Source organism: Phragmites australis, chromosome 22, assembly GCF_958298935.1.
Source record: "Phragmites australis chromosome 22, lpPhrAust1.1, whole genome shotgun sequence".
Taxonomy (NCBI): domain Eukaryota; kingdom Viridiplantae; phylum Streptophyta; class Magnoliopsida; order Poales; family Poaceae; genus Phragmites; species Phragmites australis.
Genome location: NC_084942.1, coordinates 22,712,096 through 22,779,584, shown reverse-complemented (window position 1 = coordinate 22,779,584; position 67,489 = coordinate 22,712,096). Strand labels below are relative to the sequence as shown.

Here is a 67,489-nt window from a genome sequence, read left to right as displayed (position 1 = left end):
TACACCAAATTTATTAATTAAAAAGAGTATTTTCATCAAAATGGTACTTGTGATAATATTATAATGATCTCTTTAGTTTTTGTTTATGGTAGAATAAATGTTCCTTTTGACCATTCTTTTCCCTATATATTTATTAGAATTCTATGTGTTCCAAACCATATGTATACTAATTATTAGTTGCGAAAAAACTTCTTCAAATTATTTAAAAATATTTTTTGTCATTAATAGTGAAATGTTATTATTGATAGTTTATAAGCAAAACCGACTAGAATAAGGTGATTCATGGCCAGAACCAACTGAAATAACAACACTATATTCCAATCGGTTTGGAAGTAAAACCAGTTGTGTAAAGTAATTATTCCAATCGGTTGAGGACAATAATTAACTGAAATAATCTGGAGACCTGTGAAACAGAAAACCGACTAAGATAACTATTTTCACATATGGTTTTCCATATCCCACTGGAATAGAGGATTTTGAACCAACAACCATTTTGTTATTTGCAGTAGTGGTATAATTTGGCCTGATTTTCTCATTATTTTAGTATCATATGGGCATTCCATCGTCGTATGCTTAGACATTTCCGAGGCCTGACCATGCAAAAGCAAACATGAAAATAATGGTGTATATGTACTATACTTTATCTGCAACTAGCGCAGACAATAAGTGGAGAACTTATGGTACAAGGCGGAGGATGATTGGCTTAACAATTTTAAGCCGAACCCAACCATGGATAAACCAGTTTTGTATAATGTCATATTCAGTAGAGTTTTAGCTCTTATCTCTACCTCAGATATGTTATTTGTAGATCAATATAAAGTGCTTAAAATATATATATTTAATTTAAAGTGTAAATAAGATGACTCGTCTAAACACTACAGTGTACTTATCAGTTTTAGCTATATAAATATAATATGAAGCTAAAATATCCGGCTCTAAAACTGTAGCTTTGACAAAAACAAATCCTTTGCTTTTCTGGATAAGGATAGTCTTAATTATCAGCAAGCATCCATTGCTTGATTGTTTGTCGCTCCTCCTTGCCGAGGTCTGACTTTGCGAATAGAAAAAAAAAATGACAGAGCAACGTGTACGTGGCCAATCTCCACCGTATCGTAAGAAAAAGAAAAGGAGAAAAGAGTGACGTGGCCACACAGCTAGCCGTACGAGGAGGGGTTGGACTTTTGACGGCGACGTGCTCTGACTTCGTTTGCTCGATAGCTCGAATATGTCGGACGTCGTCTCTTCTCAACGTTTTTCTTTTCCAAGGCTATCATGGATCATTATTGCTTTGATAATAGGAGTGAAGTACTCCAGTTGCTTAATTATGAGTTGTACGTACAACTTAATATTCATCAGGTCACGTAAGTTTTATATTTTTTTCTTGAATCAATCCAAAACTTTTAAAATAAAAATAAAAATTCACCCACATCTAATTAAATTAAGAAAAAAACTAAATATAAATATCTACTTACAGCCTTAAGCACGTCAGACCAAGCCAGAAGCAATAGAGCATGGCCGTGATGTCCTTCTCTTCCCAAGGCATAGAGAAATTAATCACACACTCTTTTCTCCTTTTCTTTTTTTACTTGTTAGGATACGTAACAACTTAGTAATCACTGTATCCACGAGTCGACATTCCTAGACTAGGTGTTAATAGACCAAAAAATTACTGTAATTGTTAAAGTATATATCAAGCTAAGATTTTTTTCATGACTACTCTGACACCATATTATGAAAATACTAGCTTGTTTTCCAAGTGCTACACAAGGCCAAGCTATATATATATACACACGATGTAAGATGGTACAAAGACATAAAAACCCCTACCTATACATATATTCTACAGTGATAACTTGAATCGCACCAAGTGCATCTATACATATAGGTGCAGTGTGCGATAATCAGTGTAAATGGCGATTGTTATCTGTCGCCGTGCCTGGCCTCTTCTTAATATTCATCAGGTCACCAGTTCTTCTCAGGCCATCGTATCGTATCGACATCGTAGTTCTTGCTGAGAAGTCATCGGCTCTGTTCCATTGGCTATCTATCTTGTGTTGCTTGCTTCATGAAACAACGACCAGTGAACTAAAGGGAAAAATATTCTCTGTGGATCATGTATCATGCATCTTAATGCCCCAAATAATTAAAATATGCGCCGTGTGAAAATTTTAATTTGCAGATAAGCATAGTACGAGTGGCACTGGTAAAATATTCATTCGAACATGCCTTTCTCATGGCAACAATTTGACAGGACAATTAGCGATCGTGACAATGTTGCTTATGTTAATGAGGGCCTGTCTCGTGTCGACGTGCCTCTGGAGATGCTGATGGCGACTCTCCATGGTCTGGAACGAGAGAAACTGACAAGTCAACGAACCTAGGCATCAAAATCTGAACATGAACAAGCATATCTCACTCTGACTTCAGCTCCGCTGTGCTTGTTGCAGTCTTGCACGGCTCCCAGAATTTACACAGGCGTGTTCAACGTTCGTCTCTTTTATTTATTTATTTGCAAGAGAGAATTAGTTTTTTTCTTTTATGAATTCTGTAATGACTCATCTTCACTGTACTGATGTCTGTTGCTGCAAGTGGCAACCATCACACTATTTGTCCTATAGTGTAAACATGCCATGTTTTAAAAGCTGCGTTTTCCTTTCTCTACTAATGCCAGACCATGCTCATAATATATGGCTGCTTGCATCACATCTCCTGTATCTGAATGCTTTGCTCCTGAGACGTGTGGAAGTGACGACTGCACGCACATTGATAAATATATAAAGTATACGAGCGGTATAAGATAATAAGTCTAATAACTTATATGTAAGGGATAAGAGTTTTATATTTCTAACACCTCTTAAATGCAAGGTATATGTAATAAACAAATGATACTAAGTAATAAACTTAGACTAATACGTCAAAAAACTATCTCTTCAAAACCGTCGTAGAATGGAGTCTTGTAATCATATTGAATCAAATCGAAAAAGCGTCAAACGAAGTTGTAGCGAATATGGCCCTTTTAGGTATATATATGTGATTTTGGTGATTAATGATAATATAATCAATGTGACTAATATGTTTGTCAAGTATATGCTTTAGTAGATTTTATGGATGTAACATATGAAGAAGCCATCGAAGCTGGGATAAAGATTGAATTGATTTAGACAAGTCCCGGAAAAATATAAACGCTAGATCGGCGATGGAGCAATTGTACAAGCCTGAGCTTTTATCTCTGAGTATTTGTACACGCTGGATAATCCGGTGATTGAAGAAGTTGCGCACACCGGAGCATTCCATAAGTTGAAGTTCAAGTATTCCACACGTCGGATGGTCTAACGCTTGAAGTTGTTCACGCCGGAGTATTTTTTCAGAGATATCTTTTGGTCCAATGGAAGATAGAGTTATACATACTGGATGATCCAGTGCTTGTATCGGAGGTTTCGTCGGAGGATTTTCTACATCAACAGCTAGTAACGGCTAGTCTTGGGTGGACGATGCACACTGGAAGATCCAGTGCTCGTAGGTTGTGCATGCTAGATCATCCGACGTTCAGGAAAATGTGATCGTTGGAGCAACGACTAGTACACAGGGTTGAGGTTATATATACTCTCTCACTTAGTCATTTGAGTGTGCTAGAGTCTAGAGAAGCTCGCATACACTTGAGGATATATCCAAGCCACCAAATTACTAAAAGTGATTATTCAAGATAATTAGCATAAGATTAGGGAGTGGTTAATGCTATTAAACTTTGAGAGAGTTGTTGCTAGGTATTGCTACCTAGAGAAGGGATCAAAGAGTGATCCTACCTTTTACCAAGTAGTACGCCGGTGCCTTAGAGCCTTAATGACTCACCGGCACCGTGAGCCTTGGTGGCTCAAGCTTGGCAACCCTCCAGTTTCATCTGGAGCTGCGGCAAGTAACTTGTACGGGAACGCGGAGACCCTTGCCTTGGTGGCTCAAGCTTCGACGTGAAGACGATGACAAGTGACAGAAAAAGAGGCTTGTGGTGAGCATTGCCTTTATGGCTTGGTGGCTTAACCCACTTGAGACATAGGTAGCTCAAGGGTCCTGACCGGACGCTGACCGGGAACAATATCTTAGGTAGCTACTCCAATATGTACTAGGGGTGACGTTTGTGCTATCGATACTACATGATAAAAATCATTTGTGTCAAGTTTGCTCTCTATCGAGTTTGTTCTCTCTATCTTATTTTTGTTTTCGCATTTACATATTTGTAAGTTACCTTTGCATGTTTACCTTTCTAGAATAGTTTGTTAGGATTGGCTAATAGGTTGTGATCACTTTTGAGCGGTAGAGTAGACACACTAGATAAATTTAGAGCATATTGAGATAGAAATCGATATAGGTTTAAATTGTGAAGTTTTTAGAGCCGATAAATTTTAGATGTCCTAATTCACCTCCCCTCCTAGGACATTACCGATCCCTTTTTAGAAGCACACGAGTAGAGTCATGATGATGACAACAAAAGAATGTCATTTGTTAAGAATCGCAACAAAGTAATGACGAGTAGCAAAACAACAAAAGAAGTTGTCACTAAGGCTACGGAAAGAACTAGATGACATAGTTGCATCAATAACGATATAAAATAATTAGCCAAATATATACACAATTTAGCTAACCACAAAAGAAAATGACTAATTGACAAAGTAATATATGGACTCACACTACATATACGAACTCAAAAAGAGACTAAGACTTGGATGTGGACACAATGGAAGACAAAAACTAGAACTAGACGCAAAGGAAGCTAGAAGCAACAACCATGGACCATGCAATGGCTAGCCGGTGGAGAGAAAAGAAACAAATGAGGGGTAGAGGCAAGGGTTATCTCTCAGGTAAGGGCTAAAGACCCTAGAACCCGGAAGCTCTGGGTTGAGGCAGAGATAGAAACCGAGAGGGGTCACCCGAAGGAGAACTTAGAGCTTCTGGGTGAACCGATAGAATCTGGAACATCCTAATGAACCTGAAACTTTCGGGTTCTATCAACTCGACAGAGACAGCTGGAGAGCCAGGGACTTCCAGAATCTAAAACTTCCAGGTTCTAGAAGATGATAGAGACAGATTTTGAGCTGAGATTCGCTTTGGATTTTGAGAGATTTGAGAGTTGGACATATAAGAAACTTTTACCACATGTGATGAGCCAACAAGCAACAATACATAACAATGATCACAAGTAGCAAAATATGATTATACGATCAAAGAATCAAATCCTTTTGAAAATAGCACTTAAAAGAAGATTTTTGCAAACTTCTAATTATCGAAGCTACTAAACTAGAACAATCAATTGTATGAAACACATCAAGAAACGTTACGAGAATCTAAGATACTTAGCTCATTTCTCAACTTGCAAAACCTATGCTCGTCTATGATTTGGTGAGGATATCGGTTAGTTATTTTTCGATTCTCACATGACGAATATCGATATCCCCTGTGGTTGAGTGGTCTCTCAAGAAGTTATGTCCGATATCAATATGTTTGGTTCTTGAGTATTGTACGGGATTATTGACTATTTTTATGTTACTCTTGTTGTCACACAAAAGTAGAACTTTGATCATATTATAGCCATAGTCTCTTAAGGTTTGTCTCATCTAAAGTAATTGAGCGTAACAAGAACCCACGGCAACATACTCATCTTCGGCAGTGGATAGGGCTACGAATTTTTTTTATGACCAAAAGCCCAAAGACTTACCCAAGAATTGGTAAGTTCTCGAAGTACTCTTCCTATCCACTTTGCAACCGGTATAATCGGAATCCGAATAGCCGACAAACTCAGGTTGAACCTTTAGGATACTATAAACAAGGTAAGAGGTGTGAACCAAATATCTAAAAAATTCTCTTAACGATCACTAGATGACACTCTTTTGGAGTGGCTTGAAATCTTACACACATGCACATAATAAGCATTATATCAAGCCTAGATGCACAAGGTAAAGTGAAGATTCAATTATATAATGATATATCTTTTGATCCACGATCTTACCTTCTTCATTGAGATCGAGATGTTTATTTATTTGTATAGGAGTCTTGATGAGCTTGGCATTCTTCATGTCAAATTCTTTGAGCATATTCTTAATATTCTTGGTTTGGCATATGAATATCCCTTCCTTGAGTTGTTTGATTTGAAATCGTAGTAAAAACTTCATCTCCTTTATCATTGACATCTCAAACCTCTTCATCATAATCCTACTAAACTCTTCACAAAACTTTTTATTAGTAGATCCAAATATAATATCATTGACATATATTTGGCAAACAAATAAATTATTATCAACACTTTTAGTGAAGAGAGTAGAATTGACTTTGCCTATATCAAAACCCTTTTTGATGAGAAAGTCCCTAAGATATTCATATCATGCTTTAGGTGTTTGCTTAAGCTCATAGAGTGCCTTATAAAGTTTATACACACGATGAGGATATCTGGGATCTTTAAATCTAAGTGGTTGCTCCACATACACCAATTCAGATATTGGGCCCATTGAGAAATACACTCTTCATATCCATTTTGTACAACTTGAAATCATAGTGAGTAGCATATGCAAGTAATATATAAATCAACTCAAGCCTAGCTATGGGAGCATAAGTCTCACCAAAATCCAAACATTCTATTTGTGTGAAGCCTTGAGTAATCAACCGTATCTTGTTTCTTGTCACGATCCTGTTTTCATCTTGCTTGTTGCGGAAGACCTATTTGGTGCTAATCACATTTTGATTGGATCTTTCCACAAAGGACCAGACTTCATTTCTCTTGAAGTTATTAAGCTCTTCTTGCATGATCATCATCTAATTCAGATCTCCAAGTGCATCATCTACCATCAAAGGATCCAAAGAGAAAATAAAAGAGTAATATTCATAAAAATTTGAAATTCTTAAAAGAGTAGTTACGCCCTTTGTATATCACCAAGAATGTTGTCAACCAGATGCTCTCTTTAGATGCTTTGATGAGCTATTGGATGTGACACTTGGAATTGAGGTTGAATATCTTCCACTTCATCATCATCATGAGCTTGATTTTGACTTTGGTCTTGATCTTGAGTTGATGTAGGTGGCTCCACTTGAATTGATGAAGAGGGTTGATTTTGATTACTTTCGGCCATTTGTAACTCTTGAAATTCTTGAGACTTGATTTCACCAATTGCCATATTTTTTATCGTCTCGCTTAGAATTTTTTCATCCCCTAAAATATTTAGATCAACTTGCTCTGCTTGAGAGCCGTTAGGTTCATCAAATGCTACGTCACACGCGATTTCAACATAACTGGTGGTCTTGTTGAAAATACGGTAGGCGTAGGCATTCGATACATAACCAAGCATAAAACCTTCATCAACCTTAAGTGCAAATTAAGAACTTTTGGCCTTCTTATTTAGTATAAAACATTTACTTCCAAAAACTCTAAATTAAGATATATTGGGCTTGTTACTAGTGAGTAGCTCGTATGTGGTCTTCTTCGAGATCTTGTGAAGATACAATCGGTTGATGGCACGACACGCGGTGTTGACGGTCTCTGTCCAAAATTGATCTAAAAACTTGTACTCATCAAGTATGGTTCTTACCGACTCTATGAGAGTCCTATTCTTCCGCTCGACAAACCTATTTTGTTGAGTGGAATAGGGTGCCGAGAATTCATGCTTGATGTCTTCCTCATCAAGAAAGTCTTCAATTTGAGTGTTCTTAAATTCACTTTCGTTGTCGCTTCTCACTTTCTTGATCTTCACATCAAACTCATTCTGAGCTCTTCTCACAAATTTATTGAAAATTACTTGTATTTCACTTTTATCATGCAAAAAGAATACCCAAGTGAAACGAGAAATATCATCAACAATAACTAAACTATATTTGTTATTGAATGTACGTGATATCGTCTAGAGAGAGGTGAATAGGTTTTTCCTAAAAATTAAGACTTCATAGCGGATTAACAAAATCCAGACACTCCGGTTCAATCCAGAGAATCCGGGGTCTGGAGACTCTGAGCTAACCCGGATAGTCTGGCCTATACAAGAAATTGAAAACTGAGCAAAACTAAGCAAGTCTAGTTGGATATAAAAGTTACCACATGTTCTAATTGATGTAAGAGCTTCTTTTTACCAACCACCTGCAATTAGAATCTCACAAACAAGTAGATCGAGGCAAACCCCACAAAACGACTAGAACAAGAAAAACATGCAAGAATGTAAAGGAGAGAAGAATTTGTTTCTCGAAGTTCGGATCAAACGATCCTACGTCTCTGTTAAGGTGCTCACAAAGAGCTGGGTCTCTTTCAACCCTTGTCCTCACCAAGCGATCACGAAGATCGAGCTTAGACTTACTCAAGAGTTCCTCTTTCCTTGTGAAGGCAAGAAAAACCTTCACAAACTTCTCAGAACACTCCATAAGTTTGGGTGCTCCACGAACGACATCTATCCATCTAGGAGGTTCAAGCTCCAAGAGTAAAGAACACGAATCGACGGCTTGACGATGAACTCAAGTGCTCAATGAATGAATTTAAGCTCACTAGCACTCAATCTCACTCTCCCAACTCAACTCTCAAAATCTAACAAGATTTAAAGCACTTGATGAGTTGGAGGGGCTATTGAATGGCTATGAAAGAGTTTATCTCGAGTTGGTTCAGCAGTAAATGAAGGAGGGGGTGAGAGAAGTATTTAAATCCAGCCTCCAAAATTAGCCGTTACATTATTTTTTGTACTGACCTAGAGTTAGCTCGACGCCAACTCGACGTGAATGTTAGGCGGACGTGGCTGATGAGATCCAGCCGAGAAGAGGAGCCTATCACCAGCTAAGAAGAGCAGGGAGTGAGGAAGAGAGAGCCAACATGGGAGGAAGTCGGCGGGTGAGGAGAATAGATCTAGATTGGAATGAATTGTGGTGTCAAATAAAACTTGGTTGTAGTACCATATTAAGAATATCAACTTGTATTTAATAGTAGCTTCTAAGGATAATATATACAGAACATAAGTACAGGATAAGAACTCTAGTGAATAGATAAGAACTCTATATTCCTAACAGTGAATACCATTGGCAGCAACATGAGGTTTTCCTATACTTACGGGTAAGAACTCTACATTCCTAACAGTGAATACCATTGGCAGCAGCATTTTCCACTTTCTTACTGCATGCAGTAAATAGATGTCATAGCTCTGTTGTATCATTGGATCAAATACTAGTATTTTGCTGGATGCACCGAATACTGATCGGATGCTAATCCTGGGTTCAGTTGCATGTTCTTATCTTCTAAACTATTTGCTGAGTACCCTCCCTTCACAGAACCAGAAAACACAGGCAGGTGTAGAGGCAGGAGTTCAGAGATCAGGTGCAGAAAGGTTCAGCAGAATTTCCTTAAATATTCAATGCTGAAGAATACCAAGAAGATGGAAAGACAGCAAAAAACTTGTGGTATATGTGTGTAAAACTTAGGTAATTCAAATTTCGATTAGTAACGCTGTAGTACCGAAAGAGCTCTCATCTGCACATGCTGTGGCTTCTCTTGGCATAATTGCGAATTTTTCTGACTCAGTTACTGACTGAGAGGTAAGGTTATGCAAAAAAAGAGTCAGGCAACTAAGCAAACCTTCATGTTTGTTTGCGTCAAATTACCATAGTAAAACAATAGATGGGGAAAAGATTAGAAATGGGTTTCTGATCACAACAATGGAAGTGGCGAACAAACCGCACACCATTAGAGTAAGTGAATGACAAATGTAAGTGACCAATGAAAGATCTGGCAGTACATCGATTTCTGGCATATCTTCCAGATGCTGCCATCTTCAGCCAATTCTGTTTTTCAGATCTTGATTATGTTTGTCAACCATGGCATGGTACAACACCAGAACACAGTTGCAGGTTACTCTGAAGGAAATAAAAACAAGAAAAGTGTTAGCAAGTGAGAATTGTACAGAGCGCCTCAAAGAAGAATTCGGCAAGCCGTAGAGATAATGTTAAGAGATAGGAACTGAAGTTTGTACAGATAATGTCAGAGTAGACCTTGATAAGATGTTCAAAGGATGTATCAGGTAATGTCTGATGCGTATGTCAGTATAGTACTAGAGCTAGATGGCTGCAATAAATAATCTTGTGTAGCGCAAAAAGATTTGGTAGTGTGATCACATTTACAGTCTTTGATGTATAACTAAGATATTAGGGTTCATCGCATAGTGTCTAACCAAATAATTGAAAAGCATCCAATGACTTCAGAAAAAAAAAAAATTGGACTAAAGTTGCTTCAGAAAATTGAACAGCAAGTAATCAGATCAAGAACGAGGGATAGTTTTTTATGGAAACCAGACTACATGATTCATACTCCAATAGACTTCAAGTTCAGAAAAAGTTCACAACTCGCAACCAGCAGCAATGGATCATTGACCCACAACATGAATTATGGTCCAAAAAATAAATATATACCTGAAAAGGATAATGGCATTCTGTACCCACAAGGGAACTGATACCAGAGATGGAATTATAGACACCATCTGTTCCAAGTGTTTTTGAAGTATTTCCTGATTTTCTCTGTGTAAATTTTGCTCAAACCAATACCAATTTTGTTCAATTAAAGAATGGATGTTACCACATGTTTTATTTTTGCACAAGTATTTTATCATCAGTGTGCACAGTAACAATTATGTAGCACAAGTATTTCTTAAAAAAAAAAACTGCTTAAATTTTTCCCACACAAGACATACAAATGCAGGGCACGATGATACACAGAATATATCTGAATTAAGTGAAAATGCTATTGCATGTCCTCTATCAGAAATATTCCAGCCAAGATTGGCTATTATTTTAGAATGGCAACTCTAATTCTTCAAGCATGGCAATGAAGATATTAATCCATTCATCCTACTTTATTGGAACAACATTTCACTGTTCCCAACTCGGCATGCTATCTTCAAGACGCTGATAAACTGCATATGTATTATAGAAATGTCATTTCTGCTCCTCATATGTCAATAGCTACCCCATGACTTCCTCAGGAGTACAACTCTAAATCAAACAATATAAGCTTAGGCATAGCAGTATGAAGTAATAGATCAGCAGGATAATTACACAACAAGGACCCATTCTAGCATCTTTTCAGTACCATGAAGTAGACAATGGGTACTGAGTTAGAGGCTTTACATCTCGACACGTTGTTAGAGCAACATTTCGTTGTAGTCATCATATTATTTTGTACAAATCCCTTCTTTTGATATTTTCATTCCGCCGGCCTAAGTTTAAACCCTACTACAAACAAGCTATGAACCTTGTCTCGTGTCATCAACAAAAATGCTGCAAAATTTTCATTCTAAAGCTCAAACTCTGATGACCTGATCGCAAACCCCTGTTGCAAATTTGCAAGCAGTTGTTTTTGTTTTTGTTGTGACTTGTCCCATTGTGTCATAATCAGATCTTGATTACTTTTCCATGTTGTCAAGAAAAAACTAGTACTGCTCATAAAGAAAATGACGCAAATTCTGTGAGAAAAATGACTTCTTACCTCCAAGGATTAGTCATCTGAAACACCAAACAATGGTTGCCAAAGTTCAGGCCTTTCTTTCCTGCTTGAAGTCCCAGAGCTGCAGCCTCCGCTCCGCATTGACCGTCACCGGAGCAGCAGCAGCGCCACCTCCGAGAAAGAACGGCAGGCCGGCGGCATCAGCAGGAGCAGCGGCGAACCTCTGCAGCAGGCACGGGTGCTGGGACGGGGGGCACAGCGGCGCGGCGATGGCTGCATTGGACTGAAGTGTGCCCCGATCGAAGGCGACAGCGTGGTGCGGCTGCTCCTGGAGGAAGGCGAGCTGGGGCATCGTCTCGAAGGACATGGCCGGCGCGACGTGCGAGCTCGGGGGCTGCGCGGTGTAGTAGGCGAGCGTCGGCTGCTGCTGCATTCGCTTGTTGTCGTTGGGGGAGCAGTGCAGTAGCTCGGCGAACTCGCCGCCGCCACCGGCGTTACCGTTGTAATGGTTGGCTTGGTGAGCGGCGGTGGCGGCGGCGGTGACGTTGTCCCCGGGGGCGTTGGCGAGCGAGAGCACGGAGCTCTTGCTGGTCTCGGATGTGCTGACCTCGGCCTCGTCGCCGGCGGCCGGCGTGGGGGAGGAGACAGCGGGGAGGGCGAAGGAGCAGTCCAGCGACGGGAGCGCGTCGATGGCCGCGGCGGCGGCGCGGATGAGCCACTCGATGGCCTTGCTAGGCTGGTCGACGCCGAGGCGGTCCTGGATGTCGTAGAACTGGATGGCCGTCGGCACCGAGAGCCGGACGCGCCGGTCGCGGAGGCCCCGCGCCGTCACCACCTTGCTGTGCCGGTCCTTGCCGCCGGCGGCCGCGCGCGCCACCCGGGACGTCCGCCACGCCGGGGCCGCCGACCCTCCGTCAAGCGCGGCGCGCGGGCGCTTGCAGGTGGTGCGCTCCATGCCTACCTCCTCCAAGGCTGGCACACCCAAATTCTCAGCTATCTCTGCCCATTTGCAGGTGGAAAATTCAGAAAAGTTGAGTCTTCAGCACCAAATCTTGCAAAAGATTGGATTTTTTTTTTTTGAACAAATGCAGGGTGTGGCAAAAATTAGCTCTTGAACTGCGGATTTAAACAACAAAATCTTGCAGAAAGATTGGAAAAATGTTCCAAGCGTTCTAGCACCGCAGAAAATCTCCATAGAACTACAAAAATTCTTAGAACTTCAAATCTCATTTGCTTTTGCTGCTGGTTTTAGTACACAAAATTGCAATTAGCGAAAAAGCACGAGCTTTGTCCAAGGATCTACTGAAAGCATCTAGACATCTGATCAGTAGTGGATGTTCTTGTGTAAACTTATGGTTCCCTTTTCCCTCAGTTGAACTTTTCACTAAAAACTAAATTTAACTAGTACTGAGTCTCTCAGCTATAAAAGAGAAAACAAATCTACGAAATGGCAGGTTGATCCAGAGTTTTTATGACAGTTCCTGCATCTAAAGCTCAAAAGTTGGTATCCTCGAATATTGGGGGGGGGGGGGGGGGGAGAGAAAGGGGAAACTTTATGAGAGTACTTTATCACAAAGCTTTGTAGAGTTGTTGCACAAATTAAGTAGCTCTTGACTGAAAACATGCAGTAGCACCTCTCACTTTCTCCTACATTAGTAACCAAAGGCATCAAATCTGGGAAGCATAGATCAGCCAAATTTGCAGGAAATAGAAAGAAAAAAAAATCGAGATGCTACTTACAAGAGGAAGAATTCAGAGACGGGGATGCTGTTCTGTCCAAGAAATCCCCAAAGCATTTATGGACAAGCATAATCGAATCTTGCTCAGAAAATGCAGAAGAAAACGAGAGGAAAAATGCAACTGAACCCAAGTGAGTATGTGTGCCCTCCATGCTCACCCAGAACAAGAAATCTTTCGCCAAAAACTAGAAGCGGGAGAGAGGAATTAGTCAGGCATGAGCTGCTCGCACCTGAAGCTGAAGCTGAAGGGGATCGAAATGCCAGCCGAGGAGGAGGGGAGGGGAGTGAGAGTGGAGTGCTGGAGCCTGTCAAGTCCAAAACTTTTGGTGATACACTACTGAGCTGGTGCTACCGAGCTCAGCACCTGAACCTGCAACCACTGGGGCTGGGGCTGGGGCTGGGGCTGGGCTTATCCGCCTGAGCACTGCAGCTGAGACCGGGAGTGACAGTATACAGAGGAGCTATTTTTTGCAAAATAAACCTCGAACATTTCACGAATCTCTGCTGCACCTGCACAGTAGCATGCAGGGGCTTGACCTCAACAACTCGAGGATCCGTTTCTGTACCTGTGTAGTCCTCTACAGCACAGCCTTGATCCTACGTAGAGTAACATTTTGCAGGTCGCCTTTTCCGTTTACAGTTTCCGGTGTGTCAGTCTGTTTCAGCTCGCAACGCGCTGCACTGTTTTCCCTATCAAATTCTTACGAAATTTCTTGTGAATTCCTGTGTTCAAAGCATACGGATTATTATTTCCGGAGGGGGATTGTTTAGAGAGCGAGCGTTGCACTGGACCTGCTACTACTGTAACCGAAAGGACGGTCGTACGGTCCAACGGTAAGTGCCCTGCCCGGGCACCTCGGCCAACGCGGACAGTTGGTACGGGCTACCCTTTATGAACTAGTGTCGAAGGGATGGGCGTGTCTCGCGAGCGGTATATTAATTATCTATTTTTTTTAATGATCTTAAAATTTGTAAGAAGACTATCAGTTACACTAGCACAGCATGTGTGGTGAGGGTGTATGCCCTGGCACCTAGGATCTAGGAGCGATGGGGGTTTTCATTTACAAATGTGTCACTCCTGTATAAAGATGTGTGTCTGCCACCTATAATCTAGGATCGGTATATTGACTATCTAAATTGTCCAATTTTTTAATGATCTTAAAATTTGTAAGAGCATTACCAATTATGCTAGCACAGTATATGTGGTGGGGGGGGGGGGTGTGCCCTGGCACTTAGGATCTAGGAGCAATATATTGGTTATCTAAATTATCCAATGTGCCCCTCTTATACAAAGGTGCATGTCTGGCACCTATAATCTAAGAGCGGTATATTGACTATCTAAATTATCTAGCTTTTTAATGATCTCAAATTTTTTAAGAGGGCTATTAGTTACGCTAGTACAATATGTGTGGTGGGAGGCTTGAGCCCGCCACTACGGTTCACTTTAAAGACAGAATCATTTCACAGTTTTTTTACTATGGATGAGACTGATAAAGGAAAAAAAGAGGGTGAAAAAATAAGAAAGATGAGGAAGAGAAAAAAGAAGATGAACGAAAACAGATGGACGAGGCCTCCCTATATGCTCTTCTGCATCTGCCATTGCTCGGTCTGTTCTGGCCAAAGTGCAATCGATTGCGCAAACGCTGAGTAATGCTTAACTTACGGATTAAAGAAAAGAAATGTAAGTACAACAGAGGTTGTTGGGAGGTGCCATCTCTGTATTAAAAGGAGGTCTCTCCAAACTAAACTATGACGACGGCTACCTAAACAAAGAGATTACCGTGCAAGTAGGCTGGCACACTTGTCCAACTTCTACTGGTCCGGCCCGGGACACGTGTCGACTGGCTGGCCCCATTAATCTTTTCTTTTTTAGGAACCGACCCCATTGATCTGCGATTTTTTATTTTTTCTTTTGAAGGTGAAAAATAGACGTCTATTTAAAAAAATTATAGATCTAGGCGATAGATTTAAAAATCGAAATGCTAGTTCTGCAATTTTTTGAAAATGATGTATATTTTTTTATGTTTAGAAATATAAAAATAAAAAAGCTCTTAATCTGGTCGGTGCTATCGATGGGCTGGAGCCCATTCAGGCCCATTTGTGAAGGCCCAATCACAAAGCCCATTTTCGAAGGCCCAAACACAAAGCCCGCTCTCTCTGCTCTGCCCTCCACTCGCCGCCCAGCCGGAGCCGTCCGCCGCCGTCCGGTAAGGGATTCCTTCGCCGTTTCCCGGAGAATATGACCTCGTCCGGTAGACGCCCTCGTTGCGGGAGGGGGAGGGGGTTTAGAGTTTAGGGTTTTAGGGCTCCGTGCTCGGTAGGGTTCTTGCTCCTGTCCGTTCTGGCTACCGATTTGCTCTCTTCGATCCATTGGTTACAGCTTCCGCGTCCCCGCGTGCGTGCTGGGGCCGAGTTTGCTGCGGCGTGCGTCCCCGCGTGCGCGCTGCGCATCTAGATCGATCTATTGGTTACAGTTTCGTCAGTTTCTGCGTTCACAAGGATTGCGGTGGTTGTTTCGGTCCAAGAAATGAATCGCTAGAATGTATTTTGTTAATTCTCTACGCATTGATGTGTGCTTGATCGCACTGGTCTTGTTGCGAGGTCCTTACTGTGCTGAATTTAACGTGTCACTGTGCCCTTTTCGCCTGCAGGAAAGCTTAGGTGAAGAGCGGGGTAGCAAGAAATGGCAGCGTTCCTGAGGTCGAGATGTTCATCAGGTATCACTTTTTACCAGCCTCAGAATTTTTTATTTGTGAATGTACAGCTCCATTTAACGCATGGGCACCTTTACAATGAAAAACCCGTGTCACTTTAGATCCCACCTTCACACGGTTGGTTTAGAATGTCAGATTACAGTTACAGACATCACATGTTGTTTGATTAAGGTCTTGTCACTCGTTATGAAAACCAGAGTTGCTAATGTGCAGATGTGGCCGATGCCAATTGGTACAAGGAAGAAGTGTTTGGTACCGAATATCTTTAACCCTTGCAAAAAATCATGATTGCTAATTGAACCTTAGCCAGTTCAAGTTTTTAGAATGTTTTGTATTTGCCTAGTAACCAACTATTGCACCCTATATGGACATGATCTGGTGGTAAATGATGATAAGGTTCTATTGTTTAGATGCTTACAGAACTAGAACCATTGGTTCTATGCAGATGCAGCTGATGCCTAGCTATAAGAAATTGACATCCTAGACCTTACAAAAGCTTATGCTTTTGTTTCAATTTTGAGCAGCTTGGTTTCCTTTTGAATTTGCAAGTCACTTACTCTATTGGCTGTTGGTGATATGATATGATGCTGTTCTAATTTACATTGTGAAAATGCCTCTTGATCTATATAGTTGGACGTACTTTGATGAGGAGCCTGGAAAATAATTTGTTTGGAGCTGTTAACTCGTCTGTTGAAACAGTGACAAGACCATCTCACAGTGATGTTATCAGTCAGGTAAGCAGGCTGCATCTTTCAAGCAGAAACATTATATTGAACTAACACATACTCACCATTTCGAATTACTGTTGGTCACCGCTGAATGCGTTCTTTCTTTCAACTCATATTGTAATTTATACTATTCTTAAAAAAAAAATGTAATTTATATTGACATTCTAAATTTGGTTATTGAACAAACGTCTGCCTATCATTTTCCCTATGCTATCCATGATCCAGTATGTTATTTGGCTATCACTTAATTTGCTTCTTATAGCTTAATTGAATAGCTTTTGTTAGTATCGTAGCCTTTTTCAGTTGCCTTAATTTGCCAGTATCAACTGTGGTAGTAGGATTGCAACTAGATCCTTTGACAGATTGAAATTCCCATAACTAAATATATTCCTTTACAAGGCACTCTGTAGACACTCTTCACAAGCTCTTTTCATTGCTTCCAGTTTGCTGAAAACCAGATGAAATTAAGTATATAAAATGAGTTTCCGAAAGGAAAAAAAGTTTTTGTAACCTGCTATATGGTGTGAAGCTAACAAAACAATTGCTGGAATCTATAGTTCCCTTGAAATGCTTGTGTATCTCAGCATGGATATGTTTCAGGAAGAAAAAGAATGGTAACCTACGTTCTTCTTCCATTTTCAGCAAATCAGAACATTCATCCAGATGAGAACCAACCTCAAGGTAGTGGACAACTCTGGAGCCAAGCGTGTTATGTGCATACAGTCCTTTGAGGGGGAAGAAATGAGCGAGGCTTGGTGACACGATTATCGGATCTGTCAAGGAAGCACAACCTCGTGGTAAGGTCAAGAAAGGAGACGTGGTCTATGGAGTGGTCGTCCGTGCTGCTATGAAGCGAGGACGCAACGATGGCAGCGAGATCCAGTTCGACGACAATGCTATAGTCCTCGTGAACAACAAAGGCGAGCTGATTGGCACTCGCGTCTTTGGTCCTGTGCCCCATGAGCTCAGGAAAAAGAAGCATCTCAAGATCCTGGCGTTGGCTGAGCACATCGTTTGAGATGTCTACCTACTTAGGTATCTGCCTGTTAGTTCTGCAGAGTGAAATGAATCTGGTCTTTCCCTTCAAGAATGTTCTGGGGATGTTTTGGTTCTCTCTTGATGTTTGTGTATTACAACGTTAGTTTGGCCATTTCTGCTTTCAATAATGTACCCTGAAAGAATATGAACCGTCTGAACTATGGTGGGTCCTGACAAAACAATATTTGGACTTGAATTTGACCAGAAAGTTATTGTCCCATTTGGATAGCCAACAATTTCCCATGTTCTCTCTCTATTACCATGGATCAGCATAAGGCTGTAATTATATATTTTCATCGAATGATGTTCAGCTCATACTGAACACATTATCCTTCCCTTTTTCGTCCTGTGACATGTGGAAGATAAGCTAAGATAAGCGAATTTTAAAGCACAAATCAACGGCCTGTTCTAGCTGCAGCTGCTTTCAAATCTTCCCTTGCTCACTAGTTGCTCATGAGCCTGTTATTTGATGGTCCTGATCTAAACTAAACAGATCCTGACAGTTGCAAGGTTTAAATCAGTACTCAATTTTGATCCTGGGATTTCTTTTTTCCTTCAAATTCTGGCAGAATCTTTTTCCATGCAGATCTTGCACATCAGTCGCACATGAGGTTTGATCTATTGGCCTTGCTCTTGATCCTGATCTGAAGGCACGCAGAGTTTGATCATGCAATGCTATCTATCTGCGGCCTGGTCAGAGTTAGGCGATGCATCCTATAATTAAGCAGAGCCAGTGGAGACTGGTAATGGTAATGCTCGCCTTGTTTCTCTCCTCATCTCAACCTGCACCTCACAGAATACAAGAAGCAGCATCAGGTTCCAGCTCTGAAGGGACTTGGCGACGATGGACGCAGACGTGCCGCCGCTGGAGGTGTCGCCGCGGGCGGGCGGGCGGCGGTCGAAGCCGTGGAGCCGGAGCAGCAGCATCGGCCGGAACAGCAGCAGCAGCGGGAGCATCGAGTACACGAGCCTCCGCGACGTGCTGGAGGAGGAGGGCGGCGGCGACCGGGACCACCAGCACCACTGGCGCGGCCGCGGGAGCTGGGGCGAGTACTCGTGCCACGACATCCACGACTTCGACGCGTCCAACATCGGCATCCGCAACCAGCTGCTGAAGCACGCCGCGTCGGCGTACCTGCAGTCGGCCGTGGTCGTGGCGGCGGGGCGCGACCAGGGCTGCTGCCTGGCGCGGCTCTGGCGGCAGGCGCAGCTCCGCGGCGGGGGCGGGCGGAGGAGCCGCGGCGGGCGCGGCCGCGTGCTCATGCGGGCCTGCTCGTGGCAGGGGTGCGTGGACGACCCCGCCGAGCTGTGCGCCGCGTTCGTGGCGCGGTCGGCGCGGCGCGTCGCCGCGTTCGTCGCCGGCATCTGGGCCTGGTAACTGCTAGGCCACAGTTTCTTGCAGCCAAACTCATTCACCTGCAGCAGTAGCTGATTAATGCGTGATCACCGCAGTTTTTTTTTTTCGATTTGTTGCTGTCGTCTCTTGCGTGTGTGCATCATGCGTGTTAATTGTGAGATGTTGTCAGATAAACATGGGGGCTGATTTTGATTACTAGCTAGCTATAAAATCTTTTGAGTGAAATGCGTTCAAATCTTTCGCGTGTCATCGAAGAGAGAGAATTCATGGTGCCATCCTTTGCGATCTCGACGGCGATGGTGGACAGCTGACCCAGCCGTAAGGGTGGCAATAGATGGAATATGTGCCAAATGAAGTGAGAATGCACTCAATCTAAAAAATTTATTAGCTGCAGAACCACACCTAACCCTGACCTCAGTGAGAACCCGAGTCCCGAGTCCTGATGCAGATCATCGTGATGGGCAAGAGGGAGTAGTGGTCACCTTTAACCCAACCCACATTAGGACCGGTGGGTACTAGCAAATGCAAATTAAGCTCTAACCTTAACCTAACCTAATAACCTCAAGAGGCAATATCTACATCCAAATCTATCTCCACCAAATCCAAAATCCGCATGTCTCGACCCTCCCGGCCCACTACCATCTTTATCCGGTCGGGCACAGCTATTCACGTGCATACCAACGGCGAGCCTAGAGCAGCACGTGCGAGAGCCTAGCTAGGCTAGGCAGACCGAGCCGAGACAAAAACTACCTTTCCCTTCCGTTGGTTCCCTTGTCGCTATCGCCGGTCACTGACAGCCTGGCCCAGCCGCCATCGGGCTCGTCAGGTTCAGGATTGAAAGGGCCCCACTTGTCATCCAGGTGGAAGGCACGCGCGCATTTCGAATTCGTTCGGGGAAAAAAAAAATCTCCAGCAACGGTCGCCAATTTCTTCCATTTCCGTCTTTCGCAAAAGCCATTTCCGTCCCCCCCCCCCCCTCATCTCATCTCTCTCTAACGAATCCTTTTGCTTTGCGCCGCCTCAAATTCGAACCCTCCCCGGCGCGCGGCGGCCGTCACGACAGCGACGTGATAAGCCATCACCACGCGCGCGCCCTACCCCCCTTCTCTCGCTCGCTCGCTCCACGGGTTTCTTGGATTGGCGAGGGTTCGGGGTCGGTCGGGTCGGCGGGCGACGGAACAGGAGGGGAGCGGGAGCGGGAGCGGGAGCCGAGGTTGCGACGCGGCTCGCTCCGGCGGCCGGGCAGGTGAGTGTTGGTTTTGCTTCGCGCGCGTGTTGCCTCGCCTTGCCGGTTTTGATTTGGTCGCTGAGATGCGTTGGCGGCGTGTTGTTGCTACTGTGGAGCAGGCGCCTCCTCCTCCTCGCCGGGGAAGGGCACGGACGCGGCGGGTAGGAGGACGGTGAAGATGTCCGAGACCTGCGACGTCATCCCCTACGGCGACGGGGACGACGCCGGCGAGGGTATGTGGTCTGCACGCCCATCGCTTCTCTCTCTGCACATCTCGATCTGTGCTGCAAGGATTCTTCATTGGCTTTTTCTTGTTCTGATCAGAGGATTCAGCAAGGTGCTCCTCGGACTCCGTGGAAGCGGCGATCCCTTGCGAGGGGATGAAGGAGACCCCGGATTACATCAGGAGGGGCGCCGCCCGCCACAGGATGGCGCCCGTCGAGCTCTTCTCCGCCCCCTCGCCGCAGGACCCGTCGCCGCCGGCAGCACAAGTCGGCGCCGCGGTGGCCGGTGAAGAAGGCGGCATGTCTAGCGCCAGCGCAGGCGGAGTGCGTGAGAATGAGACCATGGGTCGTCCAAGCGAGCAAGGAAGTCTCCATGCGCAAGAGGTTATCTACAGCACCAAAACATCTCAAAGAACTTCGATGCTGTGGCGGTTGTTCTTGGTGTACCTAAAGAAAGGTACTTTGTTTCTTGCAGGGTAAATCTGATTGTTGCGGCCAGCTGAAGCAGCAGTACGGCTTGCTTCTGCGGGAGAAGGAAGCATGTGGGAGGCTTCTTGAGGACCTGATGAGGGAGAATGAGCTCAAGACCAGAGAATGCCGTGAAGCGGAGGAGTCACTCCATGATCTAAAGATGGAGCTGATGAGGAAGTCAATGCATGTTGGCTCTCTAGGTAAGAGCATATGATGGATCCACTGCGCCTGTTCAATCTTCGTAACAGAAAATTAAGTTCAGCTGTGATTGGGGATCGATGCTTGCTGTTGCTCAACTCTGGGAATTTGATAATTCTGAAACCAAGCACAATCTCAGTTGGAACGATGTTTCTAATTCGCATGCTTGCTGATTGGTATCAAGAGCACATGCTTAGGCTTTCTTGTCCTATCTGGAGTGCTTTCTGAAATTTTTGTTGTTCGTGCAGCCTTCGCAGTTGAAGGGCAAGTAAAGGAGAAGAGTCGATTGTGTCAATTACTGAAAGAATTGAGTGAGAAATTTAAGGTATTCAGTTCAAATGCTCACTGTTTACACACTACAAACAACCACCAGTGCGCTGGCTTAAACTTTATGTCATAAATGTTCTGATATTTTATTACAACCATTTGTAGGTATTGAAGTCAGAGCATAAGAATTTACGACAAGAATCACTAGAATACAAAAAATGTGTATTGGATACTACACAAATGTCCACAACAATCCAGCAATATGGTATGTTTGTGGTGGTCAAGCCGTGAACTATTTACATTCTTCAGTTTTCTTGTTTGTATCCAGTTCCTATTAATGACCATAAACATGATGTATTCATTCGAACAGTGAATCAACATGCAAATTTAGAACGTGAGTTTAAAGGCCTCAAAGAAAAGTTTAGTGAGGAGGCAAAGGAACGCAAAGATCTCTACAACAAGCTTATGGAGCTAAAGGGTTAGTTGTTTATCCTATTCTTAGTTTACACATTTTACTGCAAGATAAGGTGGCGAAAGACTAACTGTGACTTGATTACTCCTCAGGTAATATAAGGGTGTTTTGCCGGTGCCGACCACTTAATTCAGAAGAAATAGCAGAAGGAGCTTCGACAGCAATTGATTTTGAGTCAGCAAAAGATGGAGAGCTCATTGTTAGAGGTCATGTATCTTCCAAAAAAGTATTCAAATTCGATTCTGTCTTCAGTCCTGAAGAAGAACAAGGTAACTCACTTCGTAAATGCAGCTACTCACCTTGCATTCTTCTCACGATTTTAATAAAATGTATCTTATTTAATTTATATGCAGAAAAGGTGTTTGAGAAAACTGCACCATTTGCAACTTCGGTGTTGGATGGATTCAATGTTTGCATCTTTGCGTATGGGCAGACCGGCACTGGTAAAACATTTACGATGGAAGGGGTTGAAGGTGCTCGAGGGGTTAACTACAGAACTTTAGAGGAACTCTTTCGGATAATCAAAGAAAGAGAGGGCCTTTTCCAATATGAGATTACTGTCAGTGTTTTGGAGGTGTACAATGAGCAGATTCATGATTTGCTCCTGACAGGGTCTCAACCAGGCACAACAGCAAAAAGGTATGGTGATACTCGTGAAGTTATCGTATTATCAATATGAAAATCCTAGTATGACATTATACCTTGTTCCATAGGCTAGAAATAAGACAAGTCGCAGAAGGGGTTCATCATGTACCCGGGCTTGTTGAAGCACATGTGACTAGCATGAATGAGGCCTGGGAGGTCCTGCAAACTGGAAGCAAAGCCAGAGTATTTGGTTCCACAAATGCTAACGAGCACAGCAGTCGGTCACACTGGTTTGTACCTTTGTCCCAAAGATTTTGTGTACCTCTGCTAAGTTGTAGATTGCAATACTGTCCTAACTAATTCTGCATTTCAGTATACACTGTGTGATGGTTAAAGGACAAAACTTGATGAATGAAGAATGCACAAAGAGCAAACTATGGCTAATTGACCTAGCCGGAAGTGAGAGGGTGGCAAAGACAGATGCACAAGGAGAAAGGCTGAAAGAAGCACAGAATATCAACAAATCGCTTTCTGCGCTTGGTGACGTCATATCTGCTCTTGCAACCAAGACCCAGCATATACCCTTCAGGTTTTTAAATTTCAGTCCTTAACAAATTACATCTGTAGTTATATGAAGCAACAGACTTACAATTATTTGTTTCAAATTGACAGGAATTCGAAGTTAACACACTTGCTCCAAGACTCATTAAGTATGTAGTCCATAATCTTATGCTCTTCTTTAGTTTTTAGGATTCATTGTGTGTAAGCAATGCAGGTGGAGATTCCAAGACTTTGATGTTTGTTCAAATCAGCCCTAATGAGAATGACATGGGTGAAACACTTTGCTCGTTGAACTTCGCGAGCAGAGTGCGAGGAATAGAGCTTGGACAAGCAAGGAAGCAAGTTGATGTTGGAGAAGTGTCAAGATATAAGCTTATGGTACAGTAATACTCTGCCAATATATGCTTGGTAAGCTGTTAAGTTTATCAAATGTAACATACTGCTCGTTCTGCTAGGTTGGGAGAGCCAAACAGGATAGCAAGAACAAAGATGCTCAGATTAAGAGCATGGAAGAAACAATCCAATCATTTGAAGCGAAGAACAAGGCCAAAGACCTGCTGACTATGAATCTCCAAGAGAAGGTACATCAGGCATCTTTAGCTGCTTGCTACAATCAACTTGTTTCGTTTGCTTTTGCCTATTGTTCATTTGCTGTATATAACTGTTATGAATGAGGATAAGGAACTAACGTGTTCCTCGTTATTTCTAAACTGTTTCCAGATCAAAGAGTTGGAATCACAGCTGCTAGCTGAAAGAGAGATAGCACGGCAGCATGTTGACAACAAGATCGCTCAAGATCATCTGCAGAAGCAGCGCAGCTTAAAAGAAGAGAACTCGTACCTGAGAAGCCCAATGGCAGAGAGGAATCTCAACTCCACAGCAGAGAAACCAGCAGCACCCAAAGACTTCGGGTTTGCAAAGCAGATGTTCTCTGACAGCAACACAGACTCTTACAGCTTCAAGCAGCTGATGTCTCTAGGGGAGGAAAAGGAAAACAACCCTGAAGCTGGGCAGCTGCTCCCGCCTACAAAAGCTAGAAGAGTCTCAATGTGCAACGGTGGAGCCAACCAGCAGCCGGTGAACAAGGCTTCCCGTCGGAACTCGCTGATACCGCTTCCGCCGCGCAATTCACTGATGCCACTGCCCACAGCCAAGCCTGCAGCAGCAGCGCCACCACCCCTTGACAGGATCACAGAGCACTCATCCTCACCACCGCTATGCTCTCCTCCGGTTGTCTCCAACGACAAGGGAAGCCGGAGCAAGAGGATCAACAGCATCCTGCGGCGGAGCCTGCAGAAGAAAGTGATCATCAGGCCGCCAATGGGGGCACAGACGGGGAGGAAAGCCGGTGCCGCTGCCCAGGGCACCGACAGCGCACGCAGGGCGGCACGGCGAGTGCCGGTGAGTAGTGGCGCCGCCGGGCAGAGGGTGCAGCAGAACAGGGACAAGGTGAGGGGGTGGAACAACGGGACAAGCTTCAGGCACTTCTGAAGAGACCGCATCAGCACAGCTGAGAGAGTCTGTAGATGGAGGTTAGGTGTTTATAGCTTTGGGTGTGTCGAGTTCTCGCGTAGTGTGAGAGAACTCTGAATTTCTTACATAGATTCATGGTGATTGTTCTGACTGTCAGACAGATCTGTCTACGAATTGTTGACGACTCCGATCAAGTTTATGAATGCTTCTGATTTGTGCAACGAGGCAAACAGCCCAGTTAATATTGGAGATGGTTCTCATTTCAAAACTTGTCGTACAATCAAATCACATATCTCATAAGCGTTAAGCAGTTCACATGCACTAAAGCCAAACGATATTGATGTATAATTGGCGACTATCATATTCAAATGCAATCTCATAAGCGTCATGCAGTTCACACATCACAATTCAAACGCATCCAGCTGCTTGCGTGACAGATTTTCAGCTTCCAGTTCTCCATTACCAATCCGACAAAAACGGAAGCACAGCCGCTCATCAATTAATTTGCTTCATCATTCGTTCTTCACTTGTATTTCCATAACTCCTGCAAATCAACAGAGCCACATTATGTGCAGAAAATCAACACGGGTTCGAGAAAAAAAAGATGTTTTTTCACAAGTGAATTAACGCATAAGAGATCAAGCTAAAGAACAATTATTACATGTAAAACAAAGTTAGTTGAGTGAAGAGCATCAGGGACTTGACGACAAGCCAGCTCACACAATCAAACAGCTGCTAATACTAATACATGCAAAACAGCTGCTTCTTAACAGATATAAAAAGATCCTCCATGATAAACCATGTATTATTAACCTGAAGGAAAATTAATCCCAGAAGATAGCCAAATTTCACATCTTTTTCGCAAAGCACAAGCAAAAGATACTGTTGACATGATAGAAAGAGCAGCAGTGACCACAAATGAGGAAATTGACAGGACGAACTGACTGTATTTCTCAGTAAAGATCAGAATAAGAAAAATCAGGTTTAACATCATCCCATAGTATGTATGTGAAACCAACTCAAGGCATGTTTGTTTGCATCTTTTTTCGCTATGAACTTGTGAAGGCAGAGTATAATAATCATTTGAGTATGAAGTTTTCCAGGACATACATTTCAATGATGTTCCAGCAAGACAGGTTAGCCTTGCTTTTGTGTTAGCCTCTGCTAATGGAGTAGGTTTCACATTCCCAATCGTCCGAACATCCCATATCCTTATGACACCATCGGACGAAGCCGAAGCAATTAGATTGGAGAGCTCCGATCCATCATTCCGGTTATCGAATACAACAACCCCTTTTACACGAGTTGCATGAGCACCGTCAATGCGTGAGGAGACCTTGCCGCTGGACAGATCCCAAGCAGTAATACCACGGTCCTCTCCTCCCATGTAAAGGACTCCGTTCTAATAAATACAAAAAAACAAGTGAGCAAATTGCAAAAGGTGACATCATATGTTCGCATGCATATCTCGTACCTTAAAAAGTCAGATTTCAGTGGAAAGACAAATAGACAATGGAGGTCAATTCAAAGTGCCAAGACATGTGAGCTGACTTCTGAGCATTTATACCTCATACAAACCAGGAAGTAATATGAAGCTGTGCCTAGAAGTCAATTCAGCACGTTATGGGCAACCAAATAACTGATGGAAGTCGAATTTGCATTCAACAATATGATAAATTTCAACAATTCCTCAGCCCTTGCCCACTGATCTACTCCTAATCGTTTAATCCTAACAATTCTCGTTAACAGATATATGTAAGTTAATCCGGATTCTCAGCCAATGCTAGTATACCTTGGCGGGTGCGAAGGAGAGCACCCTCTTGCCGCAGTCCATCTCACGAATGATCCTGGCGTCCACGGAGTCGTGCACGGTCACCTTCTCCTCGGCAGCCATGACGAATCGATCGCCGCCATCTCTGTCCTCAGCATACGCGACCGCGGACGCGGGGCGCTCGAGGCGGCACGCGAAGCTGCGTCGTCCCCTGACGAGGTTGAGCATGGCGAACGCCCCCGCTCGCCCGACGGCTAGCGCGACGCGCCCCGATGGGTGCACGGCGAGCCCCTCGGCGGCCTCGTGGCGCGGGAACGCGCGGAGCGTGGCGAGGAGCGCGAAGCCGTCGGCGTCGTAGAGGTGGAGCGCGCCGTCGTCACAGGCGGCGAGGAGGTTCCGGGGCACGGGCCCGCGGGAGTAGAAGGCGAGCGCGGAGACAGCGGCGGAGGGGTCCAGGAGCGGGCCGAGGTCGGCAGCGGTGGGGAGGTCGTAGAGGCGGACGGAGTCGTCCCCGCCACCGGAGGCGGCGAGCCCGGCCCGCGGGGCCGCGGCGACGCAGCGGACGGGGCCGGTGTGGGCCGGGTAGGAGAAGAGCGGCGCGAGGGATAGGGTTTCCGACGAGGAGGCGGTTAGGGTTTTGAGGGAGAAGCCCCAGATGAAGCGCTCATAGGAGCCGGCGACGAGAGCCATTCGGAGCGGACGGTAGGGGAGGAGACAAGCAAAAGACTTCGCGCCGCCGCCGCCGCCGCCGCCGCCGGTGTAGGGGAAGAGGGGGAGGGTTTTGTGGGGACTCTGCTGACGTGTGGGGCCGGGTTGCCACCTAGAATTATAGATGATGTCATCTCGTTCTCCTGAGCCGTTGGACCGGACCGGACCGGACCGGGACATTGAACCGGCCAAGCCCGCGGTTTATGGCTTGTTTGGTCTACCAGGATAGCCGGTTTAACTTTTTTTTATTACAAGATAACACACGTGCACAACACACTCATACACAAGTACGTCCTTAGCACTCACATGTGCGAAAATCAGAATTTGAACTTTAATGAATGAAATCATACTCTCACACCTCCATTACCACGCTAAGAGATGATTCCCGGTTCAACCGTATTAAAGAACCTAAGTTTCATACCCAACACATCAAGCCAACATGGTGCGATGCTCAGGGACAAAACAACACAAAGCACACGATTTGTGATATCAAGCTCGCGAGCAACCGAAATGACATCTTCCAAGAAATCGGCCCTTCCATGGCCATGGAGGAGCAAGCAGGAATCCAACTGAGCTCCAGATCAATCAGCCAATTCAGTTCCCGGTTCCATCATTCGATGATGTCGTCGACCGGAACAGCCCCCGTCGTCGCATCACTTTCTCCACCTTCACAACGACATCAAGGTGATCAAAAGCTTCCATGGAAATCAGAAGAACAAATTTCATTTCAAAAAGGAAATCAGAAGAGTAAAGGAGATAAGTCACCTCCTTGAGCCTCAATTACTGTTGTGTTGCTCGTGTAGACCGTGCTCGGTGGAAATCTTGGAATTACGACTAAAAACATGATTCTTTTCCTTTACTTTGGCCCCTTTTTTCTTGGGTAATGCTGAATTATGCAGCGTGCAAACGGAAACTGGCCCTGCATGCTCTTGGTGTAATTCACCGAGCCTACATGTTTGGAACTACAGAGAGCTCAAAAGTTCTCACGCAAATGCTTTGCGTCATTCTGCAAAAATCATCTGAATTTTCCACAAGAGTGCAGAAAAGGAGGCAGCCCCATGAATTTTGTCATTATCAGGTGTTTCGTGCCTATACAAGAATTTCTGGGTACATATGACCAGGGTTTTACTTACCCTTTTTGAAACGGTAACCGCTACTTAGCCTAACCGAAAATGCGCGGTTATCATGATAACCATTCAAAATTCGGCTAAAATTCGCATAAAATTCATTTGCTAAAATTTAAAATTTAGACAAAAAAAAAATGCCAGATTCTCCGTTCGATAACCGGTCCGCCCGAATCGGATCGGTCACCGAGCGATTTTCCGAGCGGTTTTCTTGAATTTTCCGTATTATCGGTAACCGCTCGGTTTTGTTAGTAACCGCTCGGTTTTCTCGATTTATCGAGAGTTTTCTCGATTTTCAGTGAAGTTCAACAAAAAAACCCAAAAAATGACTTAATCTTGTAAAATCAATAACTAATTCATCTGAGTTTCAAAATCAAGTGAAACAAATTTTTGTTGGTTTTCTTGTAACATGATAAAATTATTTATACTCATAAAAAAGTTGAACATTTTCTGCGAGAAAATGTATTTGTTAAACTAAGTTAAATGCATAGTTTACTCTTTGCTAATCTAAAAATTATGAAACTAATTTTGTTAGTCTTCTTACATGAACCTATGTCTTTTAAAAATACATAAACTCATGAATTAGTTATTGTAACATGCAGGATTGTGTAAATGTGTTGTGACTAGATTAATTCATAACTGACCCACCACACCTCTAAAATTAGTGAAACCACTTTTATTAGTTTATTTATACTATGCTTTATGTAGAAAAAAATAATACTAGACATGAAAAAATTAATTACAGTGCTGTTTCTTAACATATTCACTTTATGCTTATAAACTTTGTAAAAATTATGGAGAAATTTAATAAAACTCTAAATAAAGTGAAATCAATTTTAAAGATCCTCTTAAAATACGTTGTACATAAAAAATATATGTGTTTATATATTAAGCTTTTCCTTAACATGAGTTAATAACTGAGTCGCACGCTTCAACTTTTTTTATTTTTTTCAAACTTCCTCCCTATAAAATATGATACAAATGACATTATTTTTGAAAAAAAAATTCACATAAGGTCTTAGAATTGTCTCTAGTTTTTTAGATTTTTTTTGATTTTTTTTGAATTTTTAATTTAAATTCGGTTACCGTTCGGTTTCTGAAACCAGACCGAAACGGTAAGCTCGGTAACCGCGAATTTCGACCGGTTACCGTCGATAAATTGAACCCTACATCTGACACCACTAATGCGAACACACAAAACCAACATGTCAAACTATTTGAGATATCAAGCTTTTAGAAACAGGAATAGATCCTCCAAAAAATCAAACCATGATTAGTCCGACAATAAGGTTAACCACAAGGCAACTGCCTGATTCAGCTTCTTATTGCACAAACCCAAGAGCTGGATCCTGAAACTACCCTCCCATGGCCATGGCCGAGCAAGCAGGAACTGCTTTGCCATACAAGCTCGCTCCAGATCAATCTCAGCCAGTTCGATACCGGTTCTATCATGCGATGATGTCGTTGACTGGAACAACTCCTGTGCGACACAGTCGCTGCATTGCCTTCTCCACCTTCACAACCATATCGACACGATTAAGACCACACTAGAGCAAGAGCTTCCACTCAAAAAGATCAGAAGAACAATGGAGCACGCTCACCTCCTTGTCCCAGTTAGTCCTGGCTGTGATAATAATCAGGGCTATCGTTTGCACAGAGACTCCTATGATTAAACCCCACCATATTCCCTGAACACAGAGACAGGTTGGAGATGATCAACACCTCCCTCTGAAAACTGTTAAAGCTACTAAAAGTTATCTGATTCTAAAGGGGGCATAGAAGAAGTTACAGCTGCCCCAAGGCTTGTTTTGTATCCTAGGACGCATCCAATCGGAAGCCCAATCAGATAGTAGGCCCCGACATTGACATAAGCAACTATTGCTTGCCATCCACTCCCAATGGCAACTCCTGCATAATTTTCAAAACAGTTTCGAGTTATGTGAGTATCATAACATTGATGAATACAAACTTGCTGTTTGTGCTCAATGTTCTCCTTCCGTACCTGAGAGGATTGGCTGAATTCCATTCAAGAAGATGCTGATTGCCAACAATGGCATCAGACTGATAACAGCCTCAATTATTGTGGTGCTGCTCGTGTACAGCGTGCTCAGTGGATACCTTAGAATTACGACTATAAACGTCACAAGAACACTGAAGCTGATGCTCGCCATGACAACCATGATGACCGAGAACCTTGCTACCTTTGGATGGCCAGCACCAAGCTCATTGCCGACACGAATACTGCATAAGAAGTTCATGAAAATATTTGATCAATGAGGGAATATGAAATATACATGTATAATTCAGCCATTTGCACTGACCTGGCTGCATAGCTCAAGCCAAGCATGATCTGGAAGTCCCAGTTCCAATAATTTATGCTGAAAGGAGATAAAGAGATTGCAGCTCAAGTTATGTCTGAATATGAATGCATGATCAGGCAATGGGAATTGCAATACCAATGTACAGGGTGGCCCTACCAGATTGAGAGAGAATCAAGTGCAATCTCCGAGTTGGGGAGGAAGCCAGTAAGAAGCACAAATCCTTGTACATACCAAATCTCCAATCTGATTAAGAATGCAAAAACAAGATATGATATAAACCAGCAAGAAGCTAAGGAACTAAGGACTAGCACCAGATCACTCACGCTAGCATGACGGCGGAGGCAAAGGCAAGCTTGGCATATCCCCAAAGGCCTCTAAAGGCGAGCAAGGACAGTCCGGTCCAAGTCCCCTTACAAGCCGGGCTCCAGATGAGGTACCCCCATGTCAACACCACAAGCACCCACCAAGAGAAGCTCAGTGTCAGTGCCGCGCCAAGGAGGCCTGAGCCAAGCACAAACACGGCGAGCCATGAGGCAAGGGTGTGGAAGATCAGCACGGCCAACGTGATGTATGCCACGGGGTTGACGATGTTCTGGGCCTGCAGGAACCTCTGCATTGGGCAGAAGAGGGCGAAAGCAAACAGCTGTGGCAGCAGGCCACGCGCGTACAGCTGCCCCGCCGTGGCCACCTCCGTCTCCTGCCCGATGAGCCGCAGGAATGGACCAGCATACCAGTAGAGGAAGGCAATGGGGATGGCCGTCGTGAGCTGGAGCACGAGCGCCCTCTGGCACACGACGCCCATGGCCGCATACCTTCTGGCCCCATAGGCCTGACCACAAACAGTCTGCACCGCGCTCGCCATGCCAATCTGCATTGCAATGCAAGCAACACGAGTTGCTATGAGACGAGAGGCATCATGTTTGAGCAGATGCAAAGGACTGGAGAGTGCAGGAAGCATGCACAGTTATGTACCATGACGCCGTAGGCTAGGCCCTGGATGCCGATGTTTGTGATGGAGGCGCCGGCAAGCTCAAGCTCGCCAAGGTGGCCAACGAACATCTGCGTGACGAGGCTGAGCGTGAAGCTGGAGAGTGTGATGAGGATGGACGCCCAGGAGATGCGCCAAAGGTTGCCAGCCTCCCATGCTGCCAGCCGCACCAGCACACCGGACGGCACAGGCTCCCTCTGCAGCAGCTCCTCCATCGCGCCCGATGACTCGTCGATGTCGAGCAACGATGCCACCACATTGCTGCTTTCCCCCATTGTCTCCTCTCCGTAAGTTCTACACCCAGTTTAGAGCTCACTCCATAATGGAACAAGCCATTGCTATGCTGATATATGCATGGGACATATAACTCCTCCGATTCCTGGTCCTCTGGTTGGCAGGTAACTAACCTTCCTGTTCCTGGGTCATAGCTACCAGTCAACTTGCTGGCTGAAGAGGTTGGTGGAAGTGGTGAGATGTGAATATCAAGTGGCCTTGCGTAGGAAAGGGTTTTAGGTTATTTTTAGCAGTTATTTTAAATTTTCATTCTTAAAATTATTATTACAGTATCTCATATTACTATTACAACATCTTTTATTTTTTCATCTCCAACAGCTACCTTATTTCTTACTTTCTACTACTCTTTTCCTCCCTCCGATCCCACTGCCAGCCTATACGAACAGTACTGCTACATTATTTCCTCCCTTCGGATTCAATGTCCGACAGTGTGAACAGAACTGCTACAGTGTGCGTGATGCTACAGTACCCCCAAATACAGACCCACACCATCTCTCTCCGCAACACTGTAGCTGTACTGTGCGGCGCTGTAGCACCGAATAGGGTACTGCGGGGGTACTGTAGCACTGGAGCGTTAGTAACTACTGGTTCCGGGTAGATCAACTGCAAATTTGGTTCTCTTTTTTAGTGGCAAGTCAATTAAAGAAATCAATGGTGACATATATTAGATATATTTTGTAGGAAAAAGAGTTGGCTACAATCCAGATCTCCACCATAAGCTATAGTTATAAGACCCGTTTGGCATAGTTCTAGCTTCCAACTTCATGTAAAATTTTGAGGTTGTAGGCTATAATAAAGTGGTTTAAGTAACTATTTTTAATTTAAAATACAAATAAAATGGTCCATCTAAATACCATCAGTGTATACATACAACTCCAACTTCACAAATTTTTGCAACTAGGAATCATGCTTTTCAAGGAGTCGCCTAGACTTCTGGATGGGCTCCTGGGCATCGGCCTCGCCTTGCTCTCCGGGCGTACGACGTCTGTCTTGTCGTCTATGGCATCGCCTAGGTGCAGTATGGCGTCCCTATGGCGCTCAAATGCCTGAGGCGGACGCCATTCAGCACGATAGCGCACACGTGAAAAACAAGAGTCAGGAACGTGTTCCGCGGGGGAAAAGAGAGGGAAATAGAGGGAGAGGGAACATACTTACTCAATTAAAGATAGAGGGAGAGAGGGTATCATGCGCGCGCCTTCAGGAACTTGGCGGCAGCGGCGGCGGCGCGCCTTTTCGGTGAGTCTGCTGCATCCTTCTCGGCGGGTTTGCTCCAATCCTTCTTGACGGCTCTACTCTCTTCGGTGGGTCTTGTCGCCTTGTTGATAAGTTCTTAAGGCAGTCTGCATATGTCTTCCATGTTTTCCCCCATATTCATGCATATATCTGTTGTGATGTTTCTTATATCTCTACTCCTTTAGTAGCAACAGAACCCACATGCATTGTCACTGTGTTATATAATCTCTACTCTATAAGTATGCTTGATTGCTATACTTCAGTAGAAATTAGTTGAAAACCAAAAGATGCTTGTTAGTTTTCTTGTTTGCTGCAATGTATTGCTCTGTTAACTTTGTTTTTGTTTGCTGCAATGTATGGCATTGCTGCCTTGTTAGTGTTTTTTTGTTTTTGTTTTGCTGCAATCTATGTTTAGTCTGTTTTGCAATTGAGCTCTGTTTAGGTCTTCTAGTTCTATGTTTAGCTCCTGTTTCTGCCTTGTTTTGCACTTGAGCACTGAATATTTAATTGATTTTTGAACATAGGTTTCAAAAAAGAGTGAATATATACTAAATTGCTACTAAAATCTAGAGTAATTATAGGTTAGGATGTGAGTATGACGTCGTCTCGCCGCGTGCCATACTCGCCTAGGTGGATCGTCGCGCCTCGCCTTACCGCCTTAAAAACCATGCTAGGAATACCTAGCTTCAAGAATTTTTAGAGCTCGAGCTGTGCCAAACAAACCCATAGTAGATATATCTATATCAATTCCACACAAGGAGATGTATCAACTCCCCACGTGGAGAGCTGAACTGTTTATCACTACTAGCTTGACAAGTAAAACAATAGTGCCATTTAAGCTACAGATCGGTTGATCATAATTTTTTTCCTCAGGAAATGAAATCAACTTCAAATGTTGGCCTTCTGACTAGATTATATCTTAAGTGGTAGTTCCTCCAACCACCGGAATATGGGTGTAACTGTGTAAGTGAACAATATATCAGCATTTCCAAGGTCTGCAAAACTGAACACCCAGCAAGATTGATGAACACAGAAATGGCCATATTTCTAGCACAGGTATCCCCTATTGTTCTGCATCTTTCTCTGTCTCCCTCCAAAGAAAAAGAGGAGAGATCAAGAAAAAAATCTGATTATGTTCTAACTTTTCAATGAACAATTTGAAGTTGCAGTTCAACAAAAAAGATCATCGCTCATGCTCACCAGTCATTAAATTGAAGATCTGGTAATTGCATATATATCCAGGTTCCGGAGGAGATAATGACATGTTACTGCAAATTTACTCATGCAACAGGCCCTGGGCGCAAGTCTCTGTACAAGGTACAAGGCCATGTAGTGGTCCTGATTCGCACAATTTTTTTTTTTCTGAGGATGATTCGCACACAATTGATCGTTCATCAAAGCTCAACAAAGACAGGATACATCAGAGGACCATGTTAGAAATCAGTTATCTTGTTTATCTTGTTTTAGAAGACCTCTTTCAACAAACTTAATGATAAGCTTTCCAGCAGCTTGTCTCTGTCCTTCTAGGGCTATCTGACTGTCAACCTTTTGACATAATTTAACATCAGGAATCAAATTTCTCTGGAACATTCGGCAGGCCACATTATATGATTGAAGTGCGAATCCTCTATTAAGAAAACTCTCCATCAAAATGTGGCATGTTTGAGCATCTCTCTTTGAGGCAGTTCTCAGTACCTTGCTGAGGAGATTGTAAGCCTCACTAAGTTTACCAAATGCACATAGCTTCTCAATGACCTGATTGTATGCACTACTAAACCCTTGTCTTGCTAACATCTTATCCAGCAGATTGATTAACTCTTCCAGTTTACCCCTTTCACAATATCTATGTATCACTGTCCTGTATGTGACCGGCGTAGGGAGCAAACCTCTATTTAGCATTTTCTCTACAAGCTCTGTGGCTTCTTTCATTCTACCATTCTTTCCTAAAGCATCAACAACAACAGTGTATGTCACAACATCTGGATGCCTGTTGCTCAGATACATGTCATCCAGCAAAGAGAGGGCTGATTCCAAATCACCGTGCCGCGAAAATCCATGGATTACAGTTGTGAAGTTAACAACATTAATGGAGCAGCCCTTGCTTTGGCACTGCTCCATGAAGTCTTTGGCCTCTGCTGGCTTTCCTTCCTTACATAATGCATGGATCAACAAGTTAATCTCCACAGTTGTGGGGAAGAAACCCTTCTGCAACATCTGCATTACCACATCACATGATTCTTTCAACCTCCCTTCCCTCCTAAATCCATGCATGACAACACTGTATGTGATATCACTTGGAGTCCACCACTCCCCTTCACTCTTGTTTAGCAATTCCCAGGCTTCCGAAGTTTTACTGATTTTGCAGAGCCCATTTAACAGAGCAGTATGTGTGACCGTGTTTGGCTTGCAGCCGTTCTTGTACATATGCTTCATCATCTTTCTCGCTTGATCAATTTCCCCAGTCCGGCAGAATCCATCAACAACCGCACTATACGTTACAACATCAGGGCAGCACCCTTTTGAAATCATCTCACCTACAACCTCCTTTGCCTCTGCCATCCTCCCATTCAAGCAAAACGAGTGCACAATTGCACTATATCCAACCTCATCAACACGGAATCTTTTCCCTTCTGATTCCCTCAGGAATTGCAATGCCTCATCTGCATGACCATGCTTTGCAAGCACATGGATAAGCATGTTATATGTGACCTGATCCGGAAATAGACCTGCATCATTTCTCATCCTTTCAAGCAAACTCCGCACCTCTGCCACCCTCCTCTCCTTGCACATGAAGCTCATCACTGTATAGTAGCTGATCTTATCTGGTGGGCACCCATTTTGCAGCATTGCACCGAGCATCTCTAATGCATCGACAACCCGCCGAGCACCACATAATCCCTTGATAAGGCAATTGTGTGTGACTACATCTGGCTCGACCCCGACACGGCGCATCCGTTCGGCAAACTCAAGAGCCTTGTCGATGCGCCCAGCCACTACAAGCACATTCACCGCCACATTGCATATGGATATGTCGGGCGCGCACCCGTCCTTCTGCATGAGTTGGAGCACGCGCATGGCGGAACGGAGCTTCCCCGCACGGCTGTAGGAGAGCATGAGGTGTGCGAACTGCTGCGGCCCCCGACGCATGCCGCGGCGGATCATGAGGCGCATGACGCGGCGAGCCGGGTCATGGAGCTTGGTGCGGCTGAGGAGGCATAGCATTTCGTCGAACACCTCCGGTGCGTGGCGGTAACGCCACTGGCGGTCGGCCCAACGGAAGAACTCGACCGCGGCGCGGGCGTCCCTCTGCGCCTGCGCTCGGAGCACAGCTCGGACCTGCGGCGGGGAGAGGATGCGGAGGAGGTGGCGGAGCTGGGCCTCCAGCTTCGGGCTCCACGAGTCCCGGAGCTCGAGCAGCCTGCAGGTGTCTCGCACGAGGCGGCTGCGCGACTCCTCTGCGAGATCATCTTCCCGGGGAAGCTCCTTTCTGGCAGGCACAGCGGTGGTCGCCGAGGAGGTGGCGGCGGTACAGAAGCGGCGGGGCTGGAGGACGAGGTGTTGGCGCGGGATTAATGGGTTTTTGGATAGGTTTATGAGCATGGCGCGCGCTCGTGCCCTCGATCGGCCAGCGCCTTGTGGTTATGAGGGCGATCGGCAATGGCGGAGGATGCCGGCGCCGACGAGCCGCCACGAGCGAATCGCTGAGTCGAGTATTCGGGGAGAAGCTGTGGGCGTGCGGGTTCAGGTCAGCCCACCGCCATTTTTGCTGCAATGTCCACTAGCTGTCAGAAAATTATGAGACCAAATATTACTATAAGCCTAGTAATTTTGCGTACAAATTGAAAGCATAGCGCAATTCTACATTTGCCCTTCACTAGTAATTATTTACCACTCAATTCGTGGCCAGATTTCTTTAACTCTAATAAATTTTATATGATTTTTAATGTGAAATGACGTATTTTCCTTCACATTCTCCTCCTCTTTTCTTTTTGTCACGAGAAGTACATCTAGCACTCTAGAGAGTTCATTGATACATGTTGTTTTTTGGGTTCAACTATCTTCTCGACACCACTCCTCTATTCACAAGTAATCTTGCCTAGTTCTAGGTAAACTATGTCATCCTCATTGCCTTCTTTGCGCCCTTGGTGTCTTGCCTTCTCTAGCTCATTAACTTTCCTCTATATTCTCTACAATCGATCTAGTCGACACCGTCGTTAACCTTTGTCCTATCCATTATATATCAGATATTTTTCTTTCTGGTTCTCTTCTTTATTTACAGCATATGTGTATATGTGGAGATCGCAATAAGTTATGATCTAACGATAGATTGGAAGATTTGGAGAAACCTTCAACAATTTTACAATATATGCGCCTCTATGAAAATTTTTTTACAATACATGTGCCTATATGAAAAAAAGGCGAAATCATAAGTAACTGCAAATAGTTTATAGTACATGCGCCTATGTGCAAAACCACCTTCCAAACAATTTCCGCGCACCTCCTCCCCATCCTCCGCCTTGCCACGGTCGTTCGCGGTCCCGCTCCGGCAACCCACCCAATGGCCGCCGCCGTCCCCAACGGCCACCCCACCGCCGCCATCGACGAGGCGCCCCCGACGCGGCCTTCTTCGTCGTCGTCGCTGGTGTTCCTGGGCACGGGGTGCTCGAGCGCGGTCCCGAACGCGCGGTGCCTGATCCAGCCCCCCGACCCGCCCTGCCCCGTCTGCTCCCAGTCCCTCTCCGTCCCGCCCGAGCTAAACCCTAACTACAGGTGCCGCCTCGATCTTCCTCCTCCCTCTCCCCAAACGCTGTGCGTGTTGAAAGGCTACCGTCGTGTGCTGCGGCGTGAGGTGTTTTGCGGTTTTCACAAGGTCAGTGCGGATCTGGGATGAGCGTGAGATCGGGAGCTTTGCTTTGTTTCGTATCGTTAAATTGCGTAACGAATCAGGCCTGTTTCGGGCGATTAGGAATTGTTGTGATCCGGAACGAATGAACAGTTGCTTCGCCTGCTAATTGGCGCGGGGGTGGGTTTTCTCAATGGCATCGTGTGATACTGCTGGGTTTGTTTGGGCGATGCCGACATGCCGTTGATACAGACAGCTAATAGTTTTGTTTTGTGCATCAAACTTAGAACTAAGAACTAGTTTTGGGCAGAATTTGGACACTAAAAAGTACCATTCTGCCTGCTGCAGCAGTTAGCTGTGTGGCTGGTGCATTTGCATATTTCATTATTTCGCATGCCACATGCAATTTTGAGCAATGTGAGGACTGGTAGCAGTAATTGGAATAATGTGGTAATGAGAAAGTTGGGATGTATCGGATTCGATGATCAATTAATCTGGCTGGTCAGAGTCGACCTTGATAAGAGTGAATTCAAATGAAATGGACTCGCAGGTTATGTACAGTTTCATGTACATGCCACTTGGTCAGACCTCCCATCTTTATCCGTTAAAACATGAGTGAAATAAAAAGTTGTCACTTACAAACTTGCTTATTTGCAATTTCTGTTACTGTATGAGATACCCCTACAGCAGAGGTTACATTGCATTTTCTTCATGTTTTTTCTGATAAATCACCTACTGACTGCCTATATTTTTTGTACCTTGAAAAATAGAACGGGGTGCAAGTTTTAGATGCTATTGGGTAATGTCAGGGGAGTAGGACAAGTGACCTGTCTATCTGGTCTGGGATATCTTAACACCAAATTTAAAAAAAAAAATTCTGGATATAAGATATGCTAAGCTACACGTTCTTACAAATCAAATTTAGTTTCAAATATTTTCGGATTATAAAGCAACTTCAAAAGGTAAAGCTCTGTTCATGCTCATACTATTGGTCGATATCTTCTCTATGGCCAAATTAATCTCCTTGGGTGATTTGGTAGTTTGTAGGATCACATCATGGTTATTTATGTTCATTCGAAGCCAAGTGAATCTGAACTTATTTTTTCAAATAGTTTTTTGGAATTTTGATGCGCCTGAACAAGGTTAATAGTTGCATTCATGTTTCTGTGTGCATTTTTAAGGCTATATTTATTCTTGGTTTCTTACAGGTGCAATACATCTCTTTTGATTGACTATTGCCAAGATGAAGGTGCTCACAAATATATTATAATAGATGTTGGGAAGACATTCCGAGAACAAGTTCTGCGATGGTTTGTTCATCACAAAATCCCTTGTGTTGATTCCGTGAGTCCTATATACTCTTGTTTGCTTCAGTTTCTCTAATGGTTCATTGAACAACCAAAATGCCAGCTAAGGGTGCACTATGACTGTAAAAGAAAAATCAGTGTTTTGCGTACTCATGTTACACTAACACCTTTTCTTTATTCATAACAGATTCTTCTGACTCATGAGCATGCAGATGCAATCTTAGGTCTTGATGATATCCGGGTTGTACAGCCATTTAGTCCCACAAATGATATTGATCCAACCCCAATTTACCTCAATCAATTCGCTATGGACAGGTAATTGTGTCCTCGATGGCTTTGTTAGGCACTGACAGTGGTCTGTTTTTAACCTGTAAGGAAATTCAGTCAGGCATGCATGCGTGTACTCTATTTGTACGGTGGATACTGCAGTTAGCTTACTGCCTCTCATTACATACGTTAAGGAGCCCCCTTCCTGCACAGAATTTACCAATTTAACATGTTTTTTTGGAATTTAGTCATTAAAGGAGAACAAATATCTTTACATAAACATCTATATTTCAGAACTACAACCATGTTGGTGGTTGATTCACTCGTGAATTATTTGTTCTTGGACTATCACCGCTCTATGTCCTGTTTTTTATGCTGGTCTCTTGTCAACAACAACTACTACAAAGTCTTTGTCCCAAGCAAATTGGGGTAGGCTAGAGATAAAACCCACAAGATCCAACTAAAAAGATGATGAGAAAATAATAATGATAATAAATGTATTAGTAATAGTAAAAAATAAAGTAATAACGATACAAGGAGATTGAAGTATAAGTTATGGTTCTGGTACGTGGATTGCTAACTTCCACGCGCTTCTGTCCGTGGATAGTTCTTTGGGGATATTCCATTTCTTCAAGTCTTTTTTACAGACTTATCCTATGTTAGGTTTGGTCGATCTCTGCCTCTCTTCACATTATCAGCGCGCCTCAGTATCTCGCTATGCATATGTGACTCTGGATGTTTCCGTTGGATATGTCCAAACTGTCTCAACCGATGTTGGACAGGCTTTTCTTCAATTGACGCTACCCCTATCCTATCACGTATATCATTATTTCGGATTCGATCCTTTCTTGTATGGCCACAAATCCATCGCAATATACGCATCTATGCTATACTTAACTGTTGGACATGTTGCCTTTTAGTTGGCCAACATCCGACGCCATACAACATCACGGGTCGAATCGCCGTCCTGTAAAACTTACCTTTGTGGCACTCTCTTGTCACAGAGGATGCTAGAAGCTTTGCGTCATTTCATCCATCCGGTTTTAATTCTATGACTAACATCTTCATCGATATCACCATCCCTCTGTAGCATCGATCTCAAATATCGAAAGGTATCCTTCTTGGGAATCACCTCTTCATCGAGACTAACATCTTCTCCCTCATGCCTAGTATCACCGAAATTGCACTTCATATACTCGGTTTTGGTCCTACTAAGCCTAAAACCTTTCGATTCTAAAATATATCTCCACAACTCTAATTTCCTATTAACCCCTATCCTACTCTCGTCAACTAGCACCATATCGTCAACAAAGAGCATACACCAAGGGATATCTCCCTGAATGTCACTTGTGACCTCATCCATCACCAAAGCAAATAAATAAGGGCTTAAAGCTGACCCTTGATATAGTCCTATTTTATGCCGGTTTCTTGTCCAATCTTATAAAACATTTCTAGCCTTGTTAGATGTGTTTAACTATTTTGGCATTATTTGAAGACCCAACTTTGGAAAGGAACTAGCCTAACTGGTCAAAGAAATTATTGCCCAATATGGAGATCCAAATTTCATCTCCTACTCATATGCCAATTCATTTTTGTTGTTATATTGCTGTGCAATTACTTATTACTGTGCAATATGTAATGTAGTCATTTGATAGGACAATAAATTAGAATCTGTATTATCAAACTCATAACGTTCAATATGAAACAGCATCTCCAAAAAGTTCCCTTACTTGGTCAAAAAGAAACTAAAGGAAGGGGAGGAGGTCAGGCGAGTTGCTCAACTTGACTGGAGAATAATTGAGAATGATATTCAGAAACCATTTACAACTTCAGGGCTAGAGTTTGTTCCCTTGCCGGTATAAATATTATACATTTGTCTATCAAGTGCATTTCATTTTGCTATCCTTTTTCTCTTAATTTTGTCTTCATATCAGGTGATCCATGGTGAAGATTACATTTGTTTGGGTTTCCTTTTCGGTAGAAAATCTAAAGTTGCTTACATATCAGATGTTTCACGGTTTCCTTCAAGCACAGAATACGGTATGTTGTTGTCTCTTAATGCTGCTCGATCAGTTGTATTTTATAATCATTCCTATACTCCCATGGTGCATGTGCTTGCTTTCTGGAATAAAGTTTCCCATGACAGGAGAACACAGTGTGGTGACTCAATCTTGATTTGATTAAAATAAATTCCCTTAGTATTGACCTTGTGGCACCGTTCGTTAATATCTCTGCTTGGCACTCACCATAATATAATTATGATAATATAATGTTGATTTATTGAACTGTAAAATAGACATGGGGTTTGGGAAGTAAATGTTTATGCATAGATAGTGCATAATTGTATTGTCAGTGCTTGCTTTGCCCATCCTTCCTTCCCTCACCCTTAGGGATGCATGCTTGCATGTATGGGCTGCTAGATGTCTTCACTGGTTGCTATGAGAATAGCTGCAGATCTTGTAGATTCATTTCATGTCCTCTCTTGCTTGGTCATCACCCAAGAACCTCATTGCTGTGTGTACATACACTTGCCTTTCAGCAATTTCGAAGTCTGGAGGAGGCCAACTGGATTTACTCATCTTGGATTGCCTATACAGGGTTAGTTTCTTCAGTTCCTTCTGTTGTCTATACTGGTGTTTTTCCCTTCCAGATGCTCATTTCGTATTTGTTTCTGGATAACTTTTTAGTAATTCCTGACTTTGTTAGCCATTTCCTTGAGTTTAACTGTCTTGTTATACAGTGCAAACTTCACATTTAAACAAGGGAACTTTTATCGATCCACAGCTTACTACACATTACAGAATAAGCAAAGCTCAAACACGTTTCTTAAATTTTCTGATGCTTGACATCTCGAACAAATAATTGCACATGGTAGGAAATCTTTCAGTATTGGAATAATGTGAAATAGGGTGAAAACTTTGGTTTCTTGGGGGAACATAAATGTTTTTTTTTTCAGATTGCACAAGCGTGATCTGTCTGATTTTGCATCAAACATATAGTCAACAAGATTGTTCAAGTGTTGAACATGGACTGCAACAAATTGATGATATTCAACATATTCGGAAACCTATCTTTCTTAGAAGTAAAAGATAGATCTGGACAGATACAGTGTTGTTTCTTAAGTGAAACACATTATCAATAATACCATAGATAATGCTGATTTAGTTAGTTATGGAACTAATTCTTTACTTTAAGCTTAACAAGCTGTAGTTGCTAAGATCAGAATTTAGATTAGTACATAGGTACATACACCATTGATTTATCTTGCAATTCATGGCAACATCATTGCTATTGCTTAAGAACATTCGAATAAAATTTATGTAACAATGTTATGTCGTACCATTGTTTTTACTGATATGTTGTCGGCTCTAACATCCTCTTTGTGAACAGACAGGTTCTCACAACGTGCACCTTTGTTGGGACCAGGTTGGTTTTCTTTTGCACAGTTTGAGCTAATTGTTTCCCTTTTATTTTCATATTCTGTGTCTGATCTATGTTAATTCTATGATCTTATGCAGACACTAGATGCTGTTAAGAGGATTTGCCCCAAAAGAGCATTGCTCATTGGGATGACTCATGAGATGGACCATCACAAGGACAACAAAACATTGGAAGAATGGTCCAGAAGGTAGGCCTTCCTCCGAGATGGTTTAGATGAGTTCACCCACATGCTCATGTGCCAAATTAGTTGACCTGAACTACACACTTGTATACGAAAGCAATGCTGTCTTAAAAGAATCACAAGAAAGCAATACTGTCTTAGAACTGCCACCATTGATTTTGCTTTACTGTAAGTTCCTAAAAGGCATGCATGCTCATGCACTGTAATTTGGGAATGCAGGGAGGGGATAGATGCGCAGTTAGCTCGTGATGGCTTGCGTGTCTACATTGATCTGTAACTGTGAAAGGTATATGAGCCTCTGCTTTTATTTGACAATTCGAATCAAACATATTGCTTAGTTAATTCTAGAGTTTCTCATCCTCCACTTTAGCAAACTCTTTGATTTCTGGCTTATCCTGCATTGTCATATTCTGTGGTTCAACTTTGCTCTCACAGTCTCGTCTTTTTTGTATATCAGGATTCAGGACCATTGCATACTCAGTGACCTGCACCAGGTTCCTGTTGCTGTTAACATTCAGAGCCTCAGAAGAAAGTACAAACTGACTAAAATGGCGAAAATTTCTTTGGTGCACCAATCTTCGTGCAAAACCAGTAGATATAGTAGAATCTTTCTATTATATATCTCTATAGTCTATACTTGATTTCGAATTAAAAAAGGTAAAGCAGCAGTTTCAGTATCCCTGAAAAATCAGTCTTTGTCGATCTATTTGGCAAGGTACTCGAATGTTCTTTTCGATTGGAAACTACACTACACTAAATGTATCTTCATGTCTTTATCCAACCGGTTGCGAGTAATGTCTTGGAGAGAAGCGTGGATCCGATCGAATGAGTATGTAAATTCTGTACAAGCTTTTTTAGGCAGCTTCGTCGAAGAATATTGGAGTCTTTTATGTATGGGCTTCGTAAAGAACCTTGCTTGTAAGAAGCGCATTGATGACTGTATATAGGAGTCTAAACTGAGACCAAAGGTGGTGGTTTTTTGCGATGTTCACTACGAGAAGGAGATGATTTTAATGTGTTTGTCGTAGGAAAGAATTCTCGCCGACAAATAATAATGTTTTTTTTTGCAGTGTTCATTAGTTAAATACCGATTTTAGTGTCATTGTTGCAAACGCAACACACTCAATTTGTACGTCGATCCATTTTGCAATGTTAGTCCGGTACGTATGCTTTGGAGGAAAAAACCTAAAAAGTTTTGTTAATAAAAAATGGATCATTCTATGTAATGGATGCAAATTTAATACTATTCTATTAGATATTACTCAAGTATGGTGTGTTGTAGATATATGGACCGTACAAACATTGTGAAGTACAAGTACTCCGTTTACAAATACTACCACTTTGACTTTTACTATTTATACTTTGACTAACTCTAGTTTTTTAAATATTTAGTTGATTGATATAACATAAGTATCACTTATATGTTATCAAAAGAACTTTCATAACATCATACACTTATAAATGTTTGCTTATGTATTTGTGAAAAAAATCGATGATCGAACTTTAAATAGTAAAATTAAAATTGTCAATTATTTGTAGGCGGAAGGAGTAGTAATACAGAAAACAAACTATGAGCTGGCCTAAATTACACACTGAAGTGAAGGTGTCACATCATTTTTTTTACTATGTGAACGTCTAATTAATATATAAAAACTACCACCAAGAGTGACCTTAGCTAGGGTGCAAATTAGTGAACCTAAAGTATCTATCGACCCTCTTTATTCAATCAATTATACTATTCTTTTAAAAATGACTTAATTTAAAAAATTATGTTATTAGATGAACTTAAAAAAAGATAGATAAATACTCTTAAATTAATTAATTTGCACCCTAGCCTTAGCTTCCAAAATTGATCTCAATCAGCCAGGCCCACCGGCTGCTGAGCGGGCCCACTGCCGCGCCGCCAACACGGACACGTCACACGTGTCGAGAGGGACGCCACGGCGCAGCCCATCCATCCAGCACCCATCCTCCCGTGACCCCTCCTCCTCTGTCCGCAGTCTCTCGCTCGTCGCATCCACCCCTCCCCTCCCCTCCTCGGCGCGGCGGCGGCGGCAATGGCGATGGCCTCCACCCACGCGCCGAGTGGCGCCGAGGCCCTCGCGCCTGGCCGGGCTAGGGTCCGCGCCCCCGCGGGGCTCGGCTTCCTCGGCCTCGGCCCCTCCAAGGCCGGCCTCCCCCGCCCCCTTGCCCTCGCCAAGCGGGCCGGCGTCTCGGGGGCCGTAGCCGTTCCTGGAGGAGCGAGGCTCAGGTGCGCGGCGTCGTCGCCCTCCTCGGCTGCCGCGCGGCCCATCTCGGCACCGCGGTTCATCCAGCACAAGAAGGAGGCCTTCTGGTTCTACCGCTTCCTCTCCATCGTCTACGACCACGTCATCAACCCGGGCCACTGGACCGAGGACATGCGCGACGACGCGCTCGAGCCCGCCGACCTCTACAGCCGCCACCTCAGGGTCGTCGACGTCGGCGGCGGGACCGGGTTCACCACGCTCGGCATCGTCAAGCACGTTGACCCGGAGAACGTCACGCTGCTCGACCAGTCCCCGCACCAGCTCGACAAGGCCAGGCAGAAGGAGGCGCTCAAGGGGGTCAAAATCATGGAGGGGGACGCCGAGGACCTGCCGTTCCCCACCGACACCTTCGACCGATACGTTTCTGCGGGCAGGTGACTGCTCTGCTCAGTTCACTTCAGTACTTCACTAGTGTCGATATCATCCTGTGGTACACACTGTGAATTCGTTGCAAATGAATGATGCTGTGATGATTGTGCATTCCATTAGTAACTAGTCATTTAGAAATCGCTGATTTTTCTGTCCTGTCATGATACCTTCCAGCATTGAGTATTGGCCTGACCCACAGCGAGGAATTAAGGAAGCCTACAGGGTCTTGAGGCTCGGTGGAGTAGCTTGCATGATTGGCCCTGTGTACCCAACCTTCTGGCTGTCCCGCTTTTTTGCCGATATGTGGATGCTCTTTCCCAAGGAAGAAGAGTACATAGAGTGGTTCAAAAAGGCTGGGTTCAAGGATGTCAAGCTGAAAAGGATTGGACCAAAATGGTATCGTGGTGTCCGAAGGCATGGCCTGATCATGGGATGCTCTGTGACGGGTGTGAAGAGGGAACATGGAGACTCCCCTTTGCAGGTACCTTTTTTTTTCATTTTGCTAACTGAAAGTATAGCTTCCAGATTCACATTTACAGGTCTCAATGCATTTTTGGCATGTCTCATTCAGACGTCCGATCATTTCCTGCAGTACATATCGAAGAGTTTGCGGTATAAGTTTTCTATTTAATTTTCTCTGCAGCTTGGTCCGAAGGCTGAGGATGTCAGCAAGCCTGTGAATCCAATCACCTTCTTCTTTCGCTTTCTCATGGGAACAATATGCGCAGCTTACTATGTTCTGGTGCCTATTTACATGTGGATAAAGGACCAGATTGTGCCCAAAGGCATGCCAATCTGAGTGGAAGGGGACTGAGCTGCAAGGAAGGGAGGATAGCCAATATCTGAAGTAGTGTTCTCTATATTAGGCGGTTCCTGTCTGTTTTGTATTTTACCTTTTATTTTCCTATTTATGTATTTCTTTTACTGTCGCTCCTGTTTGTGTGAACTTTGAAGCAATAATATTAAGACCTTGATTAATCTCAACAGTCTCTTCAGCATGAAATGGAACCTCTGTAGCAGGTTATTGATTTTCAATTATAATGGATGTGTAATCTAGTTTGTTCCTAGCTCTGCAAAATTTCTTCTTTTTGCTATGCTAAGTGGTACATGGAAATGATATTGTAGCTCTGCAAAAATTCTCACTGGGACGGTATCTGAACCAGATTCCTCTTTCTTATTCTTCATGTACTCTATGTTTTTTTAAGTTTTATTGCATGACATATGTGGATGTCAAACCGATTTCTCTGGCGACATGTTATGCCTTTGCCTTATGCTGATGGATGTTGTGACACTTGATGCTGTTAAGATGATCTGACGTGAAAGAACATTTGCTCAGTGGGAGTGACTTACAAGATGGACCACAAAATGGACAGTTGAACATTAAGAGAATGGTTCATAAGGGAGGCCTTCCTGCGGGAAAGTCCGGATGATTTTATGTGCACTTTGTGCAAATAACATGTTTCGATGTGAGTCATGCACTTCCTGTGCATGTTTGCAAAGCCTGACATTAAACTAGTGCAGTCTAAGAATAATCATCATATATTTGCCTTGCACAATTTTACTAAGTTCTCTGGAAGTTAGATCCTAATGATTGCACTGTAAATTGTATGTGCAGAGAATGGATAACCTGAAGTTAGGTCCTGATGATTGCATATCTATTGGACCTGCATATATATGATAAGGTATGCTGCTTAACCCATTTTGTTGAACCACAACTCAAAATGCTCTCTCCCATGTTGTTTGTTTTCTTTTGGTTAATAAACCTAGGAAAAATGCTGGAAGGTAGCATGAATTTATGTAAATAAGCCTACATTAACTCAATGCTTGCATACACTCAAATCTTTCTTAATCCAATTATGTCGATATGCTGGTTCTAGAGATATACTTTTCTAATGAATGCATAAAGAAAAACCAGAGCTTCTTTGACTTGCAAACAAGCTAATCTAACAGAAAAACCGGGACCTCTTTGGCAGTTTGACATGTGAACAAGTTAATCTAACATCCAAATAAAGGTTAAAATTGAAACTTCAGGTGCACTTCCTGCTGACATTTTCTAGAATATATGTATTAAGGATTGGACATTCAACTTTGCAGTATATAAATGATGAGTGATGTGCAAATTACATAGACATACAACAACTTAGTCTGTATTTACAATGGTGTTTTTATACATTACAAAATATAAACCAATATATATAAAAAAGTGATATTGAACGTATTTATCTTGCGAGATCTACATCCAACACCAGTTTGGCTGTCTCTGTGCTCTGATATTCCATCTCGTCTGAAGGGACAGGCACTGATGGCCCTCCGTAAGAGTAATGTGCTAGAATAGGAGCCCTTTTTGTGACTAGCTGCATCTGGGCTCTTCTCAACATTTGTAGTCGCTCTGCAACTTCCTTCATTGTTGGCCTCTCATCTCCTTTTGGACTCAGGCACTGCATGACAAGTTCAGCTAGCTTCTCAAGTAATACCATAACTTCATTATCTACTATTTCACAATCCAACATATCCCGGAGCTTGTTCTGGTGGAACATCAGTATGAAAGTATGAGATAGTGCTTTCTTTTCATTGGAAGTATCAATGTATATAGCCTTCTTTCTTGTCATTAGCTCTAAAAGAACAACCCCGAAGCTGTAGACATCACTTTTGTCAGTTAGATGGTGACTGACCAAAGACTCAGGGTCAAGATAGCCAAGAGTTCCTTGGATAAGCATAATGAAATCATTTTTGTCCATGGACTTCAGTGCTGATGCTCCAAAATCTGACACTTTTGCATTGTATTCATTATCCAAGAGTATATTGAGGGATTTGACATCCCCATGCAGAATCGTGCGAGAAGTTGATGAATGAATGTAAGCAAGAGCTTCTGCTGATTCTGTAGCAATCTTCAGTCTAAGATCCAAGGGGATTGGTGATCGTTGATCATTGTCATGAAGGAGCTCAGAGAGGGTGCCATTGGAGATGAACTCATACACCAACATTGGTACATCTACCTCCAAGCAGCATCCCAGTAACCTTACAATGTTCCTATGGTTGATTTGTGATAAGATTATTATCTCATTCACAAATTCTTCTCTGCTGTCATCATCCTTTACTTTGGACTTCTTTACGGCAACTTCTCTGTTATCATCTAAAGTTCCTCTATAAACCATTCCGTGGCCACCACATCCAAGAACACGATCTTCACTATAGTTGTCTGTGGCTTTCTTTATCTCGTTCTCTGTAAGTATATGAATGGTGTCAACTTGCCTCGATCTCATCTCATCATATAATTTCAGACCTCCATTTTGTTTGAAATACTCATCCTTCTCCTTCCTGTGCTTCCTTCTTTGTAATTTCATAACCAATAAGCATGTCAAAGACATCACTACAACTGCAGAAATACTGAGGCCTGCAAAATGTTTTTTTGAGATTATTCAACACATCAATTGCCTGGAAAGGAACTTTAAATGGACTGAGTATATTCTCAGATATCATCCTTACCTATTACCACTTGTTCAGCTTGGCTAAGCACAGGTCGGCATCCAAAATTTGTACCATCTGATCTTGTTCCTATCTTGCATTTGCATGTATAACCTCCTTGTTTATTTCGACAGACTCCATTTTTGCATGGATATAATTCGTTATACTTTGGGTCCTGCTTACGCAGCTTGCACTCGTCTATATCTGAAGAGAGTTAAAACGGATTAACACACATTAAGATTTATGATGAAAAAGGTTAAAAGGTGAACTACTTTAGTATATTAAGTATGCTTAAAAATGTTGAACAGGTAGCAAAAATAAACTTTTGGGTTATGCTTCAAATGAAGAAGTTGGCTATAATTATGGCTAAAGTTGTTCCTGCAGGTTATGATCTTTATTTCCAAATCCTAGTCTACAGCAAGTTCATTTGAATAAATACTCAACCTTGGCAGCCTTGGTGAAGATAAGGATTGCCCTCATAGCCTTGAGAGCAGTTGCACAGGTACCCTGGCCCATTGCTTGCACTCACACAATAGCTGTTTGAACTGACACAAGCATAGTCTTTAGGCGCTTTTGCCCCATCTTTTGGACAGGAGCCGTTTCTGATGGCCCAGTCACTGACGAGAGGGACACCTCTAGTAGCTCTTTCGTTGATGAACCCAAGGTTGCCGACAAGGTCCTGCCTCCTGAAGCTGTACCACCCGACCTCGGCAAGCATCGCATAGAAGCATGGGTTGAAGTTCCACACGCTGCTCTGGCTAACTGCGATTAACGCTGAGAATTCTGTGAGGTTGGGGGAGATGGTGGTCTCGCAGCATCCCGTCCCGGTGCATGGTGCACCGTCAGATGCGCTGTTGATGCCTTGGCAGTAGGAGTAGCAGCCGGCGACATACAGGTCAGGGTTGCTGCCCATGTAGCCTCCGATGATCCCCAGGGTGTTGCAGCCGATGACCATGAAGCGGTTGCGAGTGGTGGAGGGGATGAATGGCGTGCCATCCAACGTGAACCCGGCGGTGAAGTTGGCCGACATGGTGGTGTTCGACGTGAAGCAGCTGTAGCTAACATCACCGTAAAGGCGCATCTCGCCATGATCCAGGGAGATGTCAATGACCTCTGCGGCTCCTGAAGGGTTATCGATCATAGGCCTTGGTGGTTGGAAGCTGTCATTGCAGATCACAGTGAAGTAGCGGTTGAGGCTGCTCGCGGCACATCCATCACCGATGCCGAAGGGGTAAGGGATGGTCACGTCGCCGCACTTGTGGGGGCACCCCGGCAGTGATATGGCGATTCCCGACCCCGATGAGGTGGCCGACACCTCTGTCACTGGGAGGAGGAAGATGAGCACCAGGACTAATGCTTCTTGCATCTGCATGGCTACTGAGGTATGGTGGCCGCTGTGCTTTTCTCGTGTTTCATCGTTATGATATGATTATGCATATATACTAGACTGGGCTCGCTCGATGATGATGGGACCAATTCTGCTGCTGATGCGTTGAATTGTTCTATTCTATCTGCGGTTAATTTTGACTCCACGTTAAACTGGAGACTTCAAACTTAGTTGTAGATTGTTTTAATGTTCAAAGTTGAAAAGGCATATAATGTTGAAACCAAAATCCGACTGGTTGCGTTTGGAGTACGAATTTCCTTGGAAATTGCCAAAGGGGTCGGACTGCTTCTTGTTTCCTGTCTCATTCTATGATTTGTATCTGATAAATACAGTAGGAACGCATGCCTGGGCTTCTTATGGAGTCGCTCGCTATAGTTTGAAATCTTCCTCTGCAATAACAAAATAGATGATGGAATCGGCATAGAAAGTTTGAGACGGTTTGACCATTTCAGTTCATATCTAGGTTTGAATCCGTCATTTGTTTTGACTAACAATTATAATGCTATGTGCTGTGCAGGGCGTCCGATACCGAGGGGAAAAAATAATGCGTTGCTGATGGAGACGGGCAAGACTGGGGGGTTGACAAGACACACATGCCTAACATCCCCTAACGAAGAAGCAAAATTTGCTAGATTGTGAGCTTCCCCCGCCCGCGTAATTTTGCTAGCTGGACTGTTAGCCAAAGAGCCTACTCGTCAAGAATTGCATCCAGAGCTGTTGCTGTCACCTTATACTGCATACCACAGAAAGATAGCATGAATTTGGTTTATGAAACCGGAAATCAGCCTTAACTTGGTGCTTTCATACACTCAATCTATCTTAATCCAATCTTTTGGGATGCTGGTTTTAGAGAGAAACAATCGAAGTGTATAGAAAAGTTGGAGCTCTTCCACACGTGAACAAGTAAACCCCCCACATCTAATCCGTGTTTCGATTGAAATGGTGGGTGAAATGAATGCTGTTAGATTATTTTGAGTGTATCTTATGATTACACGTTCCACCGTGCAGGACATAGGTGATGATTTTGATGTGCAATATCATATACATACTCGTACAATAGCATAGTCAGGACTTACAATGATATCTTAGACATTACAAACCAATATACATAAGAAAGAGCAACCTGGCATGTATTATCTTGCGAGATTCACATCCAGCATCAGTTTGGCTGTCTCCATGCCCTGGTATTTTGTCTCGTCTGAAGCAACAGGCGTCGATGGTCCTCCGTAAGAGTAACGCGTTCTCATAGGATTCGTTTTTGTGACTACCTGCAATTGGAGTCTCAACATTTGTAGGCGCTCAGCAACTTCCTTCATTGTTGGCCTCTCATCTCCTCTTGGGCTCAGGCAATGCATAACAAGTTCAGCTAGTTCGTCAAGTACTACCATAACTTCGTCATCTATTTAGTTCACAGTCCAACATAATTCTGCAGCTTGTTCTCGTGGAGCATCAAGAAGAAAGTATGAGATAATGCTTTCTTTTCATCGAAGTCATCGATGTATATAGCCCTCTTTCTTGTCATTAGCTCTAAGAGAACAATCCCAGAGCTGTAGAGATCACTTTTAGCAGTTAGATGGTGACTGACAGAAGTCTCAGGGTCAAGATATCCAAGAGTTTCTTGGATTAACGTAATAAAATCATTTTTGTCCATGGACCTGAGTGCCGATCACGGGCGAAGCCAGCATCAAAACGAGGGGGGGGGGGGGGGGGGGTGTCTGTGTGTTTACTGTTCATTGTAGCTGCAGTAAATTACTGTTTATTGTAGCTATTTTTATGGTGCTTTTGGATGGGAGGGGTGCCTCCCATAAGGTGGCGTCGCCTCTGGTGCCGATGCTCTAAAATCTTACACTTTTGCATTGTATTATTCATCCAAAAGTATATTGAGGGATTTGACATCTCCATACAGAATCGTGTGAGAAGTTGATGAATGAATGTAAGCAAGAGCTTCTGCCGATTGTGTAGCAATCTTCAGCGTAATATCCAAGGGGATTGGTGATCGCTGATTATTGTCATGAAGGAACTCAAAGAGGGGGTACCATTGGAGATTAACTCATACACCAACATTGGTACATCTACCTCCAAGCAGCATCCGAGTAACGTGACAATGTTCATATGGTTCATTTGTGATAAGATTATTATCTCGTTCACAAATTCTTCTCTGCAATCATCATCTATTACTTTGGACTTCTTTATGGCGACTTTTTTGCCATCATCTAAAGTTCCTCTATAGACCATTCCATGACCCCCACATCTGAGAACATAATCATCACTATAGTTTTCTGTGGCTTTCTTTATCTCTTTTTATGTAACAAACGGTGTTGGTATTGTAATACTGTGTTATTTTAAATTTCTGTTATGATGTATATTTATTATTGATTTATTATAAGTTTCGGTTCCATTTAATTATTTACTAATTTTACATCTTATCAGAGTGTCATGGATTCCTGGATGACCCACCTATTTAGAGTGCCATACTGGCATGATCGTCCGTTGTGCTTATGTGAGGAATGAGCACAAATATCGATGTCTTTCGATGTGGAGACCTGTGGTAGGAAGTTTTTATGTGTCACGAATTTGACCCTGATTTCATGGTATGATCCTCTTTTCCACTCTTCCACGCTTGTTAAATTCATACTGCGAGCTACATTTATAATGCAACCTTTAATTTGTTAAACAACATTGCCGTTTTAAGGAATAGATCGATATGTTAGAGTGCTATTCAATGAGGGATGGATCAGAGAGGCTGAAATGAAATGGGAGTACGAGATTAGGATGGAGAAAGTATGACGGAGGCAGGAGGCACGTCGTGTGCGGGAACAAGAATGTCAGCGGCGATAACAGGAACACAAGCGGCGAGCGGAGGACCTTCAAAGGCGAGAAGAGGAACTCCACCTCCGAGAGAACATTTTAAGGAGACAGGAGGCCGAACTTCAAAGGCGTGACAGAGGTGTCGGCCACAATAGCTATCTTGCATCAAGCTATCTTCGTGAGAGAAAGGGGGATGAGGCGTCAAGCTATCTTGCGTCGCTAGGAAGACGAGGAGTGCGAAGCAACACATGAGAGAAAGGGGAGGGGAATCCTCAGTCCACACAGTAGAACCTATGTTTTATTCCTAACATTATAAAATTTATAACCATGTACTACGAACTTTGTATTCGTAGTTGATGTTTAACTTTGCAAATCAAATTACCGACTTCTACTCTCCTTGTCCGATTAATCCGTAATAATTCTAATTTAAAATCAGTCATAATTCCATTTAAAAAAATATGAACATGTTGCTCGTTAGAAGGACAACAATACATATCGACGCTGAACCACAACTCAAAATGCTCTCTTCCATTTTGTTTGTTTTCTTTTGGTTAATAAACCTAGGAAAGCTGGAAGGTAGCATGAATTTATTTATTTAAATAAGCCTACATTAACTCAGTGCTTGCATGCACTTAATCTTTCTTAGTCCAATTATCTCGAAATGCTGGTTCTAGAGAAATACTTTTCTAATGAATGCGTATAGAAAAGCCTGAGCTCTTTTATTCCCGAAGGATCCAGCTGCTAAACTTAGTAGTTGAAACTCGGAGAGACAGAGAGTGCGAACAAGTTAATCTAACAGAAAAGCCGGAGCTCATTGACAGTTTGACATGTGAACAAGTTCATCTAACATCCAACTAAAGGTTAAAATTGAAACTTCAGGTGCAGTTCATGCTGACAGATTTTCTAGAATATATATATTTTAAGGATTGGACATTCAACTTTGCAGTACCTAAATGATGAATTTGATGTGGAAATTACATAGACACACAATAACTTAGTCTGTACTTACAATGATGTTTTTATACATTACAAAATATAAACCAATATACATAAAAAAGTGACATTGAACGTATTTATCTTGCGAGATCTACATCCAACACCAGTTTGGCTGTCTCTGTGCTCTGATATCCCATATCGTCTGAAGGGACAGGCACTGGTGGCCCTCTGTAAGAGTAATGTGCCAGAATAGGAGCCGTTTTTTGGACTAGCTTCATCTGGGCTCTTCTCAACATTTTTAGTCGCTCTGGAACTTCCTTCATTGTTGGCCTCTCATCTCCTTTTGGGCTCAGGCACTGCATGACAAGTTCAGCTAGTTTTTCAAGTAATTCCATAACTTCATTATCTACTATTTCACAATCCAACATATCCCGGAGCTTGTTTTGGTGGAACATCAGTATGAAAGTATGAGATAGTGCTTTCTTTTCATTGGAAGTTGTCACGCCCGGTTTTTCAAAAGAATAACCAGGTGTATTCCACATGTATACCAGGATCAGTTTCATCATACATGCAGTGACATATCAGTGATATACAGTTCTATATCAAACAAAAACAACTTTATTGAAACAATTACCAGGGTTTTGAATAGCAGCGGAAGAACTCGAGAAAACTCCAACGAAAGCTTTAGGGCACACCACAGGCAATCGACTGGGGGCAACGCAACCTAAGACGCTTTGTCTTCCTTGTAGTCTTCAGCTTCCTTAATTTCTATGAAGTCTTCTCCAACTGAGCAGTATTTATTAGAAACAGCAAGTGTGAGTACATATCGTACTCCGCAAGTGTAAGAAAGTATGACATGAGGGCTTAAGTCAAGAAAAGGTTAGACACTGGTTTACTGCACTAAGCAACATTAAACTACAACTCCCAGAATCAGGCATCCTATTTACTAGGTATGAAGACACAACTTAAACAAGAAGAACAGCTCATCAGATTCCATCCGACTACCAGGCTCACCAGATATTCCATATCCAGCTACCATAACTCACCAGATAATTCCATTACCTGGTTACCCGACCATCCATACCAGAACCCTGATCCCAACTAATCAAGAAGAAGTCCAAGCCGCTCTTGACCGTGAGCACGGCTGATCAATCAGTTTTACACTCTGCAGAGTTTGCACACTTTACCCACGAGTCGTGATTCCCGTTTTGCTTCACACTTCCGGGGTGTAGAGCCGGGGTCTCACTACAAGGCATTTACAAAGCGTCTCTAAATCCATATGCACCCACTAAGGTTTCACCACTAACAGTGATTCCATCCACTGCAGAGGCCCCCTCTTGTGCCACTTAACCGTCCATTGGTGCGTACAGAATATGAAGGGCACTAATTACTTGGCCAGACCGTACCCATATAGGCCTCATGGTTGTGCTGTTATGCCAGGTTACAGGCTTCAAGAACCGGTCCTTAGGACCCCACACAGGAACAGACATATTCCCAACGTGCGGCACAACAAATGCGCCTTCATGCACCATCCACATAACAATCATCATGTTAAGATCCCTATTTCATGTTGCTACGAAAGATTACCATACTCGATTCATGTTGTATAATCGTTAATCAAGTTTAACTTCTAACCCAACCAGGACAGCGACTAGCATATCTACCATTTTCTTCCCATGACTCATCAATGGCGACAAGGATATTCAGACAAAAGCTAGTAAACCCTACTCATAGGTTTCCAATTTAGACAAGCATCCAATGAAGGATAAACAACTAACATAAATTCCTAAAAATAGGTGCAAGATGTTCAAGGACACTTGCCTCCTTCTGAAGTGCTGCTCAGTGTTGTCGAAATCTTGCTCTTGAAGTCACTCGAACTGTTCCAGAACGTCATCGACTAATCGCAGGAACTTCCGACAAACAACACAAAAGAAACACTAAGAACAGTGCACCAAACAGAAGCAAGGCGCTATAAAAAGCCTACTAATGGAAAGTACTCGCTGCTACGATCGCGGGAGCGTGAGAATCACCTAAATCGGAGTTCGTATGGAAAAGTTACACTAATTCTACTCTACAGGGGCTTATGTGTAAAGTTCAGGGACCTAACCATAATTATCCTAAAGCTCAGGGGTCTAAATGCAATTATCCTAAAGTCCAGGGGCCTAATTGCAATTATCCAGAACTATCTAAGGGCCTTTATGTAAAAACAGTGAAGCCTAGGGGTCTATCTGTAAATTTCCCTAATTTCAGATAATAGATTGAATTATTTTTATACTGAAAATCCTAATTAATGCGCAAGGCTGACGTCACTGGCTGATTGGGCATCCAGGGCTGACTTGGCTCTGCCACGCAGGACAGGAACATCCACGTGGCGCGCTGACGTGTCTTGACTGCTGACTGGATTAAAGAGGACACGTGGCGCAATCTGGACGGCTAGCGAAGGGGTATTTTGCGATCTAATCGGGGGCGTTCAAAATAGATCCGACGGCTAACCTTGAATCTTCCTCCTCGGGTCGGCGGCGCGAGCTCAGGGCGGCAGTGCTTGACCGAAGAGTCGCCGGAGTTGAGCTCCGGTGACCGGACTTCGACGGCGAGGGGCGGAACACGGAGAGGAGATGACGGCGAACCCGATTGAGGGACACGCCCACATCGGGGTGGCTTCCAACGGCTCGGCGACGGCGAGAGGCGGCGGCAGGATCGGAGTTCGGTGAAGATGCCGCTGCGACGACGGAGCGGCTCAATCAGCGGGCGCGGAAGCTTCCTGGGGGACATATGGTGCCGGAGGGGGGGGGGGGGTTAGTTGGCCGCGGGGAGCTTCGGGCGCTGCTAGCGACGGTGAAGGGCGGCGGCGCTTACCGGCGAGCGGAGAGAGCTCGGTCCGACGGCGGAGATGCTTCGGCGAGCAGCAAAACGGGTTCCTCGAGCTTCAGCGAAGATGGTGGCGAGCTCGGACGCGGAGGGGGAGGCTCGGCGCGGCGGAATTGCTCGGCGACGGCTACTCGGGCTTTCTCGGTGCGGTGAAGGGGGGGGGGGGGAAGCGGCGCTGCAGGGCTTTATATAGGCGAGGCAGGCGCGTTGGTTGCGCACGCGCGGGCGCGAAGGGCGGGCGGGCCGGCGGATTCGGAGCGGCAGCTGCGAGGTTGGTTCGGATACGGCGCGGGAGGATCGGGCGCGGCGGGGACGACGGAACTGACTGGCGGGGCCCTCTGGTCAGCGGCGCGCGCACGGGTGTGGGCTGGGCCGGAAGCAGACGGAGGCTGGGTTGGGCCGAGCGGTTAAACGGGTGTCACAGAAGTATCAATATATATAGCCTTCTTTCTTGTCATTAGCTCTAAAACAACAACCCCAAGCTGTAGACATCACTTTTGTCAGTTAGATGGTGACTGACCAAAGACTCAGGGTCAAGATAGCCAAGAGCTCCTTGGATAAGCATAATAAAATCATTTTTGTCCATGGACTTCAGTGCTGATGCTCCAAAATCTGACACTTTTGCATTGTATTCATTATCCAAGTGTATATTGAGGGGTTTGACATCCCCATGCAGAATCGTACGAGAAGTTGATGAATGTAAGCAAGAGCTTCTGCTGATTGTGTAGCAATCTTCAGTCTAAGATCCAAGGGGATTGGTGATGGTTGATCATTGTTATTGTCACGAAGGAACTCAGGGAGGGTACCATTGGAGATGAACTCATACACCAACATTGGTGCATCTACCTCCAAGCAGCATCCCAGTAACCTTACAATGTTCCTATGGTTACTTTGTGATAAGATTATTATCTCGTTCACAAATTCTTCTCTGCTGTCATCATCCTTTACTTTGGACTTCTTTATGGCAACTTCTTTGCCATCATCTAAAGTTCCTCTATAAACCATTCCATGGCCACCACATCCAAGAACACGATCTTCAATATAGTTGTCCGTGGCTTTCTTTATTTCTTTCTCTGAAAGTATATGAATCGTGTCAACTTGCCTTGATCTCATCTCATCATATAATTTCAGACCTCCATTTTGTTTGAAATACTCATCCTTCTCCTTCCCGTGCTTCCTTCTTTGTAATTTTATAATCAATAAGCATGTCAAGGACATCACTACAACTGCAGAAATACTGAGGCCTGCAAAGTGGGTTCTGAGATTATTCAACGCATCAATTGCCTGGAAAGGCACTTTATATGGACTAAGTATATTCTCAGATATCATCCTTACCTATTACCACTTGTTCAGCTTGGTTAAGCACAGGTTGGCATCCATAATTTGTACCATCTGATCTTTTTCCGATCTTGCATTTGCATGTATAACCTCCTTGTTTATTGCGACAGACCCTATTTTGCATGAATATAATTCTTTATACTTCGGGTCCAGCTTACGCAGCTTGCACTCGTCTATATCTGAAGAGAGTTAAAACGGATTAAAACACATTAAGATTTATGAAGAAAAAGGTTAAAAGGTGAACTACTTCAGTATATTAAGTATGCTTAAAAAATGTTGAACAGGTAGGAAGAATAGAATTTTTGGGTTATGCTTTAAATGAAGAAGTTGGCTATAATTATATTTTGGCTAAAGTTGTTCCTGCAGGTTATGATCTTTATTTCGAAATCCTAGTCTACAGCAAGTTCATTTGAATAAATACTCAACCTTGGCAGCCTTGGTGAAGATAAGGATTACCCTCGTAGCCTTGAGAGCAGTTGCACAGGTACCCTGTCCCATTGCTTACACTCACACAAAAGCTGTTTGAACTGACACAAGCATAGTCTTTAGGTGCCTTTTCCCCATCTTTTGGACAGGAGCCGTTTCTAATGGCCCAGTCACTGACGAGAGGGACACCTCTAGTAGCTCTTTCGTTGATGAACCCAAGGTTGCCGACAAGGTCCTGCTTCCTGAAGCTGTACCACCCGGCCTCGGCAAGCATCGCGTAGAAGCATGGGTTGAAGTTCCACACGCTGCTTTGGTTCACGAAGATTGCCACTTCAAATTCTGTGAGGTCGGGGGATATGGTTGTTGTAGCCGGCATACTGTAGAAGGCGGCTCCGACTGTTGCGTGTCTGGCACTGTTTATCGAATGGAAAAATAAAATCCTCCACCCAATCCTCTGCTCTCTCTCTTCTCCACCTCTCCTCTTTCTACTGGAATGTTCTTCTCCGATTCCAGTGATCACTGGCGTTACATTGGTATCAGAGCTCCGGTTTCGCTTCTCACAAGCTCTCAGCCTTGAGTGGTAAAATCCCAAGGGAAGGTTTGTTGTGATCTTGATCACAGCTATAAATCCGTTACCCGGTTCACTCGGCTTGGAGGAGGAGCAACCATGGCTCCCGTCAAGCACGGTGTCCAAGTCCGGTGTCAAGCACGGCGTCCAAGTCCGGCAGGTCGTCGAAGCCATGGATGACTTCGAGCGGAGGTTGATGGATTGGCTTCAACAGAAACTGGATCGCATTGAGGCGAAAGCGGATGGGGTTGACCAGTTGAAGGAGAAGCTGGAGACCTTGGATCTGAAGGTATCGACGCAAGTCGAGCATCTTGATCAGTTGCATACCAAGGAGCAAGAATTGGTGTCGGTCATGGGCGCGCTCAGCAAGCCAGGCCCGTCGTCGATGGTGATTCCTGCCAAGGACGACATCATGGGTGGGCATCCGGTAGCAAGGTCAGTACCACCACCACCACTCACACCTCCCTCGCTACATCCCAGTTCATCCTCACATCAGTCAGGTTCCAATAGCCGCACGTGGATGCTCAAAATGGAGTTCCCTAAGTTTGATGGTTCTGATGTTCGCGTGTGGATTGATAAGTGTGAATCCTTCTTCGACCTCTATCAGATCCCATAGGATTTTCAAGTGCCTGCGGCCACCATGTATCTTTGTGATCGTGCTGCCCACTGGTACCAATCCTTTAAGATTGATCATGTTTGCTATTCCTGGGATCAGTTGAAGCATGCTTTGGTGAATGAATTTGAGGCTCACACTCACCGTGATAAAGTTACAGAGTTGTTATTGTTGCGACAATCCGATTCTGTAGATGAATACAAGCGGCAATTCAAAGGATTGGTCTACCACATCAAACTGTATGACAAATCCATTAGTGATACTATGCTTGTCTCTCAGTTTGTGTTGGGATTGAAGGAGGAATTACGTGCTGCAGTGGAAATGCAATTACCTGAATCTGTCAGCCGGGCAGCCCAAATTGCTGCAATTCAGGAAGCTGTTCTGGAAAGAGGTAGAAGGACCCGCTCCAGGCCTCAGCATGCCAAGCTTGTACCTGATAAACCTGCTGCTAAGTCTGAATCTAAAGCCTCATGGCATACTGGTGACTTGTGGAAGGCAAAACAGTTGAAGGAATACCGTAGGGCCAATGGGCTTTGCTACCGGTGTGGTGATAAGTACACACCAGCTCACAAATGCTCAAATACATCTGAAGGACAAGTTAATGCTCTTGTTACTTCTTCCTGTGATGGTGGCATGTTTATTTCTGAAGAACTCCTAGATACTCTGGAACTTCAGCATGTGCCATCACCTAATTCAGATGTCTTTCTGTCCTTGAATGCTATATCAGGTACTGATCATCCCAAATCAATACAATTAAGAGCCTTAACTGACAAACAGGTCCTTCTGATCTTGGTGGATTCAGGTAGCAGTCACACTTTCATTAACTCTCACCTATTGTCCAGAATTTCCAACCACTCAATTTCCATTCAGCCGCTGAAGGTTAAGGTAGCCAATGGCTCTATCCTATCCTGTGACTCAGAGCTACCTGCATTCAGTTGGTGGATTCAGGATTATACTTTCACACACCCTGTCAAAGTGTTACCTCTAGGAGGGTATGATTTGATTCTAGGAATGGATTGGTTGGAACATTTTCGGCCTATGCAGTGTGACTGGCTATACAAATGGATCGAATTTGAATATCAAGGCAAAATGATCAGGTTATAGGGTGTTCTACCATCTAATACTTCTTCTTTGTTGGAAGTGCAGACTAATCAATTGACCAAATAGTATTTTGGTAATGAAGTTTGGGCTACAGTCATATTCAAGTCTGAACTACAAACTCACATACTGGATGTTGATCATATTCCTCCACCAATCAAAGATGTGCTGCACAGATTCAGTGCAGTATTCAAAGAACCTGATGAGCTTCCACCCAAGCGTGTATATGATCATGCAATTTCCCTGTTCCCAGGCTCTACTCCTATTAATTGCAGACCATATAGATATACACCTTTGCAAAAAGATGAGATTAAAAGGCAGGTTAATGCAATGCTTAAGGCTGGTATCATTACACCCAGTCTCAGCCCATTTGCATCTCCCATTTTGTTGGTGAAGAAGGATGGATCATTGAGATTTTGTGTGGACTATAGGAAGCTCAATGCCTTGACAATTAAAAACAAATTTCCAATGCCCATAGCAGATGAACTATTTGATGAAATTTCTAAGGCCATATATTTTACCAAACTAGACCTCTTCTCTGGATTTCATCAAATCAGGATGTTGGAGGAGGATGAACACAAAACTGCCTTCAAAACCCATCATGGTCACTTTCAATTTAAGGTAATGCCTTTTGGCCTAACCAATAAACCTGCTACCTTCCAATGCCTCATGATAGTGTGTTTGCAGCATACTTAAGAAAATTCGTATTGGTATTCATGGATGATATTCTAGTTTACAGCCGATCTTTGTCTGATCATATCACACACCTAGAATTAGTCTTTCAGACTTTACTGGACCATCAGTTGTTTGTTAAGGCCAGTAAATGCTCATTTGCTCAAACCAAGCTAGAATATCTCGGCCACATTGTGTCTGATCAGGGTATATCCACTGATCCTGTCAAAACTGCTGCAATGAACTAGCTACGCCTAGCGTGACGCCATTTGCTAACAGCATACTGGAGTGGCTTGGGCGCGCGCCGGGTTGGTGCAGGTTGGTCTGGCGTCTCTGGCTCGTTGCGGGCTGTTGTCGCTTGCCCGTCGCATACTCACCGGGCGGTGCTCCTCGTCGTCTTCCACTCGATCCGCCTTGGGACCTCTCTCCAACGCTGCATGCTCGTTGTCCATCTCCGCCCGCCGGCTCGTCGCCGCTCTGCTCCATTCACGAGGTCCTGGATCCTAGCGAGATCCGCCTCGGTCACCACGAGGAAGGCGCCTCTCGCGTCCGCGGGGACACAGGGGCCGACAACACGCGGCCGATCTGCTCCTGCCACAGCCGCCTTCGAATGCTCGAAGATGGTCCCCGAGGCAGTCTTGTCCTCTCGCTCCATCTGTTGTTCAGCGCGGCCTGACGTCCCCTGGTTCATCGCTGCTTCCTCTTGCTCCATCTCGACTTGCTCCGATCCATCGAGAAGCCAAGTTCTGGATGCCGTGTGGTGCGCGAAAGCTTCAAGTTAACTGCGATCTTATTGATGCAACAGTGCTGCTATCTTATGGGCTGCTTGTGCTGCCCTGCTGCTCGTCTTGCCGTGTGGCTTTGCTCTCTTGTTGGCTGGGCTTATGGGCCAAAGTTATGGTGTGTTGTGTGCTACTGCTTGCTAGCTTTTGTTTTGTTGCCACTGCTGCCGTTGTTAGTCAATGTGTGGTGCTGTTGCTATACTAGACTATGCTTTGGTTGTTTGAGTTTTATCTTCAACTGCTCTTGCATCTAGCTAGTCTTTGTTTTCCTCTCTGTCCACATCTAAATCTCAATCTCTTTTTGAGTTTGTCTATTGTGCGAATTTACATATTCCTTCGTCAATTAATCAATTTCTTTATGATTAGCTAAATTTTATCTTTGTTTCGCTAATTTTTTCCTGTTGTTATTGATGCAACAGTGCTATCTAGATTTTTCGTAGTTTTAGTGACAATTTTATTTGTTGTCTTGCTACTTGTTATTACTTTATTTTTAATTATTGATCTATGATATTTTTTGTTATCTTGATCTTTTCATAGCTTTAGTGGTAATTTTGTTTGTCGCCTTGCTACTCTTTGTCACATGGTTGTGATTCCTGACTACAGGTATTTTTTGTTGTCTTTATCATGACTCTACTCATGTGCTTTTTTTTTACTTCTTCGACTTAATTTAACAGGATTAACTAGGCTCGACTCTATGACAGGTTTGAGCACATAATTTCTTGAATGTATCATATTTAGTGTACTCTTTCAAATGTAACTCTATATATTGGCCATTGGGACTATCACTGATACAAGTTTCTATTCCTAGTAAATTGAACATTGCTATTATTGTCTTTTTTTAAACCGGGAGAGAAGCCACCAATTTCAATATGGAGATCAGAAACTGCGAACTCTTTACAGAAACAAAACTCAAGAGATGTTTGCTATCAGACTTTTTGTGGGTAAAACCCACTTGTTAACAGAGATTCTAATACGAGCAAAGTATTCAACCATGGACATAATGAGTCAACCACGCAAACATAATGAATATCTTGTATTTCCGTCAGTTTGCAAACTTCTATCATGTTGCTGTTGTGAGAAACTAAGTTAAAATATATATTTATATATATGTAATGAGTGATTGATATTGATATTTATTTAATTTGATGATTTTCGGTTTTGCATGAACTTTGATGTGATTTGAATTGATTCGGGATTTTATTTGAGCATATTGAACTTTGATGTGATTTGAATTGATTCGGGATTTTATTTGAGCATATTGATTATGCACTAACTAGAATTAGAGTTGTAGATATGTGTTTACTTGTTTTATGGTGTGCATGTGATAAATACAATTTGGTGGTCGACGGCGGGATAATAGAGGCCAAGCAGAGTGCTTGATGCCGGACGATTAAGAAAGACGGGTGGAGTCAAAAGTGATCCTAACTATACACGTAGAGGTCAAGCAAAATATGAAAACAGTGATGAAAATAACATGTTGACAAAATCAATCAAAATGAATGCCGGTGCAAGTGACGAGACAGTCCGAGAGATCGGAAGCGGGAGAGACTTATCAACGGTTAGGATCGCAAGACGGAGTACACGTGTCGAAATCAGAGCGTTTGCTTAAGGTGTAAGCAAGTGGAGAGTCACGTTTTGAGAAGCGTGCTAGGGTTTTACGGTTTGACTTCAAAACCGTGGAAGGATAGGATGAGTACGTGGCACTAACGCAAAGTTTACATCGAGGCAAAGCTAAGTCATGAAGGCGTCGTGGCCATCCGATGAATAGAGAAAAAAATAGACTAAAATACTATCGGTGGTAGGTATGAGTATACTACAAGAGAGGAGTATTTTGGAAAAAAAAACTAGAAAACTTAGAGATCAAATTTTCTAGGTCTATAAGTAGAGAGGTAGGGCTATGGAAAGAGATGAACTAGCTATTTTGATCCCCTTGTGTTATCCATATGAGAGTCTTATGCTATGACTTTAGAGTAGAGGAAAATAAATGCTTAGCCTATATATTATGTGAGAGTTTTGTGAGAAAAAATCTTTGTAATATGTCTAAAATATTACTGATATCTGCTGCAATGAATTTTATTTTTCTTTATGTAATTGTGCTCACCTCCTTCTAGTTTTTCTCTATTGGTTTCCTTGCAAGTTTTTATGTTTTCGGATTTGATTTTTGTTTTGGTTTTTGAGCTGAAATTTCAGCACCTTGTGAGATAATTCTTTTTATTACTAGATGCATAAAATTCGCATACACATGCTTATGTGACGTGATCTTGATTTCTCTTGCATCTACATAATCAATTTGGAGAGTTTCGTTGCTGTTATTCATTTTTTCTTGTTTCTTTGCAAGTTGTGATCTTTCAAGTGCTAAGATCCATAGATTGATCTTAAATGGAACCTATGGTTCATGTAACATCCGTAGAGTCGTGTTGCCTCGATTTTCTCTTATTAAAACTTTTCTTTATTTCTACTTTCGTTTGAGTTTTGAGGTACGTTGGGTGTTCAAATAAGAGAAGACTATCGATTTCGGAAAAAAATTGTTGAAGCGCCTATTCACCCCACTCTAGTCATCAATCTCGTTCTTACAATTGGTATCAGAGCCAGTTTGATCACTGATTAACTCTAACCAAATTTGTGATTCGTATATGACATGGAGAGAAGTGAAAAGATTCTGCTGACCGTGATTTTTCGTACCAAAAGGTGCTCATATAGACTTATCTTCTAAGTCAAGGAAGTGCAATATTAGAAGTAGTTGATTCCAACTCCGAGATCCATATTGCTCGCACGACTCATGTTCAAATCGAACAGTATGAGGCTAATAATAAGGCCAGAAATATTTTGTTCACTAGCCTGAGTCAGAATAAGTTTGATAAGGTCCAACACCTCTGTACTGCCCGAAAGATCTAGACTACTCTGAGTGTCTTTCATGAAGGCAATAATCAGGTTAAAGCCAGACGTAAAAGCACGTACAACCAAGAATACCAAATATTTATGCAAGGGCCCAGTGAATATTTGGATGCTATATTTGCTCATTTTAATGAAATTATGAGTAATCTTAGATCCACTGGTGTTTTACCCTACTCTGATCATAAGAGAGCGATCAAGCTTCTCTATGCTCTTGACCGTAGTATATGGGAGGTGAAGATCTCGAGCATTGAAGAGTCACAAAGTTATGACACATTGATTTATAATGAACTCTTCAACAAGCTCAAGTCCAACGAGATAGACAAAGCAGCTCGAATAGATCTCAAAAACTGAAATGTCGCCTAGAGAGGGGTGAATAGGCGAAATCTAAATTTTCTGCAAAACTTCAAAACAGCGGATTAAAAAGTTCGGACCTTCCGGACTTTTGTCCGGAACCTCCGCACTTGTCCGGAGGTTCCGGAGAAAAGTACGTATACTCCGGACTTTTTGTGAGATTATGAACTGAAGTTAAATCTGGGGTGATGAGTGACAAGGTTAAGGTTTACCAAGCATCAGTAGGAGTATTATAACTTATAGGACCAAATACCTGCAACTCAAACTTTGCAATAAGAGAGATCGGGTATAAAACCTAGAGTTCTATTCAAACAAAAGATAATACACAAATGCTAGTAATAGAATAGTGCTGACACAGGAATTTGTTTACCGGAGTTCGGCCACTCCACAAAGGGGTGCCTACGTCTCCGTTGAGGTGCTCACAAAGAGCCGGGTCTTTTCAACCCTCTCCTCACCAAAGCGACCACAAAGATCGAGCTTCGGGTTTCTTACTCAACTTGTCGGGGTGATACAAACTTCTCGAGGCTCACCACACGCTTGGGAGCTCAACGGGCAACTCCTTGCCGTCTAGGTGGACAAACCACCAAGAGTAATGAACTTGAAATCACCGACTTTGACAAAGAAACAAGTGCTCAATGATGGCTATGAACTTTACTAGCACTCTTGCTTAAACCCACTCAACCCTAGCAAAGATCTCAACTAGAATCACAAAGGGGAGTAGAAATGAGCTTTTAGTGTGCTAGAAGCCTTTTGTCTCAAAGCTGGTCGGAATGAAAAGTCAGAGAGATGTTACATTGAAGAGGTTGAGGTATTTATACTCCACAATAAAAAATTAGCTGTTATGTTCTGAAAAAGTGCGGACCCTCCGGACTCTCCGCGGAAAAGTGCGGATACTCCGCAGTTAGCCAAGAAAAATACAAAAGTGCGGACCTTCCGCACAAAAGTGCGGACCCTCCGCACAAAAGTGCGGACCTTCCGGACTTTTCTGAAATAAAAGATTCAGGGCTAACTTGCTATGACTCTCATGTGTTCGTTTGGAGTATTGAGCACTGTTTCTGTACAACCAAGTAGATTTCATGTCCCCCTTTATAGTACGGCATCCTAAACTCTATTATAAAGTATAAAAGAAATTAAAAAGTATAGGAGCCAAGTCGCTTTCCTTTATCTATTATTGGGGGGTTCATAATGCGTCACATATCTTACTTGATGGAATTAACACATGTTCATGACTCATAAAACTTATTAGTTCTTTAATTGCTTTGTCATTATTACTAAAACCCACTTGGAGACCTAGATGCACTTTCAAAAAAACCCTGTTTAGAATATGACATTAGTTTCCACACCAAGTGGCGGTAATTAGGCTATAGCTAGCTTTTTTTGTGCAAACACTTCACCGAGTGAGTTTGTTTTATTTCCCTTGGTTTCTATCACAGAAGAGCAGATGGATGCGCTTGATGATGAGGACTTTGCGCTAATTCTTAAGAAGTTACCTGCTTCTACCACAACTGTCGAGACCGGAGGAGGTACGGTTTTCGTGTCTGCTTTGAGTATACTGATACCACTCATTTTAAGGTGGACTACCCTAAACTTAAGAAGAGAGAGGACCGCAAGCACGACACCGATAAAAACAAGAAGACCAAGAAGTCCTTTAA

General features: G+C 43.3%; 9 protein-coding genes, 1 long non-coding RNA gene and 2 pseudogenes across 18 annotated transcripts; 6 read left to right on the top strand and 6 right to left on the bottom strand.

Annotated features, from left to right (window-relative positions):
* Nucleotides 1-9,602: 9,602 nt before the first annotated feature.
* LOC133905564 (transcription factor PCF8-like) lies at nt 9,603-13,606 on the bottom strand. 4 transcript variants are annotated; one of them, XM_062347388.1, is made up of 5 exons: nt 13,410-13,606; nt 13,181-13,212; nt 13,006-13,087; nt 11,483-12,439; nt 9,603-9,858 (listed from the first exon to the last, which is right to left on the bottom strand). In XM_062347388.1, exon 4 carries the CDS (start codon nt 12,393-12,395, stop codon nt 11,529-11,531), a length of 867 nt encoding a protein of 288 aa, XP_062203372.1. In that variant the 5' UTR covers nt 12,396-12,439; nt 13,006-13,087; nt 13,181-13,212; nt 13,410-13,606; the 3' UTR covers nt 9,603-9,858; nt 11,483-11,528. The 4 variants fall into 4 exon arrangements, with proteins under 4 accessions (XP_062203372.1, XP_062203371.1, XP_062203373.1 ...); XM_062347387.1 differs by having other exon boundaries at nt 13,181-13,207; XM_062347389.1 differs by lacking the exon at nt 13,181-13,212.
* Nucleotides 13,607-15,502: 1,896 nt separating this feature from the next.
* LOC133904249 (large ribosomal subunit protein uL14mz-like) lies at nt 15,503-17,962 on the top strand (annotated as a pseudogene).
* An 80-nt stretch (nt 17,963-18,042) lies between these two features.
* LOC133904248 (uncharacterized) lies at nt 18,043-19,214 on the top strand. Its single transcript, XM_062345706.1, has one exon. It carries the CDS (start codon nt 18,504-18,506, stop codon nt 19,035-19,037), a length of 534 nt encoding a protein of 177 aa, XP_062201690.1. The 5' UTR covers nt 18,043-18,503; the 3' UTR covers nt 19,038-19,214.
* A 1,323-nt stretch (nt 19,215-20,537) lies between these two features.
* Nucleotides 20,538-24,744, top strand: LOC133905164 (kinesin-like protein KIN-14R). The gene is made up of 13 exons (XM_062346887.1): nt 20,538-20,852; nt 20,944-21,139; nt 21,386-21,462; nt 21,570-21,669; nt 21,775-21,882; nt 21,969-22,145; nt 22,230-22,515; nt 22,590-22,751; nt 22,835-23,050; nt 23,134-23,171; nt 23,237-23,400; nt 23,478-23,603; nt 23,743-24,744. The coding sequence occupies exons 1-13, from the start codon at nt 20,625-20,627 to the stop codon at nt 24,511-24,513; spliced, it is 2,649 nt and encodes an 882-aa protein (XP_062202871.1). The 5' UTR covers nt 20,538-20,624; the 3' UTR covers nt 24,514-24,744.
* A 75-nt stretch (nt 24,745-24,819) lies between these two features.
* Nucleotides 24,820-27,052, bottom strand: LOC133905165 (uncharacterized). Its single transcript, XM_062346888.1, has 3 exons — nt 26,288-27,052; nt 25,606-25,897; nt 24,820-25,039 (listed from the first exon to the last, which is right to left on the bottom strand). Coding segments are annotated over exons 1-3 (963 nt in total). The 5' UTR covers nt 26,957-27,052; the 3' UTR covers nt 24,820-25,037.
* Nucleotides 27,053-29,463: 2,411 nt separating this feature from the next.
* LOC133905473 (protein DETOXIFICATION 41) lies at nt 29,464-31,804 on the bottom strand. 3 transcript variants are annotated; one of them, XM_062347275.1, is made up of 8 exons: nt 31,392-31,804; nt 30,743-31,287; nt 30,576-30,662; nt 30,420-30,476; nt 30,101-30,339; nt 29,864-30,006; nt 29,700-29,801; nt 29,464-29,612 (listed from the first exon to the last, which is right to left on the bottom strand). In XM_062347275.1, the coding sequence occupies exons 1-8, from the start codon at nt 31,680-31,682 to the stop codon at nt 29,547-29,549; spliced, it is 1,530 nt and encodes a 509-aa protein (XP_062203259.1). In that variant the 5' UTR covers nt 31,683-31,804; the 3' UTR covers nt 29,464-29,546. The 3 variants fall into 3 exon arrangements, with proteins under 3 accessions (XP_062203259.1, XP_062203261.1, XP_062203260.1); XM_062347277.1 differs by having other exon boundaries at nt 29,464-29,606; nt 29,694-29,786; nt 29,888-30,006; XM_062347276.1 differs by having other exon boundaries at nt 29,700-29,786; nt 29,888-30,006.
* A 1,850-nt stretch (nt 31,805-33,654) lies between these two features.
* Nucleotides 33,655-36,702, bottom strand: LOC133905471 (pentatricopeptide repeat-containing protein At5g41170, mitochondrial). Of its 3 annotated transcripts, none has more exons than XM_062347273.1 (2): nt 34,135-36,702; nt 33,655-34,025 (listed from the first exon to the last, which is right to left on the bottom strand). In XM_062347273.1, exon 1 carries the CDS (start codon nt 36,532-36,534, stop codon nt 34,375-34,377), a length of 2,160 nt encoding a protein of 719 aa, XP_062203257.1. In that variant the 5' UTR covers nt 36,535-36,702; the 3' UTR covers nt 33,655-34,025; nt 34,135-34,374. The 3 variants fall into 3 exon arrangements, with proteins under 3 accessions (XP_062203257.1, XP_062203256.1, XP_062203258.1); XM_062347272.1 differs by having other exon boundaries at nt 33,655-34,017; XM_062347274.1 differs by having other exon boundaries at nt 33,655-33,893.
* A 687-nt stretch (nt 36,703-37,389) lies between these two features.
* On the top strand, nt 37,390-44,008 carry LOC133905532 (putative hydrolase C777.06c). 2 transcript variants are annotated; one of them, XM_062347346.1, is made up of 10 exons: nt 37,390-37,704; nt 38,986-39,121; nt 39,272-39,399; nt 41,060-41,207; nt 41,286-41,391; nt 41,891-41,949; nt 42,742-42,777; nt 42,870-42,979; nt 43,193-43,259; nt 43,438-44,008. In XM_062347346.1, the coding sequence occupies exons 1-9, from the start codon at nt 37,397-37,399 to the stop codon at nt 43,248-43,250; spliced, it is 1,089 nt and encodes a 362-aa protein (XP_062203330.1). In that variant the 5' UTR covers nt 37,390-37,396; the 3' UTR covers nt 43,251-43,259; nt 43,438-44,008. The 2 variants fall into 2 exon arrangements, with proteins under 2 accessions (XP_062203330.1, XP_062203329.1); XM_062347345.1 differs by having other exon boundaries at nt 43,431-44,008.
* A 968-nt stretch (nt 44,009-44,976) lies between these two features.
* On the top strand, nt 44,977-46,614 carry LOC133904403 (2-methyl-6-phytyl-1,4-hydroquinone methyltransferase 2, chloroplastic-like). The gene is made up of 3 exons (XM_062345906.1): nt 44,977-45,635; nt 45,805-46,111; nt 46,274-46,614. The coding sequence occupies exons 1-3, from the start codon at nt 45,031-45,033 to the stop codon at nt 46,427-46,429; spliced, it is 1,068 nt and encodes a 355-aa protein (XP_062201890.1). The 5' UTR covers nt 44,977-45,030; the 3' UTR covers nt 46,430-46,614.
* Nucleotides 46,615-47,695: 1,081 nt separating this feature from the next.
* LOC133904402 (wall-associated receptor kinase 1-like) lies at nt 47,696-50,467 on the bottom strand. Its single transcript, XM_062345905.1, has 3 exons — nt 49,540-50,467; nt 49,117-49,299; nt 47,696-49,024 (listed from the first exon to the last, which is right to left on the bottom strand). Exons 1-3 carry the CDS (start codon nt 50,465-50,467, stop codon nt 47,850-47,852), a joined length of 2,286 nt encoding a protein of 761 aa, XP_062201889.1. The 3' UTR covers nt 47,696-47,849.
* LOC133904404 (uncharacterized) lies at nt 49,299-51,318 on the top strand. The gene is made up of 3 exons (XR_009907481.1): nt 49,299-49,597; nt 49,723-50,477; nt 51,000-51,318. It is a non-coding gene; the product is annotated as an uncharacterized LOC133904404 (long non-coding RNA).
* A 297-nt stretch (nt 51,319-51,615) lies between these two features.
* LOC133904624 (wall-associated receptor kinase 2-like) lies at nt 51,616-59,234 on the bottom strand (annotated as a pseudogene).
* Nucleotides 59,235-67,489: the final 8,255 nt, after the last annotated feature.

What these genes read in the sequence shown, in the direction of transcription:
- LOC133905564 (XM_062347388.1), bottom strand. Translation starts at nt 12,395, where the DNA reads ATGGAGCGCACCACCTGCAAGCGCCCGCGCGCCGCGCTTGACGGAGGG.
- LOC133904248 (XM_062345706.1), top strand. Translation starts at nt 18,504, where the DNA reads ATGGACGCAGACGTGCCGCCGCTGGAGGTGTCGCCGCGGGCGGGCGGG.
- LOC133905164 (XM_062346887.1), top strand. Translation starts at nt 20,625, where the DNA reads ATGAAGGAGACCCCGGATTACATCAGGAGGGGCGCCGCCCGCCACAGG. An exon ending in GAAGTCTCCATGCGCAAGAG is followed by an intron (nt 20,853 to 20,943) that starts GTTATCTACAGC and finishes TGTTTCTTGCAG; the next exon opens with GGTAAATCTGATTGTTGCGG. An exon ending in CAAGCTTATGGAGCTAAAGG is followed by an intron (nt 21,883 to 21,968) that starts GTTAGTTGTTTA and finishes ATTACTCCTCAG; the next exon opens with GTAATATAAGGGTGTTTTGC.
- LOC133905165 (XM_062346888.1), bottom strand. Translation starts at nt 26,956, where the DNA reads ATGGCTCTCGTCGCCGGCTCCTATGAGCGCTTCATCTGGGGCTTCTCC. An exon ending in TCTCCTTCGCACCCGCCAAG is followed by an intron (nt 25,898 to 26,287) that starts GTATACTAGCAT and finishes TGTATTTATTAG; the next exon opens with AACGGAGTCCTTTACATGGG.
- LOC133905473 (XM_062347275.1), bottom strand. Translation starts at nt 31,682, where the DNA reads ATGGGGGAAAGCAGCAATGTGGTGGCATCGTTGCTCGACATCGACGAG. An exon ending in GCCTCCGCCGTCATGCTAGC is followed by an intron (nt 30,663 to 30,742) that starts GTGAGTGATCTG and finishes ATTCTTAATCAG; the next exon opens with ATTGGAGATTTGGTATGTAC. An exon ending in CTTGATTCTCTCTCAATCTG is followed by an intron (nt 30,477 to 30,575) that starts GTAGGGCCACCC and finishes ATCTCCTTTCAG; the next exon opens with CATAAATTATTGGAACTGGG.
- LOC133905471 (XM_062347273.1), bottom strand. Translation starts at nt 36,534, where the DNA reads ATGCTCATAAACCTATCCAAAAACCCATTAATCCCGCGCCAACACCTC.
- LOC133905532 (XM_062347346.1), top strand. Translation starts at nt 37,397, where the DNA reads ATGTGCAAAACCACCTTCCAAACAATTTCCGCGCACCTCCTCCCCATC. An exon ending in TGCACCTTTGTTGGGACCAG is followed by an intron (nt 42,778 to 42,869) that starts GTTGGTTTTCTT and finishes GATCTTATGCAG; the next exon opens with ACACTAGATGCTGTTAAGAG. An exon ending in TTGGAAGAATGGTCCAGAAG is followed by an intron (nt 42,980 to 43,192) that starts GTAGGCCTTCCT and finishes TTGGGAATGCAG; the next exon opens with GGAGGGGATAGATGCGCAGT.
- LOC133904403 (XM_062345906.1), top strand. Translation starts at nt 45,031, where the DNA reads ATGGCGATGGCCTCCACCCACGCGCCGAGTGGCGCCGAGGCCCTCGCG. An exon ending in CGATACGTTTCTGCGGGCAG is followed by an intron (nt 45,636 to 45,804) that starts GTGACTGCTCTG and finishes GATACCTTCCAG; the next exon opens with CATTGAGTATTGGCCTGACC. An exon ending in ATGGAGACTCCCCTTTGCAG is followed by an intron (nt 46,112 to 46,273) that starts GTACCTTTTTTT and finishes TTTTCTCTGCAG; the next exon opens with CTTGGTCCGAAGGCTGAGGA.
- LOC133904402 (XM_062345905.1), bottom strand. Translation starts at nt 50,467, where the DNA reads ATGCAGATGCAAGAAGCATTAGTCCTGGTGCTCATCTTCCTCCTCCCA. An exon ending in TCTTCACCAAGGCTGCCAAG is followed by an intron (nt 49,300 to 49,539) that starts GTTGAGTATTTA and finishes AACTCTCTTCAG; the next exon opens with ATATAGACGAGTGCAAGCTG. An exon ending in AGCTGAACAAGTGGTAATAG is followed by an intron (nt 49,025 to 49,116) that starts GTAAGGATGATA and finishes AACATTTTGCAG; the next exon opens with GCCTCAGTATTTCTGCAGTT.